We start from the raw sequence: 72,089 nt of genomic DNA on the forward strand, positions 1-72,089 counted from the left end.
GTGAGGGTTCCTGGTACAATGTGGATGCCTATTACAGCTTTGCTAGGGCAGTGCCTGGTGCTGCTGGCATAGCCCAATCTGGTGAGCAGTATCAGTATCACTACAGCAATCCGTGGATGTGACATCCTGACCTTCACTGATGAGATGAAGAGTTAAAGAGAAGGGCCCAAGATGATTTATAAAAATGGAAATCTTTTCAGTGCCTTGTTACTTGTCTTATGACTATTTGTGATATCGTAGGGCATGAAGTAATGCTGTAATTTGTCTTATGTTGCAACTGAGTGAGATATCATGGAGAACTCCCTCCTCTTCCAAAGGAAAATAAAGTAGCTCTCTAGACAAAGCAGTCCAGATGATTTCTTGACATTTTCTGCAGTATTCTGAAATATTCCTTCCAGCTATGCATGCACACTGTCAGTGTGTTTATGATTGTCTGTACAACTTACATTACTTCGTAGTAATACTGCAGCTTGTCTTTTGCCATTCCAATACCTTTCATATGAAGAAGGGCAAGTTGTGCAGCATTTAGTTATATTATGCAGCCTTAGGACCAATGCATTACATACTGTGTTTAAAGTCATAACATCATAATGTCAGCTCCTGTGTTAGAAATGTAAAACAAACCAGTTGGGAATGTAACATATCTGTGCTCGGCATGTCTCTGTTATTTGTATGCAGAATATAAGTGGTAAACTCTAAAAATATAAGGGCTAGAAACTACAGTAGGAATGCAAGACTAGACTTTTTATGATGCTCATAGATCAATAGCCTAGTGAGCACCCATGAACTTATTTTGGAAATATATGCATTTTATTTTGCATAATCACATGTAGATCATGTAATACGCTTATGGGTTACATGGTCATTTTTTGTATTGATACGCACAATGCTAGGGTAATCCTATGGGCTATGCTTGTAAAGGCTCCAGGGCCATTAGCCAAGTACACACCTATGAACCCTTGGGCACCTCTGTTCTGCTGCAATATATCTCACTGTCACTGAAATAAACACAGGTTGTTACAGCCATGATATCTGTAGCCATCTCAGGATGTACTTGTGAGGTCAGTGTTAGGTATTGTGTTATGAGAGAAATGTCCGTGGTGGTGTGGTTGTCTTGGACTAATGTGAAGTGTCATTTGGGGAATTTTTTATGAGGTGGAAGGTTGTATTGGAGGGCTGAATCAGGTGGTGGTTGTGGGCCCACTGGAACCATATTGCCAATTCATCACTCCAATGTATGTCACTGTTGGTCATATTTTCAAGTGATATACAACTGTTTGTCTTACTTCAGCCATTGTATCTGGCCTGCTGTGTACCACTTTGGAGTTCTGTCTTTCCAAAAGAATCACACCACCACCAGTCTGCATACCGGTCATTAGACTTGCCACCCAACAGTCCAATATCATCACTGTATCCTCCATACCTTCACATCCCCTCAGTGTAGTGGGTACACTGATACTGCATACTTGTTTGTATGTCATATGTGAAATGAGAATTACTACTGTCATGTGTTTTCTTTCTCTCCTACTCGCTCTTTCCTTGTCACTATCCTTTCTATATTTTATTTAATGTTTGTTTTCGTTCTATCCATTTATGTTGCAATTTTCTGCAGCATCTTCCACAGCTCTCCTAGTGGCATGGCAGAGGTACCACCCCATCATCAGGTCCATCCTTTTCCTGCCAGCACTCCAACTTGCTTTTTCATGCTTTCCTTCCCATCCATGCCCTATGGCGATAATATGGTGGCATCACCTATGACCACCAGGGGATTATTCAACAGATGGGAATGATATAGCCCCTTCAGATGACACTACCAGCAGCTGGCAGAGGCAGCAGGGGAGATGGTGGGCTGTCACCTAGAAGAGGTAAACCTCTGACTGGCACTGCATTCACTACCTCAGGTGTGTCCCATTGGAGATGGCATTCAAGGGTCAAGTGACATTTCCCTTTCATTTGGGAGGCAGTGGGTAGAAACTGGAGGAGTGTAAACACCCTATATCTCTTAATGGAGTTCCCATTTAATGTGCATCACCTCCCTACCTATTTGGTGTACAGTGCTCACCATCGCCAGTTTGCTCCATTTGTCCGTAAGTGTCCAATTCCATTGTCACCAACACATGCCATCACTGCACTTTAGTCTTTTTTGTATTATATGCCCCCGCTTCTGATCATCTGCAGTCTTTCCATTCCCTTTCGTGCCCTTACATCCTTCTCCATCTTTCCTTCAACAACAACATGAGTGCCTGTCGTTTACATGGATAGACTCCTCCACCCCCTCCTCACTGCCATTCTTATCATCCTTTTCCCTTGTGTAAGTTTCCCTGCTTGGTCTTCCCTATTCCTACTTTCCTGTATATCCAATTCCTGCCCCATTTAAAGCATAAAAGATAGTTTTAATCAGGCTATTTACTGTGGCTTCCTGCCATTCTTGTAGAGTTGCTGCATGGCTTATGTACACAGCTTCACCTTTGTTATTACTGCTTTTTGTGCCATTCCAGGCCACAATTGGAGGAAAAAAATCTCTTTCAACTATTCTTATCATTTCCACAAGTGGTATTTGAAACAAGTAGCAGCTCAAACCTAACAGTTACTGGACTTTGTTACCTTCACATTCAAAAGGTTAGTAGCTCATAAGTTGAATGTTGTTATGAATGTTATATTTTATTTTTGCTGTTAGACAAATGACCTACAGAATTTCCTAATTCTGTCTCATTGCTGAGAACTCTGCTCTCAACTTTTACCAACAGAATTTGGAACAAAGTAAAAAATAACTAAGGAAAAGGCCCCAAATTAGGGACACATTTTAAATGGCACTGTTGTCTTAGAAATTCTCAAAATGATTTCCAGTTTTAGAAGGAATGGAGCAAAACTGACAAGTGTTTTCAGACATGTGCACAATGTGGTAATGTTCATATGTAAAACCATTTCTGATCCCTGGTCTCCTCGTTAGCTCTAACATGCAGAAAAGGTACATTTGTGTTCAACAAAGGTGGCATACAGAGCTGTCTTTAATGTATCATATTGGCCTAATGAGTATAAAAGGTTTAGTTAAATAAAAGCAAATGCAAACCCCAGGAAACCTTACACACTTGAACATACACACATGTTCGTACGCACATTCACACTAAAAGGAAAATATACAGCAGTACATAGAAGTACATCAGATGTCAGTAGTCCTCGTAGGCTGCAGCATGGTGTAGTATGTTTTTAATGCACATGTTCATGCCAGCATTGCACTGACTTGTCATGTGGCACAATAATATTTTTGTGCAATCATTTTGAGTAGCTCAGTCTGATTTTGAGATCAATTTTTTCTTCCTTCATCTTCTCTTTAGAGATGCAATCCTTGGTTTTAGTTTGGCCATTGCTGCCCCTTTTCTTTTATTGCTGATGAACATTGCATATCTGCTGCACCATAACTACTTAGAAACATTATTTATTCTCTGACTTGATGCAACTGTCATGCTTTCTTTGACTGCAGTTGCTTTCAGGCATCACCCCTACATATAATGACTTTCTTGATATTATGCTGTGCTTTCATTTCATGCCACCTTTGCCAATGTTATGTGATGGTTGATTCCTGCTTTTGTCTGAAGGTCAGTGCATTAAAAAAGTTACAATTTCCACAATATAAAGTAATAAGTGGGTTTATGGTTACACAAACTGAAGGTAAAACTAGAGTCAAAAACTGCAGCCCTTTGATACTATAGGACTAGCAAATATTGATGCAAGGAAAAAAGCCCTTGGTTGATATATTCTTATTAGATATTTCTTTCAAAATTCTTTTCACATTACATTGTAGATTTGTATACAATATGTCCATCTAAAGTAATTGAAAATTATTTAATCTAAATATCAGTATTGGCATACATCTGTCTGTTTTTGAAGTTTCTCTACCAAATAGAAAGGATACAGAATAATTGTTGACATCAAATGACGAACGTCTGCCCCACATAGTTTACCCATTTTTCTAGTTTCTGCAAAAGTTGTGGATTGAATGCCTACCCAATTTAGTTTGCCCATTATTCCATTTTCTGCAAAAGTTTCAAGTTATACTGAAGAACAGTTTACATTTTCCATCTCTTTTAAGCAGTGATGTAAGTGTGCAGTGACTACTCTGATACTTGAAGAATCTGGGTACCTCTTAACCTCGTAACACAAGAAATCTGGGAAAAGCCTGAAATAATAGGGGAGACAAAGGCCCAAAAATAAGGACAGATTTTAATATTGCTCTTATAAACTTAAAAAGCTGCTAGAATAACAGGTTTTGTGTTGCATGCATTTTCTGAAGGATATAAAGTCTGAAACAAATATTTAATATTGATAACTCCATTTAATCCTGTTTTTTGTCAGCTCCCAAGGCAATTTGGCATTTCATTTCTTTACACTCAAGTGCATTATTAAAAAGATCGATAAAAATTGACTGATCCACTGTATTCCAAACAAAAAAGTATGAATTTCTTAAAATGTAAGCACTCGCATGCATGCTTGGCTAACATATTTGCAAAATTTCTGTTTCTTTTTTTTTTAAGTGTAGAATTTGTGGGCAGTTACCATTCATACTGGTAGTCCTTTTTCAACCATGTCACCATCTGTGAATATGAAAGCTATAACCAGGGATTTGGCAGCACAGAAGGGCAAAAGACAACGGAGGGGACAGCAACGTTAGTTTTAACTTATTTCTGTTGCCCTTTCTGAAACACAACTTGAGGTGCTAGTGAAAGGGTTTACATTTATACCAGCAAGAAGAGCAAATATTGTTGATTTGGTTGTTGACCTCAAGTTGTTTATTAGGAAATTAAAATTGCAATGCATTCTGCATGTTGTACCTCACTATTATGGGACCACTCAGAGTGTGTTTTTTTCTGATTTCCGTGAGGATGACTTTCTTCGGTTAATAAGTAATAGGCTAAAACAAGTATTTCAATTTGACTGAACCAAGAACATTCTGTACTTTTTCAATTATGTAAACTAAGGAATGTTAGATTTATGAACACAAATAAAGGGAATTGACTTTTTATGATGGATAGCTCACAATACAAGGAATGTATGGCTGAAATTTTGTCTGATATTAAAAACTATGGTGAAGCAAGTAAAGATTTTGTTAGACAAATTTATAAAAATGTTGATTTGTTATTAGAACTTTTAAACTTGAGGTATACTGATTTTCATTTATATGAATTTTTACATGTTGATCAATCACAATTGGGTAAGCTGTTTGGGATTCCTAAAATCCAGAGAAATATAACTAAACCATCATTCAGACCAATTGTGTCTGCTCAACAGGTTAAAACTATCACTATTGTTCTTTACTTGAATGGGTTGTTGAATCCAGTAGCACAAAGTGCCAGTTTTTATTTAAAAGACTCATGGGTATTTTTAGATTTGTTAAAAAAAATCATTTTCAAGGAAATTAGAATTTGTTGGCTACTATTGATGTAGTTTGACTTTAGTACAGCCATTGATCAAAGTATAGGTGTTGAATATTTGAGGAACTGCTTAAGTCAGTTTACAGACTTTTATAACATTAAAATTAATACTGTTTGCTTGTTGTTGGATATAATATTATCTCACAACTTTTTCTTATTTGAGAACAACATTTATCATCAAAAATCTGGGGTTGTGATGGGGGCTAGAATGGATCCAGCATTCACTAATTTGGTTTTGTCTTGGTGGAAGAAAACTGTACTCATTAAGTTGGAGTTCAAGTGTGTGAATTTTTTATAAAAAGATATATTGATGACTTGTTCTTTATTTGGTTTGGCCCCAGTGAAGATTTTGATTTATTTATTTTACAGATCAAGGTATTGAATTTCTGTCTTTTACTATTAGTGATAAAGATAGCGTGATTAATTTATTGGATGTCAACATTATATTAAATACATTGGTGCTTTTTAAGTCTCATACACAGAAAGAAGATCTTTACTAATAATTAACAATTTAGTAGCCAGCATGCCCATTTCATGAAATGGAACATTTTTAGAAGACAAGTGATCAAATTAAGTAGATTAATTACTGATAGTCTGTTATTTTTCAAAGAAGCTAACATTTTAGTACAATTGTTTGCCTACAAAGGTTAAACTAGGAGTAGATTGGATAGAATTAAGGAAGAAGTAATTAACAGAGCCATTAAGTTTTCACCCATTCTATTGAGTGGTTTCTCCAAAAGGGACAGGGTGAGCTCCAGTCAAGAGGGTGGTGATAGAGATGAAAGGTGTTGAACCTTTCTGGTCCCCATTAGCATGGATTCTAGGGACATAAGTAATATAGTAACATAGAACTTGAAAGTTATTTTAAGAAATGAAGATCTAGCTAAAATAGTAGGTATTAATCCTAAATTTGTTTATAAGAAAGGCATGAATTTGAAGGCATTATTAGAGAGACAGTGACCTGTTGATGGTTCATTGGCGTCAGGTCCATTTGGTACATATCCTTGTTTTAGTTGTAAGTATTTCAGGTTTATTAATTCAACACATGGTGTTTTTTGAAACATTTAAATAAGACAATTAATTGTAGTCATTGGTTTAATCACAAAATTTATTTAGCAAGCTGTTGTAGCGGTGAGAGTTTCTATGTTGGTAAAACCACTAGAATGCTCTCACAGAAAATGTATGGACACACCATGGCTATTAGAAAGAAAGATTTTGCAAACACATTAGACAAGCATGTATCTAAGTACTTAAATTTAAAAAAAATCATATTTTCTGTTTTGGATACAGTGGATCAGTCAATTTTTTAAATCATTTTAATAATGCACTTGAGTGCAAAGAAGTCAGATTGCAAATTGCTTTGGGAGCTGACAAAAAACAGAATTAAATGGTATTATCAATATTAAAAGTTTGTTAAAGAGCAAATTATTTTAAAGGGTAGTAGCTCTTTAAGACAAGTCAAATGTTTTAATAATTGAGTAAAGTGATTGGTCTCTGTTTCTTCAAGTTAGTTGGGGTTTACATCACATATCAATAGTATTTAATGAAGTTTCTTCAGTGATTTATTTGTTTTGATGAAGTTCTTGGTGCAATAAAAGAAGAAAAGCACTTAACATTTCATTGCTGGTTTAGTGTTTTTTTTTGAACATTCAGGGAGTGTTTGGTTTTATTGTTTATGTGCAAGACTGTGTTATATGTTGTGAGTATACAAGGGTTTGCAGGTTAAGGTTAGTCTAAGGGTTATTTAAGATAGAGTCAGTGTTGTGCATGTTTTGTGGGTACTTGTGTATTATTGCAACCACATTGCAAATGTGTCATAACCTATCCTGGCACTCAGTTTGATTTCTTTGAAGTTACAACGACTGTGGCAGAAATGTTTTTATTTTATTTTGTTGCCTTATAAAAACATTTGGACAGCAATTTCCAATTCTGTTGCTATATCTGAAATGTTTGTTCACCTATGGTATGCATTTCAAATACACAGCAGGAATATTAAAAATATCATGCAAAAAGTCATAATTTCAACAGGTAGCATATATATCAGTAGGTTCCCATGTGCTTGTTTTAATTTTTTTCATGTTTGAATAATGGCCAGTTCACCAATTCACTGTTTTTATGTCACTGTGTTTGAGTAATAGGACACCTGAGTTTTACAAAGTGTTGCCCCCCCCCCCCACCCCATTCAGTGACTCCAGTCTCAAATAAATATTGTGGTAGCCATAAGGTATTTCAGAGAGTCCAACTTATCAAGTGCAAAAAAACAAAAACAATGACTACTTTGTCAAAAATACAAATAACATGCTGGGGAGAATGCTTGGTTGCGAAACCAGAAATAACAGGCTGGCGAGAAAGCGTCATTGCAATAATACGCAAGTACCATTTTGTGTTTGTATTCTGTGTCCTTTTGTATTTTGTAGTTGTACTGTCAGGGAAAGGGTTTTTGGTAACATAATATATAGGGTTAGGGCTAGGGGCAGGGGTAAGATTATGGTTAGGGTTATCACACATGAGTAAGATTGTGCAGTGGGGGCAAAGCTCTTGCTGTTAGCAAGTATTGTAGCTAGGAATTTATATTTAGCATCACTTAACTGCAGCCAGGCTAGTCCTGTGAAGTAGTCAAACTCATAACTTTGTTGCTTTTTTGTTTTGTTTGTTTGTAATACATAGAAGAAATTCAGTTTTTGTGTTATCATTCTTAATGTTCATTTCAACAACTTCTTTCTAATTATGTCTTATGGTTGGGACGCTGCTGAAAATGTCTTGACCATTTCGAATCAAGATTTAAAGTAGCACTCAAAACTGTTTAATGTCTTTGAAATATTTAATATATAACTATTTAAAACTTTTAATGTCTTTGAAATATTTAATATCTATGAAATATAAGCCATTTTAAGGTAATGGCATTAAACATCAACACGTAATTTATACCTTCTTGAATAATACCTAATGACACAGCAAAATACCATTCATTATTTGCCATCTGTATCAGAAAATAAATCTGTGAATGCAGCAATTTGTATCTCTGTATGCATATACTGTACAGCTCAAATCAAAGGATGATTTTTGGTATGCCAAGATGAAGGTTTTAAGAAGGAAGATGGCAAGGGAGAGAAATGACTAACTGTGCCTGCTACCCAATTACACTAATCTGAGAAGAGAGTTTACTGTTATTTGCTATGTAAAAAGAAGAGATGAATATAATTTGTTAATAATCTTAATAAATCAAAGCATGAAGACTGAATAAAGTTATAAGCTGAACACATCTAGTGCAAAATGTGTTTTATTATCATTAGACTTATTATGAACACAGTGGGACAGATTCCAAAGAGTTACTCAGTGTAAGCTGGTCCGGATTCTGAAAGACTTGCTCTCAATGTAAGTGACTTACTTTGCTGTAAGGCTTACACCAAGGGCCATATTCCAAATCCTCTGATCTTAGTGTAAGTGGTCAAGCCAGTCTTTTGGAATTGGAGCCAGTAAGCTATAATATTAAAGACAAGTTCTGAAGTTGGTGTCTCTGCATAATAATATTGGACTGAAATGGGTAAATTAACTGACAACCAACAATTTGGACTCTTAGCCCAAATAAAGTTAAATATGATGTGAATATGTATTAATGATATGGGCTTCAAATTCTTTAGTAAAATATGATCTGAATTAGGTTTAGGTATTAAAATATGCGACATGGATTCAAATTCAAATAAATGTCTTTAGTCCAACAAACCCTAAGTTAAACTGGAGAGGAGTCTTTATAGAGAGCAGCAAGAATGCCTCCTCCTCCGCTAAACTCCTCTGACTTTACCAAATCTGATCCCGTTTATAGCCTTTCTTTTCTAATAACAACAACCAGGCAGGCTCACTGGACACACACACACACACACAGTCTATATTCAGGGCACCGAAGGAGCAATGTGTAGTTAAATGACTTGTTTAAAGTCTCACAGGAGGCAAATGAGGTCTGAGGGAATCAAACCTTTATGTTAGGAGCTACAGCTCACAGCCTTAATTTTCTCCTCCAACTGCCAGACAGTCACTGCCTTTCTCAGTAACTCTAATCTCTGACATTAATTTGTTCTTTAGACATCTTCAAGGCTTCATAGTTAGGAAAGTTATCAGTATGATTGTCTATAATATGATGACTGAGATTTAGCATGAAGATTTTAATGGTAAATCATGTTATTTAATAACCATTGTATAATTTTAGCAATTAGGACTTTCCATTACTTGCAGTACATACAGCCAATCTAGTCATGGCAAAAAAGATTTTAGTTCTACCGCAGCTTGTACATATATTCAACCCATATGTTTTCCACATTACACTGATAATCTGCTTAATATGTTGTTCATTAAATTCTGATTTAATACATGATGTACTTCAGTTCAACCATATATTTTTAATAAACGGTATGTACTGGCAATTTAACTTAATGCCACCAGTGATGAATCAATAAACCATGAAATGTTAAAGTTTATTGGCAAGGTCAAAAAACATGAGCTGCCATTGGCATTCAACCTCTAGTCCTTGGTTTGGTTCCTTCTGCCTCCATTTGCCTGATGTGTGACTTTGAGCAAGTCAATTAATCTGACAGTGCTTCAAGATCGCTACTCATGAAGGCAGTTGTGCCTTGTAAATAAATAAACAGAAAATTAACACAATATGGCAAACTAAAGAAACACATCAACGCATTTTCTGAATGCCATGTCTGATGATGCATCATATTTTCAGTGTTCACATTAAAGTTAAATAAAATGATAGAAATATTGAATGTTTCTTACTATTTTATCTTTGAAGTCAAAGGATGTTTCAGATGGATGATATATTTTCTGTGAATTAAAAACATCTGGTTATCGTTTTTCTCATAGAAACATTTTACTACCTTGCCATACTTTCTTGGTTCATTTTGTTCTCTTTTAGCTTGCTATTTTGTCAGTTACATGACTGTCATCCTTGTGTCTATAGGTTCCATTTAAGTATCAGATTATCTTTATTGAATAATCTAATTATATCTCTGTGACACAGTTCACATACCTTAAATACTCCCTTATATTTCCCTCTTCTGTGCCCTGAGGTTATTCTATGGTCAGAGGATTTTCTGTCATTTATTTCACTCATGCCTAGATTGTGTCTTGAAGTATAATCTTTTTATATCTCTGTAAAGAGAAAATCCTGCAAAACCTCATTTCCTAGTTTGAACCACTGCTTCTCAGATCTTGCCTTATGGTAGTGTACCATAACATGGGGATATTATAGCAAGCAGACAAACAAATATTCATGCCTGCACTATGACTGAAACAATGAAAAAATAAAACATCTGGGACCACACACTACACATAATTTGAATCAGTTTTATTAACTGTCATGTGAGGTATCCAATAAACTTTCCCAATTAATTATATGAATTATTGCTAAGGTTAGGTCTGTGTAAATGCAATTTATCTTAAAATGACAGCAGAAAATATTAACAACCACCAGGATTGTTATTGAGGAAGATCATCTGATCATGTACAGTTCCATCAGTTGTTGTGTCTTTCAGCTTTTCCCGGTTAGGGGTCACCACAGCAAAACTCCAGTCCGCTAATGATTGGCAGTAGATATTTACATGCCAAGTTGCTGGCTCTGGCGCACAACCTTCAACGAAGGTGCGCCCATTCACGCATGTCTCCACACAGAAGACGCTTTAGCTGAGAATCGAACAGGACATCTTACTGTGAGGCGACAATGCTACCGCAGCATCACCACCGCAGTTCTCCATCAGTAAAAGTAAGAAATGAACAACGGGAAAAAAATTATAGCTTGGGAATCTTGTAAAAAGAATGATATTTTGAAATGCAGAAAAATCAGAGGAGAAGAGAGCCACCAGAAAAGGGTACAGTTGGAAACAAATACCATTTTAGTCTATACAGACTTTGATGTAACTATTGCCTGTGGACTTGAGCAATAGCCTATAAAAAGATTGTTGATGTATTAAAGTATATGCATTTGTAATTAAATTATTTATTCTTTGTTGACAAGGTGGATGGGCTAGATCTTGGATTCCATTCAACCCTACACAGGATCAGGAGGCACAAAAGTACAAGCAAAAGACTTAAATCTGATACTGCAAATATTACACGAGCAGATGATACAACTTTAACTTAAGCTAAAACCTTCTGTTGTCCAACAATTTAAAACAACTTAAAGTACCAAGAATTCATGCAACTGCACTAATGTGTATACCGAAAAGTCTGCACAGGAGAGAAATGGTAGTCAGATAATGAAGGCAAGTTTCCGCTGAAAGCTGAGGAGCGAGAATACAACATTATGAAGAAAACGGGTACAGCGGATGATTAGCAAGCAATTAGAGGACTGGGTTCATTCATTAATTAATTAGAGCAGAAAGTGTTAGTGCACTGCTACAATTACAAGATGAAAAAACTGTAAGATGCATTTACATTTTTATAGTATAAGGAAGTCCCTTTGTTATATGAAAAGAATCTTTAGGCAGTACGGCTTACAGATGAAAACTCGAAGACGACTAAGGAACATGCTGGGGGAACAGAATGCCCTTTGTCTATAAAGCAGTTACAGGTATATCTGCCTTTTAGGTGTACTATTAGTTCTTTACTCAACTGTGAGTATTGGGTAAGTTGTTGGAATTGTGCTAGGACATGATTCCACTCAGCAGTGACACATTTATTGAAGGACTTTATACCTTTTTTTTAAGGCCAAAAGGTGGAAGGATTCAAGGACGGATGTTGTTCCAGCTTCTGACAAAATATGCAAGGATTTTATTTGGAGCTTACTTATTAGGAATGGGAAGGAGAAAGAATTGTTACTATTTTAACAGAAACAATGGACAAGGAGGAGTGTGGAATGAGTTGTGACTAGAAGCCTCTCTGCCTTTTGCAGGGTAGGATAGTGGCAATCATGTTGGGAAGAATGACAAATCAATCCACACTTCATATTAATTGTCACTGTTTTTTAGAAGTGTTATAGTGAGAGTGTATTAGGACATATTGTAGCAGGGTCTATATTTACTCATCAAATGGCATGTTCCTCGAACAGCTATTCATCGAACACAAATCATCGTAACTGCATTTCAACAAGCGGCCATATGATCGTAAAATGTGACACTGAATGATCATAGTTGGCCAACGTAAACTACACTAACATAGTACATACATATTGCTATGGTAGGGACAAGGAAATCTGCCCTTTCCTCACTGTAGTGCAATCTCAGAGTTGGTATATATAATTAGTGGGGGGTGCAGGGGATACAGCCCCCCACATGATGAGGATTGTGAACACTGGACCCGCTTTATGTTGAGTGCTGCGCTCCCCTCACCTCCTGATAATTATATATACTGACTCACAGATCGCAGTACAGTGGGGGAAGGGTAGAGTTTCTATATCATAGTACAGTAGGGAAATGGCAAATTTCCTTGTCCCTACCATAGTGATAAGTATGTACTACTTTGATGGTGTTTGCTGGCCACCTATCATTTGATATGTTTTATGACCATTCGTTGAAATGCAGTTATGATGATTTGTGTTCGATGAATGGCCATTTGATGGGTAAACATAGAGCCATTGTAGCCCTGGAATAAATGCATTGTTTGATAGAACCTTTCAAGTCATCTTTGATTTGGTCATTTGAGTAGGAGCATTTCACTTGGGTAGTACTGGCATTAACCCCATTGCCAAAGTGATTTCGGAAAAAGTTATTAAGCCAAGGTACTTATACTGTTTGACCATACTTATTGGTTGGTTGGTTACTCATAAAATAATGTCGGCCCCCACAGAGGCAACAGCTTTGCTAACTCTTCAGGGAGGAATGCTTATTCCTGCTTCTGTTGCAACCCCCCCCCCCCGAAAAAAATCACTTTCCAGACTGCTGGCTTGAATCTCTATTGCCTGCAGAGTATCCGGGGCCTACATCACTTGCAGAAATACTAGATCTCTGCATTTTAAACAGAATGCTATTAGAGCTCTGAAACTTCACAGGGATGTTTCTGGAATTCCCCAGAGCGGCTACAAAAGAAAAATATGTGGAAGAACTAGAAAGAGAGGCTGTAGAGACAGAGCTGGTGCGAAACTGAAGGGAAACCCCAAAGGCCTGCATTACATTCAGCATTACTTGCAAATGTCTGCTCAATGGATAATAAGATGGACTATCTGAGAATGGAGCTCACAAAAAAGAAGGTGAGGGATACTTGTTTGTTCATTTTCTCTGAAACCTGGCTGCATAATAACATTAGTGACAATACTGTCAACCTAGATGGGCTAACTCTCTTTAGAGCAGATTAAAGCACAGAGTGGTAAAGCTAAAGGTGGTGGTGTATGTATCTATATTAATAACAGATGGTGCAACGACTGTAAGGTGGTTCATTCATACTGTTCTGTAGATGTGGAAATATTGACAAGAAAATGCAGACCTTTCTATGTACCAAGGGAAATCAGTGGGATATGTGTGACAGCAGTGTACATCCCACCAAGTGCTAACACCACTGAAGCTCAAAATAAACTCCATAATATTATCTGTGAGCTACAAAGCAGAAACACAGAATTTGCACACATGATAGTAGGTGATTTCAACAGAGCTGAGCTTAAGAAGGTGCTAACCCATTTTTATCAGTATGTGGATTGCCCCACCAGAGGGGAGAATACCTTAAACTAAACTTACTGCAATATTAAAGGAGCCTTTAAAGCACCCCAGCATAGGCAGCTCAGATCACACTGCTATTCTGCTTCTGCCTACCTATCAGACGGTTTTGATCAGAGAGAAAACAACTAAACAGATCAGAGGTCTGGCAGGAGGGTTCCATGGACTGCCTTCAGGACTATTTCAATACCACCTGCTGGGAAGTCTTCAAAGAAGCAGCTATGCACAACCTTCAGTTAGACACAGACATCTATACTGAATCAGTTCTTGCCTACATAAATAAATGCATGGAGGATATAGCTACCATGAAAGCCATCACTGTAAAAGCTAATCAGAAGCCTTGGCTCACCAGGAATGTCTACGAGCTACTGAGGGAAAGAAACACAGCCTTCAAGGCAAATGGCAAAGAAAGGTTAAAGGTGACCAGGTCAAATCTGAAAAAGGGCATCAAAGAGGCAAAGATGGAGTATGGAAGGAAAATTAATTTCTGCTTCCAAGACAGGAGAAGCCTATGGCAGGAGATACAGCAGCTCACAGACTATATGTCCAAATCACCCCAATGTGGTGACAGGTTGGAATTTCTAAATGAACTGAACTCCTCCTTTGGCAGAGTTGAGGAAAACGCCACCACCATACCTTCTCAAACAAACACTGACAAATAGGAGACAGTGTTCACCTTAAACTCTGAGGAGGTGAGACTTCAGCTTAAGAAGGTGAATCCTAGGAAGGCTGCTGGACCAGACTACATGCCTGGCAAGGTGTTGAAGGGGTGTGCTGATCAGTTATGTCTGGTACTGACAGACATCTTCAACTCGTCCCTTGCTATGGGGAAAGTTCCCTCGTGTTTCAAGGAAACAAGTATTGTCCCACTTCCAAAGAAACCCAACACTACTGGGCTCATTGACTTCAGATGGATCACCTTAACCTCAAATGTCATGAAGTGCTTTGAGAGGATTGTGAAGAAACATCTATCTGCGACTCTGCCTAAGTCCTTCAATCAATTCCAGTTTGCATACCAGGCAAATAGATCAACTGCAGATGCTATATCAGTCGCACTACACCTTGCATTAAAACATCTAGAAGGGAGGAACAACTATATAAAAATGCTGTACATCGACTTCAGTTCTGCATTCAACACTGATACTGATGCAACTGGTGGATAAACTTGTGAAAGTCGGGATAAACAAGCACCTATGTAGCTGGACTCTTGACTTTCTGATTGGTAGACCCAATGCATGCGCAGGAAACAACACCTCTCAACACATATTCCTGAATAGTGGTGTTTCCCCAGGTTGCATGCTCAGCCCCTTGCACTTCGCCTTCCTCACCCATGGCTGCACTGCAAAACACAAGTCAAACCATACTATAAAATTTGCTGATGACACCACAGTCGTGGGTCTCATTAGTGGTGGAAATAAACATTACTACAGGGATGAGGTGAACACACTGGTTGCCTGCTACAACAGGAACAATCTGGACCTGAATGTTAATAAGACTAAAGAAATGATTATGGACTTTGAGAGAAAGGCAACAGTTCTCCAACCACTCACTGTCAAAGGGCCTTCACATCTCTGATGACCTCTTCTGGGCTGCTAACACCAGCTATATAGTCAAGAAGACTCAACAGAGGCTTCAACTCCTGAGAAAGCTCAAAAAGGACAGGCTCCCACTGTCTGCTCTTACCACATTTTACAGGGGAGCTATCAAGAGAACCCTCACTAGTCACTTCATAGCATGCTTCAGCAACTGCACAGTTTGCTGAGAAGAAGAAACTACAGAGGGTGGTGAGGGTGGCTGAGAAAATCTTGGGCACAAACCTCTCTTCTATTCAAGATCTTTTCTTTACAAGAGCAAGAAAGAGAACATATAAAATACTTGCTGATTCGACCCATCTGGCCCACAACTGGTTCTCACAACTTGCGTCTGGAAGGAGGTACCGTAGCTTCCGATGTAGGACTACCAGATTCAGGAACAGTTCGTATCCTAGAGCTGTGCGACTTATTAATATGGACAGCAACCATAATACCTGATACATTGAAGCCTCTTTTTTTTCATTTAATCCTGCTGCACTGAGCAATTACCCCAGGTATTACTATTATGCAATATGACGGCTATACTGAGTCACATCTAAGGTTAACAAGTGCAATATGGTAAGTAAAGAGTTGATATTTACTAGTTTCTATTTATTCTCTATCATAACAGTGTAGGGGTTTGGTGGTGGGTATTTATTATTTATCACTGGTTAATGGGTATTGAATGTGTTTATGTCATGTGAACTACCTCTTACATCTCATACGTGTTATTTTCTTTCTTATGTTATTCTGTGTTACTGCTGTATCTATGTTATTTCCACTGCGTTTCTCTCATGAGCTGACATTTGTAATTTCATTTAGGCTACCCTTGTGTGGTCCTCAGTGACAAAGTATCTTTGAATCAAGGCAGAGGTCAGCACATGGATGACATAGTTTGTGTTTCTGTTGGAAGTCAGTGAGTATTCGTCAGAGTTATTGATATTAACAATAACTTTATTTTGGATAAACCGAGTAAAGATGGGAGTGATTTGACTGAGGAAGAACATGGTCTAGTTCCGTACAAGATGATCTGCATAAATTTCTTCTGAAAGGATAAAAGTGTAAATGTCATTGATAAAGACAGAATAAAATAAGCACAGCAGTGGACCCCTGAGGGACTCAAGCAGAGAAGGGACCATAGTCTGTTTGTAGAGCATTATTTTGGGCTCTCTTAGTGAGATAATTCCAAAACCAGAGTACAGTAATAAAGCCAAACCATATAACACTTATTTTGTGAGGGAGAATGGCCTGGTCTAACATTCATGGGCTTTGCATAGATCAATGAAGATTTACCCTGATAGCCACTCCCCTTCCATAGCTGAGAAGGTTCTGTCCATGACAGTATAAATTTAAATTAAGGTTTTGTAGCTTCCACTAAACACACACACTGTGGCCCCATTAGGAGGATATATATTTGAGGTAATCATAATCTTGGTTATAAATGTGTATTTCAAAAAAAAATATTAGTAACTGGGAGGAGGATAGAAATAAGACAGCAGTCATGTTGACTAGAAGGAGAGGAGGACTTTGAATGGGTAAAACAAGGCAGTGTTTGAAATGGACTGGTACCTATCATGACTGCAAGACTGAATGTTTAAACACGCCATTTTGAAAGCCATTAACAAACATTTCTAGGAATGCCAGGGGTATGCTACTGTGGTTTGATTTGTAGGTAGAGCTGACTTCTGCAATTTTTCTGGCACATTTTGATGAGATTTATCTGCAGTAGAAAGAGGGAGTCCATCTGGAATAACAATGCATGGGGGAGGAGCAGGATTATGGATGGCAGGGAGTTGAACTGCCCTTTGTAAAGAGGGAGTTAACCAAAGATAAAAGGGTTTTAAAATCATTACTCACACTGCAATTGCTGTTAGATATTGTAGTTAGATGTAGCAAGAGAACAGTATTTTTTTGTGTTATATGGCTTGAATGTTTGAGCACAAAATGACCTTTTTTATTAGTAACTTGCAGGAATGATGGAGGTTTTGGAAAAATACGATAGTCATCTAGAGACTAAGGGAATCTTCATTGCCTCCAAGTCTGGTCAGTATATAAATTATGTGTTTTTGTTTAACTTAGTTTAATGTCAGGGACATTATTTTCCTTTAAGTGCATCTTATGATAGGGAAGAGCTTATCCAGTATGGCTGAGATAAGGGATTATATATGTGCAAAGCAGAGGTTACGTTATCTGAATGACATAGAGGAGGCTGTTAGCCAGGACTTCATCTCTTTTACTGTCTATTGCAGGTCTGGCTTCAGAAATTATAGGTGGGTACATGGTGCCCTGAATGAGAGAAAGAATTGCATAGCAAGTTGCTGGTCAGGGTACTAGGTAAGTAGGGCACTTCTGAGATATATTGGGGAAAGTTGGCAATAAATAAATGAAGGATCAAGTGATTTACAGTCTTTTGATTAGATTTAGAAAAATGGTTGTCAGTTAAGTGCGATTAAACTTTAAAGAAAGGAAAGAATACATTTGAGAAGTCCTGCTATAAAGTAGATCAAAATGAAAGACTCCAAGGATGAGTAGTTACCTTTTTTATGCTAATATGTTTTAATATGTTTGTAATGGAACTCTCAAAAAGGTTAAGAGGGCAGGGATGGGGAATATAAACTGTTGCTACAAGCAAACAGATGTGTCCCAATAGTTATTGTAGACCTTAGCCAGAGAAGGTCAGTGTCATTTTGGAGGGGGGATTAGTGCCTACCAGGCTAGAGGGCGCATAGTGTTGTTTTCTTACTAGTAGAAATATGCTTTCACCTGGCTTTTATTTTGAGTAGCTGTCCAGAAATTGTTGACAATTGCTGTTAATAAGAGCATTTAATTTATTCATTCATTTAGTCATTCGCCTATTCATTCATTTGAATGTGTTACCATGGTAGAACATTGATTACAAATGATTAATTTCAGTCTTAGCCTGAGAGTAGGTGGGAAGACTGGTGTTTTAGGCAGGTCTCACTTATAGCTAGTATGCTTGGTATCTGAACAGGTAGCCAGTGTTCAAAGCAGCTGATTTTATACATTATGCTTTAGGCATTAATGGGACATATCTTAAACCATTTCATGAATAGGCCTTCTTTGATATGTAGGGAAAAACTAAAGTAGAAAATGTGAGGAGGGTTGCATGGTCAGAAGGAAAGGAAATTGTTTGAGTTGTGGGTAGGAATGCTGGAGGATATGACCAGACTTGTTTCAAGCTCATAATCTTTTTCCTTTCATGACTTGTCCAATGGTTTCCTCTTCTGTGGACCCATCAATTCATTCATTCCTTTCAGTGAATAGAAGCAGGATTAGGATCTTCCACAATGAAAATTTAATCCAACCTCTAGCACCTGGGCCTTAGATTTTATCTTTTATTTTTTATTTTATATTTGCTGTGAAATAGAAGCAGGATTCTCCAGAAAAGGCTCACATATGGGTAGGGTTCTCAAGTCAGTTGTTTACCTGGAACATGACAGTCAGGCATTATGGAGTTAGATGCTAGCACCATAGAGGCCCCTCTCCTATCCTTATTCCTCCCTGTAAGACTTGTGGATTGTAGAGTGGCTCCCTGGTTGGGGAGATTCCTGCCTGCTTCCATGCATGCCTATCAATTGACTCAATTGTACTTTCATCATTGCTACACTGAGAACCATCCCATCATAATCTGTAAAAGCCCACCCACCTGGGATACCCCATGCGTAGTAGAATTACATAATGAAGTCAGCCCACATGTCATCCTCCCTCTAGGATAGGGAAGGTGACAGTAGCCACTCAGGCCCATTCTTTCCTTCCCAAGCCACTACAGCACTATAACTTCTAGTGACATGCGTATTCCTGACTGGACTATATCCAGTCTTTTTTGCCTCTGGACCACAGGCCCAGTCCGCTAAGCTCATATCATTGTCATGCAGCACACTTTATTTTGTACTTTTGTATTTCATGAAAGCAATAATAAGATGCTGTATGTGTCTAACTACCAATATGATATATCTGGGTCTACTTCTAAATTTCAGACTTTCAAAACTTCGAATTTCTTATGGTTGGGATCGTAAGAAACTTTGAAATTTAGAAGTAGACCCATAGACATGCCTCCAGGAGCCCCTTGACTCCCCCTGTTGATCATTACTTATTTATTTATTTCCAGTTTGATTACTGGGGAGGTCCACTGGGCCCAGAGAGCCCGTTTTCAGTGGAGGCCTGAGGAGGAAAGCTCCATGAAACAGATTACTGTAAAGATAGCAGTCCAATAAAAGTACAAATACATATCAAAGAAATAAATAAATGTTATATACCAACTCAAAGATCTCTCTACAGTGGGGAAAGAGCAGTTTCCCAGATCACAGTATACTGTAATCTCCCCTGCAAAGCAAACAAAAGGCTAAAAAACAAAGGAAAAACAATATTCAGACTTCTAAACATTTGTTCTTGCAGACTGTAACCCTGTATGTACACACAAATGCACACATACAACTACTATTGCATAACTGTCGTGACAGCAACAGTACTTATAAGTCTAAAATAACAAGAAACTTGCATAAATAAACTTTATTATACTGAATACCATGCATTAATTCATTCTTTCATTCATTCTCCAATTACTCAGTTCAGTGTAATAGGGGATCCATAACCGATCATTGTACATAGTATGCACAAGTGAAAAAAACTTGCCAAGAATATCACATCAGTCCACTGCAAGATACACACAGTAACTCAGACATAACACGCACACACTCACGTGCACTATTTGGAGCATGACCATTTCATTCATGGTGTGCTTTATGGGATTTGGAGAAGCTGGAGTATTTGACAAAATCAACATGGACAGAGGAACAAGGTCTGCACAAAAAACCCCAGCAGAAATCTGAACTAGGGACCCAAGCACCATGAAGTATTGATACTAACTTCAATTCCAGTGTGCCATCATCACTAAAACAATTAGCAACAGGAAGTAAAACTCATTATCCACAAGTACTTCAGAGAGGAGCTGGAGACAGTAAAATTCTAAAAATCTGACTCAAGCAATAGTGAGCTGCTGCTCTCAGTGATCACGTGCAAAGTTTGTTCAGTAAGAATGCACTGAGTGAAATATATCAAACAACTAAACAATCTAGATCTCTGAACAGAAATAAGAGAACTAGTTAACATTTAATGTATTTTAAAGTGGATCTGTCAGTGTGCTCTTCATTTCACTTTAAATAATTGGCTTCGTGATCAGCTTTCATTTTATAGTTACATTTTGTTAAGCGGCTTAATCCATGCAGCTAAACCATGTTTGATTCAGTACACTGGCCTGTTATAAACTAAATTAGGTCAAATGCAGCTCCATCAAGAAAACCTGATACTTCATAAATAATTGGTTCTCTTAAAAGGCTGCTGTTGCCTGAAGTTGAAAAGCAGTAGCACTTCAAAATATAGCAAACGTTTGATGAGGCGTATTCAGTATTTTTAATAGTTTTTGAGATAAGATGACATAAATGTGTAAGTGATGCTTAAGCACGCTTAATATGGACTCTGCATCTTCATATCTAATCTGATCAAGAGTTTATTAATGATAGTAGAATGGGCTTTTCACACTATGGCTGCAATTACTTTTGAACTGTGTGCAGTCATTTTACAGTCTATTTAAAATCAAATGCATTTATTTTATTAATACTGTATTTTAGAGAGTCAGACTTCATTTACCATGAAAAAGTAAGTCTAAACCCATATACTGTTATGAAAGCTGAGCTGGACAGACCATTCGCTAAATATTATTTGTAAATATCATTGGGGTGTCATCGATCTTGATTAATAGTACGGTGACAGTCTGGTAGAAGAATGAAAATTGATGCCATGACTCTGGGTTTCTTTTATAAAGAATGAAGAGTAGTGCATTTGAGTCTAGAAGATAGAATAAATGCTTAAACACAATGCTGTTTGTAATAGAAGTAAATGTTTTCTCAGAAAGTAAATGCCTTTGGTAATGTTTTCAGACAAAACACTTTAATAGCATCTTTGATGCAGAACTTTAGTATTTGATTCTAATTGCTTTCAGTGGTGACTTATGTATCCATAATTGCTTTTTTCTATATAAAGAAAGTCTTTTGCTGTAAAGCAATTATTTTCTGCTCTTGGATAATGCTTGCTGCACCTTATAAGGTCTGCATCTTATATTTCCTTCACCTTACACTTCAGACAGCCAAGTAAAATTGTTCCACTGGTAGCTGCTGCAAACAGTGATGTTAAAAATGTCACATGCAGGAATGGCGGCTCGTTAAGTCTGCAAAGTCATTTTGTTAGTCATGCAGTCTTGTAACACTATAAATATAAAAGCACATACATGCAAAACAATATAGACATAATAACTTTTCAACCCTCAAGTCTCTGTTATGAAATTAGCAAAATTCATCATCTGCAACTGAATTTTTCTTGTTATTAGTAGAGAAGCAATGTTATTGATAAACTTTTTAGACTCTGTCATTGTTATTTTAAAAGATACATGAAGATTTTTCAGGAGTAGGTTTAGGCTTTAAAATATCTAGTTTAATTGCAGTTTATCCATAAGGTAGTAGAACATAACATAAAGTATAGTTGTAAAAGCCATTTCTGAAGCAGAATGAATGCATGAATGAATGAATGAATGAATGATTGATTTATTGTTCATTTTGATGAACAGGAAGTTCTCACTTGGTAGAATCCTTTTTAAAGTGACACACATGGAGTAAAGCTCCATAGTCACACTATCTATATTCAGCACTAATGCATAGTGAAAAAAAAGTATTCATTGCTAGAGTTTCGACTAACAACGAATATAGTCGAAACAACTTCCTTCAAAGAGAGTTCCATAAAACTCAAGAACCTAGAAAACAAACAGGCTGAAGGTAATCAAAGGAAATGTAGAATTCAAGTGGAGATGTTTCAACGATGCATTTACCCAAAACTGCTAGAAACCAAGCTGAAATATTTGTATGCACCTCATTCCATTATATAAACAGCATTTACATCAGCATCAAGCAATATAATAAAGGGGTATATATTACAAGGTGTATTATGGAGGAAATTATAAGCCAGTAGTATCCAAAACAGCTTGGCAAAGTTGCAATGCACCATATGTGCAGTATGATTATTATTTTATTTATTATTTTACATTTGTTAACCGGGATGGTCCGACTGGATACATGTCCTTTTTCAGCGGAGGCCCGGGGAGAAGCTCCAACAGAGTTACATTGATAATTAGGTACAGTAAATGAGCTGAAAGAACTTAACAAAAACATAGGCTATTTACATACAAGTACAAGACTGCCATTACTATTTCTGAGATTACTACAAATGTAACATTAATAACATATTAGCAAGGACGGTAGGCAGTATAATGACATAGAGTTAGACAGGATACATATTTCTTTATCACAGTATACAAAGTACTTATCATCTTAGCTAGTTGTTTATGTTTTAGTTAATGGCACAGAGCTAGTCTGGGTTTGAGCAAGGACATAGCCAGTGTGACTTGAAGTGGAGTTTTAGACTATTTTTGAATTGACTTAGAGAAGTTGCAAGCGTGATGTTATTTGGGAGAGAGTTCCATATTTTACCAGTGGTGTTGGCAACAGCGTCACCACCTAGGTTGAGAGATTTAGTTGTTTGGACAAGGAGTCTGTTTGCTGAGCGAAGGCAGCTTAGATTGGAGTAGGGAGTCATTAAGTTTTTAGTGCTGGGGTATTCTCAGGTTGTTTAAGGATTTTGAAGGCCTCTATGAGTTGGGACTGGTGAAGAAGGTGTGGGAATTCTATCCATCCAAGCTTTTTCAGGTTAGTACAGTGGTGTGTTCTGTAGGGTAGGCCTGTAACGAACCTGGCAATGTGATTATAGCAGGATGAGAGCTTGGCCAGATCAGATTTGTTAAGGTGAGTGAGGACAGGAGAGGCATATAGTAGGGTAGAGAGAAGGTGTGAACGGGCTGTGGCTGCCCTGGCATTCTGGGTAAGGAAGGCTTTAATTCTATATAGGGTCCCAAGTTTCTTGTTGACTGACTTAATGGCTTGGTTGATATGTATATCAAATCTGAGTTTATTGTCAATGTTTACTCCTAATAGCTTTGTATAGGTGTCTGGGGAGATGATGGTCCCATTATTGGATTTTATAGTGAAGTTTTCAGTTGGAGATCTATTGGTTGGGTAGAAGAGAAGTAACTTGGTTTTGTTTGGATTTAAGATCAGGAGATGGTTGGCAAGCCAGTTTTCAACTTTGGTGAAGCTATGTTGGGTGGTAGTTAGTAGATTTGCAAGAGAGGCATTGGAACATATTATAGTCGAGTCATCTGCATATTGAATGCAGGTGGCTTTAGGGATGACTGTTTGGATGTCGTTTATGAAGACTGAAAAGAGGAGAGGTCCTAATATGGAACCTTGAGGAACTCCTATGGTATTTGGTAGTAGGCAGGAGAGCTTATTTTGCCACATTACTGCTTGTTGTCTCCCAGTGAGGTAAGCTTGAAACCAGTCAAGGGCTGGAGTATCTAGATACAGAGTTTTTAAAGTATATAGAAGTAACTGATGGTTTACCATATCGAAGGCTTTCGATAGGTCCAGGAAGAGAGGATATTTTTTTATTATTCCGGTTAAGATTAATGTTTTCAGTAAAAGAGAGGAGGGCAGTGGTTGTACTATGATGGGGTCTGAATCCATGTTGAGAGTCTGTGAGTAGTTTATTTTGGGTTAGATAGAGCATTAGTTGGTTGTGCATGCACTTTTCCATAATTTTGGCAAGTGGTGATAGTATGGCTATAGGTCTATAGTTGGATAGTTCTGTGGATGAACCTCCTTTGTGGAGTGGAATAACATAGGATATTTTCCAAATTGAGGTGATTGAGGCCTCGGTTATGGTTCTGTTAATTAGGATTGAGATAGGGTAGGGTATGAGCTGTATAAAGTGCCGATTGTCATTTTGTTATATTTTGGGGAATGGTTTCTTGCTTAAAAAATTTAAAGAATCTGTTTTCCTTGCACTAAATGCACTGAGGTTTAATACTGATCTTTAATCTAAGTGACATCAAATGAGGGGAAAAATTGAGGTGTGCCCATAGACAATAATTGCTACAAGCTGTGCATGTGTAGAGATACATCCATTAAAGTCTAAGGACAGGGGTTCCCTTTGGAATCTTGAACTACTGAAATGTTGAATTTCAGTATTTTGAGACCAAATTGTTGAATCTGCAGTTGTGCAAAACTGCAGAATATCGAACCCATGGTACTGATGATGCATTAGGTAAGTGTTATATTTTTTTAGGGTTTTGGGGAGGATTTGTGTGTATGTGAGTGTGTTGGGGAGTGTTAGGGTGTGGGTTAGGGTAGGTAGATAAGAGTGTGTGTGTCAGTGTTGAGAGTGGTGGTGGTTGTATGTATATGATGTGTGTCTGTGCAAGGGGGATGTTGAATGTGTGGTGGTGGGTTTTCTGTCGTTCAGTGTTTAGTGCAGCCTCAGAGTTGGTATATATAAGTAGCGGGGGTGTGCAGGGGGAAGGGTAGGTGTGTGTGTGTTTGATTGTTGCGTTTGTGTGTGTTGTTTTGCTTTGTTGTAGTGTCGGGAGGTAGGTGTAGTGATTTTTTACCATTCGCGCTTATGAATTTCACAGTTCTGTTTTTTCAGTTTGTGAGTTTCCGGCTTTATGGTCTCGAGATATTGAAATTTGATATTTCTGTATTTTGAGGTTATAAAGTGAATCCATGGACAGCCACCTTACATGATGTCTCAAAGTTGTTGTGGTATCTTTCGGCTTTTCCCTGTTAGGGGTCACCACAGCGGAACTCCGGTCTGCTAATGACTGGTAGTTGATTTTTACATGCTGAGTTACCAGCCCTGATGCACAACCTTCAACGAAGGTAGGCCCATTCACGCATGTCTCCACCCAGAAGATGCTCTAGCTGAGAATTGAACTGAACAGCGTCTTACTGTGAGGCGACAACGCTAGTAAAATGCGATATTTATTTGGCCCATGGTTTTGAATAAAAGTTAAAAAGATGGCCAAAATAAATAGAGATACACTTTTGTAAAATGCATTACAGCATTTACCTCAACAGATGTACTAAAACATGACAAAACACATTAAAGAAGATGATAGTTTTTGATTGGAATGAATGTACTTTCAAGTATCAAATGAGATGAATTTAGCATAGTGTTTCTCTGCATATCTGTGTTTTTAACATTTTCCCAAAAGACAGTACCCCACAGATAAAGTTGGATCATACCACTGCTTCCTTAGTTAGTTTTTTTGGTCACACTTTTTTGTCATGAGCACCAACCTGGTGCTGGATCTTCCAGCTAACTCCTTTCCTCCCCCAGGACCCTGGCATATTCTATTCCCGAGGCTGGTCATGGATCCACAGCAACAGGGGCACAGCACATCTGAGCATCAGGGGTGGTGGGGTTCCCTGTTCCCTACTGGGCACGGTGGTTTTGTCCATGATGGGCATGCAATGTGATCAGGTGGTGTACCACCCTTTTTCCACAGTAGCTCAGACAGTCCCACTTCCATCAATGGACCATACCTCCTATAGTGACATTTCTGGTCACCCACCAGGGATCATCACCATGAGATGCCCATGGAACACCATCTCCCTTGGATGGGCACTCCCATTCCTCCCTTGTCAATCTGCAAGTCACCTGAACTGCTAAATGACCCCAGGTTACCTGGGCCATAATCAAGTCTTTAACCCCCTGTATGATCAGGATTCCACTGAATGAGAAAGAGCACCATTTAGAATGTTTCTGCTTTAGAATATCCACCTTGATAAAGCTAGACATTCCTGCGTATAAGCATACGTTAATTACCATGTCAATGACCACCATTAAAGATCACCATCTCCAATCTATTTACAAGCTTTCAAAAATTCACCAGTGCTACAATACAAATGATTGTTCTCAGTGTCTCTGATGGGTATAGTCCAAATTCTTGTCTGTAGGCAAAGATTCAGAACTTGTCACATTTCTTCTTATTCTGAGTTGATACTTTTCATAGTCAAAATCAGAATTTTGAGCAGCTAATGTTTCACTGAAGTATAATCGTTATCCAGTGCACCATACAAATACATTTTAGGACTTTTGATTGTAACTATTCACTCTCTTCACCTCTTTTGGTTTCAGATTCTTTACACAGTAGACAAGATGGCAATCCCAAGAGGAAGGGAGTGGTATAAATAGTATGCATACCAATAAACACAGTCTTTATTTGTTACAGCTATAATTGCAGATAATTCCTTGAAGTTCTGAGGCTTTTATTTACACTTTATTCATTTCTTTATCTGTACCCTGTTTTGACTACAAACTAATTGCTATATTGTTCTTCATCATCGTAAAGCCGGTTCTACTTCTCTTTCCCAATTCTCCATTTTTATCTTTCATTTTTTATCTTATGGGGCACATCACAAAAGATCCTCATAGCTGGTCTACTGAAGTTGTTGGATATTAACATAGTAGGACATCATTACCCACAATGCCTTCAGCATGTTTGCCAATATTGCAGAAGGATGGAAGGTGCCATCATTTTCCACTAACGAACCAGTACATAATCTTTGACATTGCTGCCAACTAAAATGGCATTATTATCATCCAACCATTCTAAGCATAGGATCTCAAAACTTTTACTTTATAATGTCGTTTACTTTTCTTACATAAAAAAGACCATCATTACTGGTACCATGAATTATGCAAAATTGTCAGTCTTCTTCTCAGTAACCAAACCAAGAGGAAAAACTCTGAAAGCTGCCAACAGCAGAACCTGAAAAAGGTCTAACACTCTCCCAGCTTGCAACTCCTTGTTCAGCAAGGTGTAGACTGTTTCTTCTCTTCCCTTGACTGACTTCAACATAAACTTAAACCAAATCTGATGCAAGTCCCTGAAGGAGTTCCCCAGCCACATTACTGTCTGGGTTCTCCTCCAGAATCCTGCCCAGCACATTAACTGGGGTCAGGACACTGTCTTAAGAAATGTGACAAGTAATGTTCTGAGGGGTACACAAAGGATCATGTTTCACAACAAGTCTTGTAAGTGGGAGACCTAGAGATAATTAAAGTTGTGGCACATTAAATGCTATCATGCAAGGCAATTAATTAGGACAGTATGACTTAAGTAAAATTCAGAAATTGGGTGCCACTTGGGTGACATTGTTTAGTATTTGTAAGAATAGTGTTGACAACCATGTGTAAGACAGATTGTGGGCCTTTCTCTTTTATAAACTTGGGCTGATACTGTGACTGAATGCGGTATTAGCAGATAACATTAACAAATTGATTGTATACTAACCTGCATTTGGTAACAATGGGATAGGATGAACCTGAGGTTTATTAGAGGGCTTGGTCCATTTCTGTATAGGAGTCTCTAATGCAGATTTGAGACTGTTTTATGGTTTAATAAATAATGTGAGGATATAACACTTGCTAACATAATTTCAGGAACTGGGGTGAGCCATGGTTGGGGAAAGACTGTAGCAGCTTGCTGGTTTCTTTATGTGGTCACTTTTTTAAGTTAGAAGAATGAGATGTAAGGCACAAGTGGTAGTAGACTGACTGAGATAATGGGTGCATATGTTTGTGAGATGGTAGAATACTGTTTGGCTGATTCTTCCATGGTACTGGACAGGGAGGTGTTGCTTGTTTTGAAATAACCTTATAGTTGATTTATCTGTTTCCAGGATTGTCTAGAGTTAATGAATGTAGAGGATTCTTTGCTGTGGTGGTTACTGGTATTTTAAGTTTCCTATTAGCTTTTCTGGCTTGATTATTCCAAGATGTGTATTTGATGTGGTCAGTTAAATATTGTGTTTGTTGTTATCATTCATGGATTGTTCCTTTGTTTAAGCAGATATGCGGATGGCATCCGTTGTAAATGTCTGAATTTGCATTGGTGGACAGTTTATGAGCAAAGCTGATTTTGTATGCTTATGAAGACACTGGATAGGCTGACAATAGCATTGATTACAGTTATTCATTGTATGGTATTAGAAGCATGTTGTAGGTTGCTGTGGCAGTTGTTATGTAGGTTATATGGAACTGGGTGTTTTATACTGTTTTAGGGACTGCTTATAGCCAATGGCATTGTGATTGCTGATGATATGAGTATTGACTATTGTTGGATACATTTTCTTTTACTGGTTATTACTGAGGATGTCATTTACTTTAAGGTTATTTCTGTTAATACTTGGTCTAGCTGGTTCACAAATAAGTTGACTTAAGTAGTGGTCGGAGAAGAAGTTGATTAAGAAGAGCATCACTAGTTTGAGACAATGTCCCTCAAACATAAATATTCTGAAAAGGTTAAATGGAATGCACTTTTTAGAAAACCTTTGGGTAAATATCATTTTGCATGAAGGCAAGCCTCCCTGCACCTCTTATTTAGGGGTCATCCTTAATACTCCCAAATGTATCTAAAAAATATTCTGTCAGTAAGTAAAAGCAATGCAATTCAACTGATACTTTAACCAAATTTTTATTGTTTGAATAAAAAGCTATGAAGTGACATCATCAGTTGGACAGTTTTTATTTTATAAAATGGTTAAAGGTTAAATGAGTTCTAAAAGGACTGAAATACTCTAAGTTTCCAAATGGTAATAGTGTAGATTGCTGTTTATCAGTTAGTTTATTTTTCAAACATGAATTGGAGTCACTACAACATTTGATGCGATGATTAAAGGCTTAATTAAGGAGGCAGAAGTTTTAAATTCAAAAAATTAAAACTTATTTACTTTTTTGAGTTTAGAAAAATATTACAAATGTGTATTTACAAAGATAGATCAGTATTGTTTTACTATTTAGAATTGAAAATGTAAGAAACTTTTTAAACATGAAAAATAAAATGAAACGCAGCTTACCTGTTACCATCTGCTAATAATAAAAAAGGAATTTTAGAGAAGAATGGCACTTAATGTAGTACAAGGTGAACATTAATAATTGTATTCGGAGGTTATTCACTTAGAGGTACAGACCCCAGAAGTCGTCTCTGACCCAAATGACCCTTTAGAGTTCCTGTCACTCAGAGTTTTCAGAGAACAGCTGGCCGACAGTATGGAGTGAAGGGTTGCCAGAATTCCCCATACCAGATTCAACACCAGACATGCAAAGGACATTCAAGGGAAACGGCAACAACAAAAGGGGAAGGGGAGATGCAGAGGGAGAGTGATATTCAGGAGAACGTGAGCAACAAAACAGATGAAGTGTGCCAACCTGAGGGAGTTTGGCTGATCCTTACCTGTAGAGATTTAAGAATTTTCAACTATAGTCATTTGAAGGAGAATTTTAATTATTTTCCCTTTTTGAAGCAGGTTTCACCTTTGTTCCAACAAAAACATTTAGATGATTCTTTGATTGAGCTAAAGTTGTTTGTCAGAAAACTTAATTTATCATTAGAGTTCAAAGAAGAAAATGTTTTTGATATGAACAAGAACAATATATTAAAGAAAAAAGTATTTCATTCTTGCTTCTAACACTATGGAATCAGCATTCGAGAGGGCTTGTGATAAGGGCATGTGCAATATACATTTATCTTGTAGAAAATATAAACATTTCAAACTTTATAAAGAAAATAGATTATTATTATATTCAAAGGTCTATATGATGACATAGATTGTGAGAGAAATACTAACCATACTAAACAATAGTTGTCTATTTGAGCACTTCTAGAAATGAAGTCAGTGTGGCATACACAGGAATAGATTTACATTTAGAAGATTGTTTATCACAAGGGTCTGTTTCTGTTTCACTGCATAATTTCCATTATACCAACATTTTTGGTATCTCACAAATTCATAAAAATATATATAAGCTACTTTTTAGACCATCTGTGGCAGCCCAGGGCTCCAGAACATATCCACTGTCTTTTTTTGTAGATAGGCTGTCAAAACCATTTCTTTTACCAATTTTCACACATTTTTAGGGACTACTGGGATTTCTTGGGGAGATTTGAACCCATATCTGGGAAAAGAATTAAAGATTTCTTCGGACCGATGTGTTGGACAAAGTCTTTCGGCGTTTCTGAGTTAGGGGTCGACACAGTGAAACTCCAGTCCGGTAATGATTGGCAGTGGATTTTTATGGTGCCGAGTTCCCAGCCAGATGCCCAACTTTCAAAGAAGGTGCACCCATTCACACACGCACCTACCTGCATGCCCTGTCACTAATTCACCTGAACTGTATGCATTGAAGAATTGGAATGTTTTTAATTCAATACTTATTTCCTATGGTTTTCTTTCATAGACATATTCAGTTGATTATGGTCTTTGTTGATATTATTTTTACCAATAATGTTGTATACTTTGAATGAAAAATATATAAAAATTCAATGGAAGGAGCCTTTGCTCCTAGTTTTGCTAATTCATTTATTGTAGAGTGCAAGAGAAAACAGCTACTTCCATATGAGCCTTTCAAATATTGTAAACTATATTTAAATCATTTGTGTGATATTTTCATTATATGGGATGTTCCAGAGGAAACTATAACATTGCTAATGGAATATATGGAAGGAGCAACTGAGTTCCAAAAGTTTACATTTGTCAGATGAATTATTTAGATACTACCATTATAAAAGCAGTGTCTACATTATATAGAAAGTCTGCCTTTTCAAATATGTATATCCCTTAAACTTATAAAAGTTTAGTCAGGGGGCAGTTTGTTAGGTTGTCTAGAATGGTATCGGATAAAAATTGAAAAGATGTTTTTTTCAATAGGGGATAGCCTAAAGGTTAAGGAAATAAGAGAAAAAGTAGTTAATGAATGGAGTAGAAGACATATGCCTCTGTTGGTAATAGGGCTGGGAAGAGAAACTGTTATTAGTTGGAGGTGCAATACATCTCTGGTTTGTTGATGGCAAAGAAAAGAGTTAACAGCTGGACTATTGTTAATGCCCATGAAGATATATAAAACATACTAGTTATTAAGCCACTTTTTTATAATAGAACAAATAATAAGAATTACTTGAGAATACAAATATAGGAGTAAAATTTAAGTCTGAAAAGAATGCAACAAACAAATGATTAATGTAATCAATGCCAATATATCCTAAAGCAGAACATTTTGTATTTAGATGATGGTATTGAATCTAAAGTATGTTTAAAATTAGGAAACTGTAGCACCAGTGGGATATTGTGAACCTTGATACATTCTTTTCTTTTCTGTCTTTTTATGTTGGAAAAACAGACCACTTAAGAAATGGATTTATGAATATACTGATATAATTAGAGGCAATATAAAAATACTCTGTACAGACATATAAAATTCTGGATAAAGTAGAAGTCAATCTGAGAAATAGTTCATGGGAAACAATGTTAGTGTACAGAGAGTTGTAGTGGAAACTGAAGTAGAGAGCTAATTTTGTTCCTGGTTTTAAATATTACATTTGCTTGGCACTAATATTGAGGCTAAAGGTTGCACAATTGTAACAGAAGCATGTTGATTACATATATAAGGTTTCACTATTTTTGATACAAAAACACTTTTTTAAAAAGTGGGAAGATAAACATTTTTATTGCTAAACTTTTTTAATAAGAAGCATCTTTATTAAATTACATATTACATAGGCAATCATACATTTATATAAATGAAAACAAACCATATGTAGATGTAATTTTAGTTGCAAACATTATTCATCATAGACCATGTTAACATCATTTTATTTGCAAACATTATACATCACTTGTCTATCCAGTCATTGTCAAACATTACATACGTCATTCAAACCCTGCCTTCTTTTAAACCGGATTCCTCCTCTGCATCTATTGAGCCCATGATTCCCATTTTTTTCTATTTAATTTGCTTCTACTCATTTCTAAAGATCCCAGTTCAAGTTGTTTTATCCCTGTTACTATTCAATACTTCTAGTAAAGTTGGTTTAGACTTTGATTTTCATTTTCTATTAATTGCATTTTTGGTAGCCACCACAATTAGACTCGGACAGAACTTACTATGTCTAGGCATTTCTGAATCTGTATCATAGTTGAAAAAAATAATTTCCTTAGTTTCACCAATTTGTTCACCCAGTATCTCTGACAGAGCAGTCTGCATGGAATCTTTAAAGTCTGCCAACTCACTACACTCCCAGAAAATATGTTCACAATTATTTGTTTCTTCCCCATTACACGTCCAACATTTGCTATCTACCTGAAGTAAAATGCTTTGCAGTCTACTTTGGGGTATAGAAATGTCTATGTAAACACTTCCAAGCAAAGATCCTAAATCTTCTAGACTTTTTTGCTTATTTGGGATACATGCATATATCCTCCATTGTTTCTTTGTGACTTGTTTATCCAATCTCTCTTCCCAATTCTGTCTAACCACCTCTGATTGATTTGTATAGTTATCATGCAGTATTTTGCATGCTCTACTAATTATTCTTTTTTTAACTAAACAATTTGTGTCTGGGTACATTATTTACAGCTATTGCCTTTGTTTTAGCTTTATTAATTTTATATCCTGAAACAATATGAAACTGCCTCAAAATGTTCCACAACACTGAAATGCCCATTATATGGCTTTATCATGTATAAAATATCATCATCTGGAAATAGAACAAGCGTTTCTTGACTACAATACATGTTATATACTTCAAATTTCTGAGTCTCTTATTTTCTTTGGCAGTGGTTCAAAATATAATGCAAATTACAAATGGAAAAGAGAACACCTCTGCCTGGTTCCTCTGCTCAAACAGAAATTATCAGAGAGGAACCAACCCACTTTACTTTTTGCCTCCAGTCCCTCATATATTCTAATAATCAACCTTATAATTTTATCAGGGAATGCAAATGCTTCCATTGCCCTGCTCATAAACTCCCCAGCTCATTCTGTCAAATGCTTTATCTGCATCAAGACCCACCAAGCCTCCAGTGGTATTTTCTTATATTCAACTTCCCTGTGGGTTATCACTGTTCTTTTAATGTTGTCAAATGTTTGTATCCCTCCACAAAGCCATATTGATCCATATCTATTAATTATGGCATCATATTTGCCATTCTTTTAGCCATTGTACACATAAACACTTTATAGTCATGGTTTAGGATCAAAATGGGCCTGCATGAAGCAAGAATTGATGGGTCTTTACCCTCTTTAGGTATTACAACTGCCACCTCTTTCTTCCAGGATGTTGGTGCTTCTCCTCCTCTTAAAATACTGTTAAACAAAACCTTCCAGATCATTATTTTTTTCTCTCCCAGCTTCCAAACTTCCACAGGAATATGATCTGTTCCTGGAGACTTTCCTATGGATTGGTTATACCTAAATATTGTTATCTTATCTCCTCCTATCCTATTAGTAATTGAGCCTCATCTACCTCTAACATTGGGATATTTAATAATTCTTCCATAAACATTTCCATTTCTACCTTTTCTTCATCTCATTATTCGCCTGCTGTATACAGACTTCATAAAATTTCCAAATATTTCTAGTACAACTACAGGATCTCTTGTTATCTTTCTTTTTATAGGGATCCCCAAGCTTGGCGACAATCCCTTCTACCTTTTGTTGCCAGAGTCATTGGTCTAAAAGTTTTTGTGCTGTGGTTTTCTCAAAAACACATTTAACAACAATTTTTAAACTCATTCATATTATCGAGGTAATCTTTTTTTTTTTGGCTTAATATTCTGCAATTGCTCCTCTTGTTCTGAGAGATTCCTCCTATTCTGTAATACTTTAACATTTGTCATTCCCTCTGAATAATTCTTGTTTCTTCTTAACCGTACCTCTCTCTCTCTTTTATTTCTACCCTATTTTTACTCTAGTTTTATCCTACTCCCTACCTATATTTTCAAAAGAAATTTCTTTCTTCTTTAATAACGCCGGAATTATTTCCACTGTCTATTCCTTAAATTCCTCTCTTTTCAACAGATAGTTGAAAAAGTACCAGCGTCACAGTTTTATTTCATTACCCTGTGTTTTTATTTTAGTTATTATTGGTGCATGATCTGAAATAGTTAGGGATGCATATTAAAACTTTCATTTAAATGCACATGTTCCTGTGAAATGTAAGTTTATGCACAAAAACACTTTCATAAAATATTGTGATAAAGATTTTTAAAATGTGTATATTTAAGTACTGGGTATTTCATATATTTGTTAAATGTTATATGTTGGTTTCTTTATTGTATTTTTAGAGCAATAGATATTTTTAAAGTGACAGTGTTTCTAATGTATTTGATAGTGGCTAGATCTCATTAGTTAGCTGATGTGTTGTGATCATGTGGTTTAGCAGACTGTATTTATAGTGTTTTCAAAGATGTGTTTAGTTATGAGGAAGTCCTACATACCAAGAAGGATGACAGCTGCTTGGCTCAACTTTTAATTAGTATATTTACTGTTGCATTTGATTAAAGTTATAAAGGGCTGATTCCCATTTGTCACTTCCTCTGCCTACCTTCACGTGCATTTGTTTTCTGGAATTTTTAGGGGTGTTACACTTTGCTGATTTTGCATACTCCCAAATTAAATATACTAACTCCAAGGTTGCATCGCACTGCAGAAAGTGCTCTTAGTGAAAGCCTTTTGCTGAAACCACTTTCTGAAAAATGCTGTTTGTCTATCAACTAGTTCCAGTTGATAGGCCATATTTAAATGCCCAAAGAAGGGTGGTAATGAAATCACCAAGGATTTGAAAATATTTCTTGTATTATGTTATATGAAAGAGTGTTTTTAAAACACTAGATGGGGGGGGGGGTAATAAACAGTGGTAATAGTTTTACATTTTTCAGAAGTATATTGTCAAGTAATAAGTTGGAACCACATTCCTCATTGGTGGGTCAGTTTATTTTTTCCCTGTTAATGTGTTATATTATTGATATTACATCATGTAGTCCTTTATATGGTGGCCCCATTCTTTGTTAATTCTGCCTGTGTAGATTGCCCTGGTTCATAGATAAGTACTGGGCTAGCTGCGCTTGTGGGTCCTTATAAGTCCAGCCAGTTTCCCCTTTTGTACTCAAAATAATTCATCCCATTTGGTTACAGCTTGGCTTTACCCCATCCCATTGTTGATAATTATACATTACCTCAGTTAGAAACACTGGAATCATACCATCAATAATTTGAGGGGACCCATGCATGGGATAAATCATTTAGGAGCTGCCATTGTCCATTACTAGTACAGGAGGTAGTCATGGGGTAAATTGCTTGTTTCCCATCAATAGTTCAGGGATGAACTTTGTTTTATGTGGATGATAAGTCTGTTCCAGAGCAGCAGTATTTTTTACGAGATACATCCATCCCTCCCAACTGTTCTGCTGATATTGCAGAAAAGGTTTAGATCCCTTGTTTGAGTATTTCCAATGCCATTTGACTTGCCAATGTTTAATATATCCATCAGTAATAGCTGAAAGGAGGCACTGTATGCCAGACACAGGTCACCTCTTAACAGTTTGCAGGATACCAAGTAAACTGACAGGGCTTTGTGTTGTCCATGGTTTCGTTTATATTCTTAGTAAGATGTTACAGAATTTGTGGAGACAGCATTTGCCTTTGATGACTTTTTGATATTTATTTTTTGCAAGCAGCATGAACTGGAAATAAATCTTGGCATTGAACTCTGTGATTTAATATAAATTAGAATAGATTGCAAGTGTCAGAAGAACATATGGCTCCCAAATATATCTTATGCTCTAAACTGCTATATTGCAACATTCTGAAGGGACAGATCTGAACATTTTCATCTGAAACCCACATAGCACATTAACTAAAAAGCAAAGCCAGTCATTGTTTTTCAGTGCATTTTGTAATTGTGTGTGTGTGTGTGTGTGTGTGTGTGTGTGTGTGTGTGTGTGTGTGTGTGTGTGTGTGTGTGTGTCCGTGCCTGAAGTGATTTCCCATCTGAATTTGTGTGTCTGTGTGTGTGTGTGTGTGTGTGTGTGTGTGTGTGTGTGTGTATATGTCTGGAGAGACTTCCGATCTGAATTTGAGTGTGTGTGTGGGTGTGTGCGTTTGTGCGTGTGAAGGGAATCCCTGTCTGAATTCAGTTTGTGCGTATAGGTATGACTTCAGAGAGAGTGTATAGATGTTTAGCAGAAAGGTTGTCTCTCTCTATTTTGCATTCACACTTACATAATTCTTGTGTTGCATTATGCATGGATTAAGCACCTTTTTCTGCATGAATTATTAGTCTGATCCAGTCCTGAAAGCGATGTCACTGGTGCTGTTTGATAAAGTGCATGGCTCAGAAATCACCCAGACTGGAGATCTGTGTAATGTGTAATATTGTTCTATTTTAAATTTTTAATCACTTGATTTATTTTATAAGTTTTAACTAAGCACTACAGAACAGGTATAGAGTGTTTTTTATTTTTTCATTTATCTACAGGGATTATTATCTCAGTTGGATTTTATACCTTTTGAAGTATCTGTATAATACAGCACTGTCTAGATGTGAAACTGATTCTCTGTATATTTATGTCCATCACCGTGCTGTAAAGTACCTTTTTGACTTTCCCAAAGTACCATGGTGTAAAGGAATGACATAAATCCATAAAGAATGAACATATAAATGTATTTTCTTGTGAATTTATCCTCACATTAATTTTGTGCAAAATGAAGCCACAAAAAAACACTTTCAGTAGAAGATTTCTGTCTTTTGTTATTTCATGCATTGGCATTTTGAATTCTTTATCTCATGTAATGTAACCCAGTTTAGCACAAACTGACATCTGAAGTGTACACAGTCAATAAATATGCTGTAATTAGTGGGTACATCTGTGCATAGGTGGGTGACAGGGGAGTTGTACTGAGTTCTACTTTGAGAGCAGTGAGTCATACTTCTCAAACTTTTAAGACAAGAAATCTGGGCAAAGCATAAAATAGAGGGAATAAATGCCACAAAGCAGAGACAGATTGTAAACATTGCTGTTATAAGCGTAGTTGCTAGAATAAAAGGATTTGTGTTAGCATGCATTTTCTGAAGTATATTAAATCTGAAACTCAAATGTATGTCATTATTTAGTGACTTCAGTCTTCCATGATTTGCCAGAAAATCATAAATTTTATGAGGACCAGGCCAAAAAATTAAGGCAAAAATCTGGACATTCTGAGAAAATCTGGACAGTGAGAGGTGTGTGTGTGTGTGTGTGTGTGTGTGTGTGTGTGTGTGTGTGTGTGTGTGTGTGTGTGTGTGTGTGTGTATGCATGTGTTTTAAAAGAATCTGCAGTGGCCTTTGAAGTAGTATGGACATTACGATGTATTACATATGTACTGGTAAACAAAATCATTGTATGATAATACTTAACTGTATATATCAGAAGGCCATCAACACATTTGCAACCTTCTGTATCTAAATTATGTAATATGCTAAATACTGTAAACCGGATGTTTTGCATGGCATTTTAACATGCCTGAAATAGGAATGGTCAGCTATTCTATTCAGCACTAATTCTCAAGTCTGACACATGCAAACAAGTGATAAATGAGTATAGTAATCAGCTATAGTGTCACATTGCTTTAATAGTTGGTGATCGGCTTGGTTTCTTAATTTTAGTCAGACTAGTATGAACCTCAGACACCATCAGTTTAGAGACTACAAAAGAAAAATATATTAGCAAAGTCAAGTGTGAAACCTGGATGAGAATCAGTTTTAACGGCAGAGAACAGCATGTGGCAATGTAGTCAGTTCCCTTTTAGAAATGATAGCACTGAGCAGTGATGAATGATGTCTCTACATTTTTGGACTGCTGCTTGGAACTTCCAAATAACACCTGCAGGTGTTCATAGAATAAAAATCCATGTGGAAAGAATCATGATGGCATACAACACTGACTAATTTGTACCTCAGGTTTTGACATGTTGGGGAAGATTTGGATGACAGAATGAGCTACTCCAGTAGTTTATCTTTCTGAAAAGCATGTTATGGATTTTTAATGCTTAGTTCCCAGCATAATAAATTATATTATTTCTCTTTATTAACACCACCATTCAGTGTGCAGGCCACAGCATGATAAAACTTAATACTCTTTAGTAATGGCTCCATTCTGTGTCCAAGTCAACACATGATAAAAGTCTTATGTTTTAGTAACAGCAATAGTTGATGTCCAGGTTTCAGCATGATAAAATTATCAAATAAATACAGACATACATACATACATATATATTAAAAGATAACCTAACCTAAACTTAAAAAAAAGAAAAAAAAATGTTAAGGAAACAAATTAAACAAGTTGACATAAGCTGACATATAACCCAACTAGTTTTAATTTCTTGTTTAATTATTATGAAACAAGTATCTGGAATACAATATTAAAATCCCTTTGGCACTGTTTACCTCAAATAATGGTCCAAAGTTTCCAGAACATACACAGAAGCTTCTAAAGTGTAAGTGTCGGCTGGTGTTTGGAGCCATCTTTCTTTCACTTTTCTAACTACCCTATCTGCATTGCTGTGCTGCAGTCACACCTGTCACTGTATATTTTTTAGCTTTATAACTTTGCAACATTGTATTGGTCTTTTCTTGGTTAAACTTTCTGAGCCCCTGGGTTTAACATTTCAGCAACACCTTTCTCTTTGAAACTAATAGTTAAGAAAACTAACAAGGGACACTGTGCTTTGAGCAAAAACCAACAATTATTTTCCACAAAAAGCACAGTAGGAATAATGGAGTAGAAGAGGCTCCAATAAATCCTACGACATTTATTGACACACAAGGCAAATAAAAAATATAAAAACTAAACGCATTAACTGGTTCACCATGTTTTTCATCTATCATATATAACTGTATATAAACTCACAATATATATAACAACAGTATATAAAATGCATACTACATATTCTAAAACCAGAAAATCTCATAAATATATGTATCTATTTTAACTAATATTCAACCTGTATATCCAGCACTGCATAAAAAAAGTACAAATAAAAATCAGACTATTGTACAGAAATAAAAAATTCCTAACTAATAGTTGCCATTTCAATCCCTTCCTTTGTCTGCATATCATTGTAATTGACTTGACTTTTTGGAATTTTCAATTGGGGTCCCTGGGGTTTACGAACAATCATTACCGTTTTTGTGCCGCAAACTATTTTGTGGATAGTATATGGTCATGTTTTATTTCTAGCTAGAGTGACTTACTTTAGAAAATGAGCACACCAGAATCAGGGTGATTCCACGTATATAATGATTGTTTCTTTTCTACATAAGCTAATCTGTATGCTTTGAATTTTATGCTGTTACTCTGCTTATACACTGCTACTTAACATAACCTATGCATAAACTGTTTGATTTGATTCTCTGTTTTTAAAGTATATTATTTTAGGTATTCTTTCATCCACTGCTGAACATATTTATGCTCAACAAATATTTTATAATGTTTTATTTTTGGGTACAAGTACATGTTCAATATGTAAAAGTCCATGTATATGTTTTCTGCTACATACTAGTCACTTCCACTGTTGGTTAAAGTACCTGACTCACCATTATATTACTATAAGACTGTTTTGTTTTTCTCAGTTCTCATGTTTATTTTTCCCTTCTTTTTACCCCCCCGGTCCTTAATTTTGTATGGCAGGACAACACTTTCCAGCTAGAAACAAAAAAGAATATAACATGTTCTTTCCCTGGCACCGCAACTCAAGCTCACCCACCTGCAACCTATTCCAACTTGTATTAGTTGAATTCTGCAGTGTCACAGTCCACTAAAGACATTAAAGTATGTTCCTGTAGCTATTGCTACATCACTGTTTTCTTATTTTTAAATTGCTACTTGTACCTACTAGAGGACCTCTCACACATCAACAAAACCCACTCCTCCCCCACTCTGTTTTCCTGACTGTAGTTTGACCGTTAAAGGTCCTACCTTAATTTCTGTTGCATAGTTACTTCTAAGGCATTCCCAACTTATTTCTTTTTTTTTCTCTCTTTTGTTTTTGGTCCAGTTACCCCCTTTCTTTCCTGTTTGACTGCAGTCTGTTTTTCAATCTACTAATTACCCCCTGTCTCCCTCTTTTTTCTCATCTTCTCCATCCTGTGAATAGTGATTTAAATTTGGCTGTTTGCTCATCAAACTAAGGTAGATTACACAGCCTGATTCTTCTGTTTCTACAAACATTCTTCCTCACCTTCTAAGCTGATTGTCTCTGGCAATTCTTGCTCACTCTTGGCTCACTCTGCTCCTCTACCCTCCATCTAATTCACACCCTTCTCAACTAATTTCAAACAGCTCCACCTACCTAGATCTTTCCACCTACATCCCACTCCTTCCTTTTCCCATAAAACCACCCTGACCTATCTCCTACATCTTTTACCTTACATACTTACAACTAAACCCGTCCCTACATTTTAAAACACTCCGAATATCCACACACATCCAGATTTCAAAATGCAGCTTGATACAGCTCCTATTTATCTCATCTGTACCACCTTCAACATGCTATACCTCTGCCTCTCAACTCTCTTACTCTACTACATATCTTTCCATACCTCCTAACACACCACTGTTTTATATCAACCACCATTCCATACAACTCACTTCCACCCTTTGACTTTCAAAGAGCAACCCTTACCCCTCATCTCACCCTCTCTATTTAAGCTGTCATACTCTCAACTTCATAAAACTAAATTACTCACACTCAGCTCTCCCTCCATTAAAATGAAGTACAAAACATTGTCTTTATATTGCCAATACATAGAACTCATCCTAATAACCAAAACACTGCTACTAGACAGGGACATCCATCCCAATGCTAGCCCTCCTAACACAACACCCGCTTCCCCTTTTCCCTCTCCCTCTACACACACATCTTCCAACCTCCCTACTACAAAACTCCTCATTATCTACTCCATCAACATTTAAAGTATACTGAGCAAAATCACTTACCTTCAAGCCGGGATCACCCACTACTCACCACATATCTTAACCTTATTTCAAACATGGTTAAAACCTCATATCTCTGACTCTGAAGTGCTACCTCCTGGCTACAACATTTATAGATGAGATTGAATTTGCAAAAAAGGAGGTGGGGTAGCTGTCCTGTACTCCAAACAACTTAACGTATCTCCCTTAGCTACACCGCTATCAGACTTTCACCCAGCAGAAATACGTATTCTTAGCTCTCATCTAAATGCCTCTTAAAAGTTTGCCATTGCAACTATTTATATCCCTCCTGGTAATAATATTCCCATTCTTGAATCCATCATGTCATGGATCACACTCCAAATACCCTATGAGACAATTATTCTTGGGGATGTCAACATTGACTGGAATCTTTTAGCCGCCAACTCTGCAAAAGCTAGCATAAACCTGTATGGTTTCAGTCAATTTATTACATGTTTTACTCACCAAAACAAGAACAATAACAGCAACCTCACTCTGGGATGGATCCTAACGTCCAACCCTGAACTCTACCATAACTCCGGCACACTAAGTGACTCTTTCAGTGATCACTTTCCCATCTTTGTGCATCGACACACTTTGCAATCCCACCAGATCCCACCTTTACAGAGACTGCTGGAATCTCTCCTCCTTTGATGCTGAAACGTTTAATCAAAGGCAATAACTAGTAAACGTTTCCAACCTTTGGCACTTGCCCATCAATGACGCTGTGCTAGAATTTAACCAAACCATCCCTGAAATTCTTAATTCATTACTTCCTCTTAGAAAAATAAGGATCAAAACCAATCAAGCTCCCTAGCTCACAAAAGAAACTTACAACATTATGAAAAAAGAGATGCTACTTGTAAACAATGGCTTAAAACACAATCTACTCAATTACTACAAAAATATAAAGAATTTAGAAACCTCACCAAAAAGAAAATCAATACTGACAAGAAAAATTTCCACTCAGATGCATGATTTTCCTACTACTCAAACCCCCAAAAATTCTGGCAAGCCATTAACAAAATTCTCCACCCAGGAAGTCCTTCTACCCCTAACCCCTTCCCAAACAACACCCCACTTAAAACCACTTCCCTTCTTAACACCTATTTCATGGAATCTGTTGGCAAACCTACAAGAACTGATACAGTTAAAAATTCCATCTCTACCTACCCCTCCAACATAACACCTTCTCCTTTTTCTCTCATATCTGTATCCACTGCTTATATTAAATATCTGCTTGGCAAACTCAAACCCTATTCCCCAGCCTATTACAAACATATTCCCCTCTTTCTTAAACTAGCTGCCAACTCCATAGCTTTCCCCATCTCTATACTAGTAAATTCAGAATCTACTGCCCCAGGCATTTGGAAATCTTTCTATACCATTCCCCTTCACAAAGGTGATAACTCCACAGACCTCTCCAACTATAGACCCATAGCTATCCTCTCCGCTCTTTCTAAAATCCATGAAAAATATATACATACACAGCTAATCAATTAACTCAAGAAAACCTTCTCACCTCCACCCAACATGGATTTAGGCCAAATCACAGTACTTCCACTGCACTTTTCTCTTTCACTGAGACTGTAGCAGAGGCCACAGATAAAAAACAACTGGTATCCTGCTTATTTTTTGATCTTTCTAAGGCTTTTGATACTGTTTCCCCACTCTAAGCTCCTAACTAAATTATCTGATCTCAACTTCTCCTCTACTATGCTTTGGTTCTCTAGCTACATCTCAAACAGACAACAATCAATGAGATGGCAAACCACCTACTCCCCCTTCCTTCCTCCTCTGACTGGAGTCCCCCAAGGCTTAATCCTAGGACCTTTAATATTCAAGATATTCACAAATAGCTTCTGTAAATCCTGCTCTTATCTCCTCATTGATACAATATGCTGATGACTTGACTCTTATGACTTTCTCAGAAAACATCACTAACCATCAATCTACTACACACTATTGAGGAATGGCTTACTGACAACCATCTCATCCTAAACCCCAAAAAGACCAAACTCCTCCTTTTTATTTCTAAATCTCTCTCGCACCATAAATCTATTTTCACTATTACATCTAGAGATAACACCCTTATTAAATTGAACCACACACAAAATTCTGCAGCATATTAATTGACGACCAACTATAATTTGACCTGTATATCCAACACTGTTTAAAAAATATAAATCAAACAATCAGACTGTTATACAGAAATAAAAAATTCCTAACTCCAGAATCTAAATCTGTGCTGGCACAAGCAGTTTTCCTTCCCTGCCTCCTCTACGTATCCCCTATCTTTACTAACCTACAAGCCTCCTTTGAAAAACAAACTAGCACAATCTTATAGCAAAATTGCTAGATTTGCCTGCAACCTACCATATAACTTGCACCTCTGCCTTGCCCTTAAAAAACTACAATGGCTAGAATTCCCTCAACAGCTGCATCTTTCCTAACTACAAACCAGTCACTCCTTACTTTACAAACCTTTCTCCTGTCCTTATGTCTTCTCTCTAGTATCCCTTTACACTCCTCCTTGCACTCTCCGCAGCTCTGACCAGCTCCTTCTGGACATTTATAAACCTAATAAGAATATAGGGAAGTTACTTTAAAAACATACAGTGTCCTTAGTCTGGAACAAACTCCCCCCTAACATCAGGCAAATTCAAAACTTAGAGTTTCAAAAAAGAGTTGAAAAACTGCCTGGAAAACATGAGCCCCTGCCCTTGTCTACATCCTTCCTAACCTTCACTTTCACCCCGTCTCTTTCTAATCTCTTTATCCATTAATCATACCTACTTCTCTATTTCTTCCTTGGTGTATGCAGATACCTTAAAATGTGATGTTACCTGTGGCTTCTTTGTAAACTTGAAATAATGTCCTTTTTATACTTGTTAGTAATTGTATATCACGGCAATTCTGACTGTTATGTAGTAGTCTTACCTTAGAGGACATAACTATTAGTAGTTAATTAATTAGTAGTTAATTAATTAGTACACAGCAGTTGTTTTTCTAATTGATTAATTGTTGAGACTTTCCTTTCTTTCCAGTTTTGTGTTGTATGAATTTTATCAAACTGTGTCAGAGCGTATCTGCTCAGGTCTCCACTGAAAATGGGCCCCAGGCTCAGTTTGACTAACCCGCTTTACAAAAGACAAATAAATCAATAAAATCTTCTGCAAGCCTCGGCGGTATGTATGAGTCATGATTCTGTAGTTTTACTGTAATTTTAGGATATTTTAGCAGATTAAGGTTGTAAAGGTCTACAAATCACCAAACATGAATTCAAGTAATCCCTACACCAAACTCAGTGCTTTATGTCTCCAGTCTGCAGCACTCCAAAATAAAGTAAATGTTTGAAAATAACGGTATCACTGTCCTGCAACCTATACATTCTTTGTAAAGATCTCTAAACACCACTGGGCACCACCTTTACTATCACCCTTCCTGTTCATTTCTATTTTTCTGCAAATTGTCCCTCCCTTAAATGTCCTTCCCTTTTAACCCTTCTCACTGCTGTGTGTTAACTCTGTGATAACTAGTAAACCCTACCCTGTACTACAGCTCAGCATGTTGTGCTCCCTTTCCTTTTACCCTTTCCTTTGCATTCTTGTCAGTAAATACTCCAGAATCCTCTAATTACTGATTATTTTACTGTACTTACATTTCCAGTGCTAGGATTCTGCTGAGACTTGCAATCAAATGCACTTTGTGTGTATTCTTGATACCTACCCTTTTTGGGCACATTCCTGTCCTGCACTTTCATTTCTTTACTCCCATACTGCCTTGTGACATTCAAACAGTCTCAGCTGGTGTTCAGCATCATCTTTCTTTCACTTTTAACTACCCTGCTGTCTCCTGTAAGCCTTGGTGGTATGTATGAGCTATTATTATGTACTTTTACTGTAGGTTTAGCAGATTAAGGTAACTTTTATCTTTATTTTTTGTAAAAATTGTAGTTTCCATTTTTGAAATCTGCTTCACTAAGCATACTCCATTGCCAGTATTCATATTTAGCTGCACTGCAGTGATTACTAGCTCTACATTTAATGTTTATTTGCGAGTGCATCGATCTAGGATTATTTAGGTTCATGGGGTTACAAGCCTAGCCATCACAATTCCCTGGCTATTTCTTCCCACACTATTTACTTCCTTGGACCCCTGTCTAGCAGGGCGACTGATGTGATCCCCGGTGTGAATTTCCTTTCTCCCATCCAATCATCAAGGTTCCTTTTGAAGAGGGCCAAAGAGGTGCTCTGCTTGTCATGTATGGGCAGTCTATTCCAGAGTCTGGGGAGACTCAGGGTCAGGAACCTATCCCTCCAGCATGTTTTGTTTATTGTGATGACAAGGTTTAGATCCCTGGAGCGTGTGGCTCTGAAGATTTCTGTGATATGTGAGTTTGCTAGCTGTTTCTGCTGTCCATACAGCAATCTGGTTAGCAGATAAACATCAGACAGTATGAACTGTTTTATCTATTTGCTTGTATGGGTTATTGAGTGTTTAACAACCTAGATTTAGCTACATGAATCATTACAGTATGATGAGATAAATGGTCTAAACTAGTCTGTATTAATTGAAACGACACTATAAACTTAGTTGGCTAATGGTTGAATCTTCTTGCATTTCTCTAACTATAGATAGTGTCTTGTCACAACTTTGTTAGCTTATGGTATTTGCACTGCTGAATGTTTGAATTCTGCTGTATTTCTCTGCCAATAGATAGAGCTATGTTTTATATATATATATATATATATATATATATATATATATATATATATATGTTAACCAACATGGTATCTGATTAATCCTGCCATAATATTATTTGTACTACTTAGGTGAAGGTCACAGTTACTAATATCACTTAATAGTAATACTGAAACTGCTCCTATAAATATACTGTTTCTAATGTCTTCTGACTGTTTTTAAATGTAGGCTGATGTATATGTACATACTGTCAGTCTATCTGCACCTGTAACATCTGCTTGAGAGTCTCACGCTATTCATCCACATTTCTAACTATTCTGTCTGCCTCTGAACTACCCTTAACCAAAAGCTAGACCTGGTGTACTACTAACCTATATCAACAATAAGGATTCTCCCATACTATGAATACTCAAGCTTGTCTCCATGTCTGTCTTTTCCTCCTTATCAATTTTGTTCAGCTGTTTTTTTCTCTCATTCACCTATTTCACACCTCTCCTTTCTCCCCCTCTACTCCTAGGTTGTAAGTCTACACATCACCCGACGTGAATTTAAGCAAAACCTACAATCTCCAGTCTGCAGCATATCAAGATAAAGTTGTAAAAGTCTATAAATCACTCAATGTGAATTTTAAGTAACACCTACACTAAGCTCAGTGCTTTAAATCTCTGGTCTACAGCACACCCAAATAAAGTAAACATTTGAAAATAATTTTATCACTCTCCTACAACCTATACATTCTTTGTATGGCTCTCTGCACACCACTGGGCACCAACTTTACTATCACCCCTGTTGTTCATCTCTATTTCTATGCAAACAATTGTTCCCCCTTTAAATTCCCTTCCTTTTTACACCTTCTCACTACCCTATACTACAGCTCAATACCGTGCATTTGCCTTCCTTTTACCCTTTCCTTTGCTATCCTGTCATTAAATATTCTATAATAGTCTAAATACTGATTATTGTACTCTACTTACACATCCAGTGATAGGACTCTGCTGATGGCTGCAATCTGGTTCTTTCCACTCCGTTCACATCGCTCTCTCCACTCCCCTACCATGCCCCCATATCCCAGCCCCCAGAGTCTCTAATCATATCCCCAGCAAATCACTCCCTCTAATTTCCATTATCCAGTTATATATAACTCTACCCTGTCCATACTTACATCACATTCATACCGTACCTACATTTATTGAACTAAAATTATCTGCATTTCCATCCCTCCATCACCTTCACTCTCATTACCCCTACTATAATTATTTGCATCTCATTATATTTCAGGCCTCACAATACAAAAAACACTTCTAACTATCTTACATTAACTCCAGGCTTACCATCTTCTTTCCTACTACTCCTATTTGTCATTCCACCAATTAATACACACATCAAACTAACACTGCACAATACATTTACTATTCAGCAATCACATCTCCCCCTCTACTTATCATAAACCACAAGACAAAACACCTATCCAAATTGTCAAAGCTCACCCTGAAGACAACACATTTCTAACCTTACCTTAAGCTGCACATATCACTAAATGACATAAATCTCTAATTACACTTGATATTTCATTCTAGCACAGAAATACCACTTCTATTATTTTTAAAATCACCCTCACATTAGACATGTTCCTTTTAACCTGCCTAATATCTTTACTCTTAATTCTCAACCTCACTATAACTACATCCCCATATATCCCAGACACCAATGCACATCATTAACCTCCTCTAACCATCTCCCCAATAAAAACACAGCTTCTCACGTATCTCCTCCCAGCTTTCCCCTATACCTTCCCATATTTTTCAAGCCACAGATTGGCCTCCTCACCTCCGGTGAAACCGCACTTGACACCAGTACAATTACCTATGTATAAAAAAACACATCCCATGGTATTCATTCCTCATCACCTATCTACTCAAAAGTGGAGACGCATCCTAACCCAGGCCCACCCTTTCATCCTGACCCCAAAATTAGCACCAAAGACTTAAACATACTAACAGTGAACCTTAGATGTATATGTAATAAAATAGCCCCATTGCATGCTTGTATAGATCAAAATAAACCTGACATACTAGCCCTTACAGAAACATGGCTACACTCCAATGTAAAAGACTTGGAAATAATAAAATGATGCAATGATCAGACGAGCTAGACATAAAAAGAAAGGGGGAGGAATATCCCTTTCATACCCCTCTGAACAAAGTATCACACCCTACACTAGTAATATACCCATAATTTCTGATGCTGAGGTACTGATCTATTTTTTGAACCTCCACACAACAAAAATAATTTGCATAATAGTAATATATGTCCCACCAGGTCACAATATACCAGTGTTGGAAGATATATTATCCTGGACATCCCAAACAAATCACAAAAGACTAATCCTGGGAGATATAAATATAGACTGGCAGGCCATTGCTTCCAACTCCCTCATAAATAGTGTCAGTCTGTATGGTTTTTCACAGCTTATCAATAGTCCAACATAATACAGCAATGATCTTGCTTGCCAAGCCACCCTACACTGGATCCTAGTATCCCACCCCACCAATTATCCCTCTTCTGGTACACTGTCGAGTTCCCTGAACAATCATCTGCCAGCATATGCCCTTAGAGCAAACTACAAATTAAGAGTACACACTGTAAAATCAGTTATGAGTTCAACTATTTTTTGTGAGCATAAATTTAGAAATCTCCTACATGAAATAACTAGGCACCCCTTAAACTACTACCCCTTAATGATGCTGTATTACACTTTAATAACATCTTCCTTCAAATACTTAATACCTTAGCCCCCAGTCATATGAAAAGAATCAAAAAACTCTTAGCCGCATGGCTCTCTAAGAAATGTAAACACCTGATGAAGCAAAGGGACCAAGCCTGGAAAACCTGGAAACTAAACAAAAACAAACAAAATACTGTCAACTTCAAAACACTACATAACAAAGTGACAAAATTAATCAGCAAAGATAAGTAATCATATTATTCCCAGCTTCAACTCCAGCATAAAACCAACCCCAAAACATTTTGGTTCTCCATATCTACTCTACTTAACTCCGGGATAAATATAGATCACACCCCATCACCAAATAAACCTTCATCACAAATAGCCAAAAACTTTAACAAGCTCTTCATAAAATTAATAACAGAACTACTAACTAACACCCCCTAATACTGCCCCCCCACCCTTCAACCTATTTATGTACGAATCCTATACTATCTACTACCTCTAACCCTGTCATTAATAACCCCCCCTACTCAACAAAATGTCATACAAACTACATTCTCATTTCAGCCCATACCCACAAAAATCATAAAGAAACTGCTGCAAAAACTAAAAAGCAAAGCATGATAAAGTAAGATAAACCACTCAGCCAGTGAAAAAACTGCACACTGAAGAAATGCAAGAAATAATTTAATAAAAATACTCTAGCGACTCGGCAAAACACAGCCTTCTTGGATTTAATGCAATCAGTAAAAAACACACTTCTTAAATACATAAATCCAATAAAACTAAATAACCAATTAACTAATTAAATCAATTAAGTCACAGAAGGGCTTTCCAATTACATTCCTTGTTCAAGCCCCTAGGACTAAGAGCATCACATTTAAGAATAAAAATTGTCTCTTTTAAAGAGGTATCTAGAGGTTAGAGGTATCTCCTTTTATTACTTAGAAAATGCTACTACTCCTTAGACAATGGCATTATTTACCTAGACTGGAAATCTGATGCTGTTAAACCAATACCTGGGGGTCCCAAAAGCTTCAATAACTGAATGCTTCAGCCTCATCTCAAACATCTCTCCAATCAACAAGATATTCAAAACATTAAAATACAAACAAATTCTTGTCTGCATTCAATATTTACATATAGTAAAACTATATCAGACATGGATTTAGCCATCCTTTCAATCTTCCTGTTATACTTTATATAACAAATTAAATAATGTTTTTAATTCATTGCTGCCTGCCAACCATCAATTCCCTGTGATCTTCATAGGAGATTACTAGGCTATCGACCCAGAGGTAATTTTCCACCTAGCCATTTCAACCCAATGTAATACCATAGAAGTACTGGTCATTACCCAAGACTGCATTTAATGATGACTACCCATGTCCAGGAGGGTTGTGGGCCCTATGCCCAGTAGGAATTTACAGTACCCCATCCACTTGCGCAGGTTCTCTTGAACAGTGTCATAGAGGTGCTCTGTTTTCACATGAATAGGTAGCCTCTTCCAAAGATGTGGAAGTCTCTGGGAGATAAATCTCTCTCCAGCATGTCCTAGTTATGTCACAGACCATATTAAAGTCCCCAGAACGGGTAGCCCTAGAACCATTTGATTTACACATATGCAGTAAGTTCACTAGGTTTGGGTCTTTTTGGCCAGTTTGTTCCATCTCAGGGCAAGAGCCATTACAGGTACATTAATTTCCTGCAAGTGAAAGACCATCACAGACCCATCAAACTGGCAACCGACGGAGCAGGGGCTTTTTTTGTTTATGCTAGAAACCTTCCCCCAGTAGACTGACATGAACACATGCATCACCACAAAAGGCCAAACTTTGCCCTCTTAAATGTCCATGCTTTCACAAAGTTTCTGCTGTAGACTACCATCACTAGCTTAGCTGGACCAAGCTCACATCCTCAGCCTATGACCAAATTCAATGTTTCATGCTATTTCCTACATGGTGATGGGCTAAAAAGCATCTCCAATCCCTCCTGCCAGGAATGGCAAGCCAGGTTTGACTGTTCACCCCTACCCTCTACTGCATTTTCTAGAGCCTGACCCACTAGTTGAACTCTATGTTTTAAGGCATAATCAGACCTTGATCCCTCTGTACCACAGAGTGAGGCAATATGTGCAAAGGTTTACTCAAGCAGGTTGTTTTATCTTAGATGTGATTTTGATATTTTGGAATGTTTTTTGTTGCTACATGATAGATTTTTTGAAAGCCATTGAGTTAAACATCCGAAAAGGTTCAGCCAGGCAAAAAATGCTTGAACTTCCACTCAAATATTTTGTTTTAAACACATCCCCTGATGTGGAATGGGGTGAGCCTTTCAAATTCTCATCAACTCTACAGATGAAAAAACAGAAAAAAAAGGTAAATGACCCCACACAGAGTTATCACTGCTATTGTGATACCTGTCTACACAGTGGCAGTGATTTTATATGGAGAACAGCTTCAAAGAGCATAAATGTGATGAGCCTAAATCAGCAGGTTGATCACTTTTCCATTTCAACCTCATTATATAGTATAGTAGAAGGCATTTTTTTTTTCTCCTCACATTTGATTTGAGGTGTACAGATCAGGGAAGAATGAACCTTGCTGTCTCTTGCTGCTCTAGATCAGTGAATAGATTTTTTTTATCAAGGTGTACCAGATCGTTTAACCCTGAGTGCTAGATGAATGAACCTGTTATGGAAGGTAAATGCATAATTACATAGTAAACAGCTATCAAGCAACCACACATCTCCCACTATGAGAGTAGTCACTAAGCAAGGTGCCAAAAAATTGGTATCTGCACAGAAGATAAGCAATATTTCAACTTGCATTATCAGCCCAGTATGTTAGTGTTTTTTTAAATAATTGCTACAGGTAATTTAAGTCCTCTCTAATATGTTTATTGGCATTTGACCTATTGATTTACTGACCACTATAGGTATGGACATGGGAGGGGCATATTTAGCGTCAACCCCTTATCGACACTAAAAACTTTGGCTGCAGATTAACAGTGCCTTTTTCAAATAGAATCTGCCTGTTAATTACCCTCCTATTAATTGTACATCACTCCTTCCACACACACTAATTTTCATAGTTATACAGCTTTAACATATATTCTTCTACTGCTTTATAGAAAAAAACTACCTCTAACAATATTAAAGTTAACCTTTAAATTTCAGAGTAATACAGACATCACAAATAAAAATTAAACTGAACGAAAATGATTTTTTACAGTACACATATTAGCTAAACACTTGACTACTGTTAAGAAATGTTCTCAGATTGTTTTTTTGCCCAAGCAATAATACTGTTAGCTGCAGCCCCTTTCATTTCCTACCCTGCCACCAATTCCCACCTAACCCACCTCCTCTACATTTATCGTCACTTTAGCTCCACCCATACAATATTACTATGAATCCACAATACGTTCCTTCCAATAAAATCTAGCAAACAAATAATGTCTTAAATCACTAAATTACTAGAACTGACAAATACGTTACCCCCCACAAAATAGTACTAACAATCCACAACAAGTTAATTCTGACAAACCTAACCAACCAATAACCTTTTATACTTCCTTCTTACTATAACTGACAATACAAGTAGTCTTCTCTTCACCATCTAATTATGTTGTCCTATAAAACACACCATACCCTAAACTTCCCACTCCCCACTGTAATACTCTATCTCACTCTAACCCCCCTCATACTCAGTTATTGACTTACTCACTCACGGACTCACTCACGGACTCTTTATTTATTACCAAAAGATTCCTAGGCCCCTTCTTATATAGAAATCACTACACAAACCTCATTAAACCTAAAATACTCCGTACGTCCAGAAAAGGTTTAAAGGTACTACTAGCAGCTGCTGTGCAAAAACTAAAGCCGCACAGTTTCACAAGCGTGCTACTGAATCTACTACTAGCAGATGACATTCACCCCAACCCTGGATGTTTTCAGGCAGCAAACCTTTGGACAAAGGTGTTGGTACACGAGTAGTTTTCCCAATTAATCCCAGGGTAGTTGAAATCACACAGTATTAGGGTGTTTGGTCTTATCTTAAGATTTTTCAGTATGTTTAGAAAGGTGTAGTGAGAATCTTGGGGCATGCTGGGGGGTCTGTAGCAAGCTACAATTCTGATTGCAGTCTTACCTAGTGTTAGTTGTACCTGGTGAATTTCAGACAGATTGTGTTGGGCAACTAGCCTGGTGTTGTGAATATCCTTGGTGAATATGGACACTCCTCCACCTTTAGTGTTTCAGTCCTGGTTTGGTGGCTGAAAAGTGTGGTAAGAGTTGTAGCCTGGTATTGCATGGGTGATCTCTGGGGCCTTGAACCAGGTTTCAGTTCCTGCACAGATATCGATGTTTTCCATTTTTAGGAGTGCCTCAAGACAGTGCCCTTTTGAGGTTTAGACTTCTAGCATCGAGTAGAATTGCCTTCAGATTTTGCATGCTTGTTTCTGTTACGGTGGTGGTTTTGTCCTTTGACCTTTGCCTAAAAAGCCACTATAGGGGTGGCAAGTGCCTTAGCCAGTAACATGAATACCAGGGGCAACAGTTGCAGACCATCTCTGGCAAAGCATCATGGTCTGTCGATCCCATTTGAATGACACCAGAAATGTAGCCAATTGTTGAAATCAATCATTTTCAGCTTGTACTGTGGTATCATTCTGGGTGATGGCAGGATGCTGCTCAGGGCTAGGGTTATACCCACCTGGGCTACATAATCCGAGAGCTCCTCCATGTCTCTTTTCATGTAGTCCAGGAAGGTATGTCTTAGGTCATTCACACCCACATGTACAATGACAGAGTCATATTTGTACCTGTTGTTGAGGGACCAGAGTGCATGCATTATGTGGTGGATCCTGGCACCTAATAGGCAGCTTAGTGTTACTTTCTCTTTATTCAGCCTAGTGAGTGGGACATCAGTGTGCCTCACTATCGAGTCACCTATGACTACTGTGTTGGGCATGCTGTTTTGCCTTAGGGGCTTTGGTTGATTGGCACACTGTTTAGGAGAGTTATGTGTCTCGTGATTAGTGTTGTGTTGTGGTGGTCAAGTGCGTTTCTGCCTTGGAGGTCTGTGCTGTTTGGGTAGATTTTTATTGAGAGCCTCCGCAAAGGTGGGTTTGTGGTTTGTTTTTTTATTTGAAGGTAGTGCTGTTGTGTGTTCTGGAGGGCTATGTGTTCCATGTGGTGTGGTGCAAGTGTTGACCTTCTCCTCTTGACCAGCTATTCTGGTCTTGGCTGGCTTCCAATTTGGATATATGAGTGCATCTCTCACAAGTCTGAGTTTTGTGAGGATGATTCCAGAAAAGAGCAGCCATAGAGAGTCCTCCTGCCTTAGGATAATATGGAAAAGTGGAAGTTTTAAGTCACTAAGCAGAATTTGAAAGATATGTAGGAAGTGTACCTTAAGTGCTTTTCTTTTTGCTTCCTTTTCCTTCACTAAGGTGCCAGTGGAAAGAGTAGTGGTAGAGTAAACTCTAGTCAAAATAAATATGTAGTGGGGTGAAGAAAAAAATGTAAAGGATTGTAACTGGTGGGTAGGTCATCTGAAGAACTATGGACAAAAGTTTGTCATATTGTCCAGGATGTCAGAATGACAGTTGAGAAGGCAAACTTGTTGTCTGTGGAGGCCTAGGTGAAGGAAGGGAGAGCAAACGGAAAGAGAGGAGATAAAAATAGGTCAAACTTAATACAGAGTTTGAGAATAGCAGGAAGGGATGAGGGGGCATATTTAAATGAATAGTAAAGAGAGTGAGAAGTAGATAATAGAATGGGAACAGACAAAAGATGTCATTAAGAAGGTTAATATTAACAGGAAATGTTCAGGTATGCATGGGCATGATAAAATGCTAAGAAGGGAGGAAGATGGCAGAAGCAGACATTAAGATGAGGGAGTAAGACTATTCAGGAAAAACATCAAAGAAATAACCCTAACATCACTGATACTTATAAATGCTCTTAGACCTAGAGTGAACCATCCTGGCCGTTGAAGTTAAGTGGACTATCTAAATGCCTTCTAAAATAACAAGGCTGTAGGAGTTATTTAAAATCTAGTGAAATGTTGTAGTTACTGTGCTACCTGGAATTTGTCAGAAAATTTGAAAAAAAGACAGCAATTGCCATTGGACTGTAGACGGTCATTTGCTATTCCAGTCTCAAACAGAGCAATGTTAGAGTGCTTAATTATCTAACACCTGCTCTTGTTTCACAGTCACAAGGCTAATTCCCATGATTGTGCAACCTACAATTAAGCAATATATGGCCCAAGAAATACAAGCTGTATCAGTTGATTTTACAACTGGATGTGGTAATATCCTCTGGATGAAAGGGAAAGTAAGTGAGCTCCAAGAAATATTTACTTCTGCTGTGCTGACCACTCTACAGTCTTTGGCTGTGTGGACCATAATAATATGCATCACCTTATTTTCTTCCTGAGAAAGCTGTACACTGAACAAAAAGTAGCAGCTAGAACTGAATATAGAAAAACTGACAAGCTATAGATTTGGTAAGAAGCATAACAAGACTGTATATCACCAGCCTACTTATTTAACTTATGTGGTGAATGTATCATGCATAATGCTGTGTTAGACAATTGAGATGCTGGAATGAAAATGGCCAGGAGAAATATTAACTTCAGATATGCAGACGAGCACTGTCAAGCATGAAGGTAAGGAACAGTTGAAGATTGTGTTGATAAAAGTGAAAGTCGAATTGCAAAGACTGGCTTGCTACTCAACATCAGACAACTAAAATGATGTCATCTTGAAATATCAGCTGTATGCAATTAGATGGGAAAAGAAGTGGAGGCAGTGAAATTTTTTATTTTCATGTGCTGAAAGACTTAGTCTGTAGAGGGAGACTGCAGCTATAAAATTTAAAGCTGCTCGAATTTGAATGAAAAGAGCAAAGATGTCACGTTGTCTGCAAAAGGCCATGTAGTCAAAGCTATCCCAGTAATAAAATAGCTGCAGGATTTTGTGTGTGTGTGTGTGTGTGTGTATATATATATATATATATATATATATATATATATATATACACACACACACACACACACACACACACACACACACACACACCCGTATTCCCCCGAAAATAAGACCAGGTCTTATACTTTCTCCCCTGCCGAAATACACATTAGGGCTTATCAGGGCATCCCTTACCCCCCTACAACAATCGACATTTATTCATGTACACAAATTAACATTTATTTGGTACTTTTCTGTTATTGAGCAACAGCTCTTGGTAACGCGTTAACAGTTGTGTGAGAATTCTACATAAACAGTGCAACAAACATTTCAACTTCAGAATATCTACACCTTGGCTTTCACAGTGCAATATTTCATGCTTAACAGAAAGTGCAGCAAAATATCAATACATGTGTATTGGAGGAGGGGAATAAAACAGGTGAATAACTGACACTTTTTTGAGTGGTGATGCTTTCTTTATTCCTTACCCATACCATAAGAGAAGAACGGTGTAAAGTCATAAAAATTAAGTCTGGGAACTAGTGGCCTTATTTGGAATTACCCCTTGATAATGAAACATTACCTTAATAGAATAAAGTCAAAAAAACTGGCAAGAGCTTGCTGGCAGCTGAAAGCAGAAGCAATCCATTCTGTTGCCCCGATAACAGAAAAGTTATTCAAATACAGTCATGTCTTCATCTTCTGGAACATTGTCATAAGTCTCCAACCCCCGAATTCCTGCCTGAATTTCTTGCAACTCCATTTCCTGTAGAACCATTGGCCCCAATCTGTCATACCTAGCAATAAAGCTCTCCTTAAATGAGCATTGCTTGTCCAAGTAGCCTGCTCGTAGTGCATTGGCAACACAGCTGTCAGTGATTTTATCCCATGAATTTTTCACCCAAATCATGACCTCTTGCAGGCTAGGCTTCACAAAGTTTCCATGTTGATTTCTCTCCATTCTATTTTCAATGTAGTCATTGAGTTCCATGCGCAAATGGTCCTTGAATGGCTTGCTTGTTGCAATATCAAGAGTATGGAGATAGGCAGTCATTCCTGCGAGAATATCATTATTTGATCTATTCTTCTCTGTGCAAGGAATTTTTTAATGTCTTTAGCGCGGTGAGTGCTAGCTGAATCCCAGACTAGCAGACCTCTTTTGCCACCTCGCAAAACAAGTGGTAGCATTACATCAACCCACTTCCTTATAACTGATTGTGTGCACCTGGCTTTTTTGGTTTCAAGAATTTAAATGCTTGAAACATGTTCAATCTTATCTTTCTTGCCCTTACTAATGATTAGAGGTGGAGCTTTCTTTCCATTTAGATGAATTGCCAAAATACAGGTAACACATTTACTTTCGCAACCAGTGGAGGGAATGTAGATTGATGACGCACCCCTCTGATCAATTGTTGTTTGAGATCCTTGGCCCATAAACACTGCAGTTTCATCCATAGCAATCATGTTGGAGAGTTGGTGTTTAGAAAAGTCAATGCCATCAACAAAGGACTTGAATGCAAGTGCACGTTTAATAACTTCAGTATCTTCCAGCTTGAACAGTGTCGTTGATCTTCTTAGAGACAGTTCATATCGATGAAGGAAGCCATCCAGCCAGTGTTGTGATGCTTTGAATTCTTCTGGGGATATTTCTAACTGTGGTGCCATTGCAAGGGCAAATGCTTGAATATCAGCCCTGCACACAACCAAAGCCTTTGCTCTCCTTTTAGCAATCCATTCACAGATGATGTCTTCTAGCTCAGGAAATAAGGGCTGCTGACACACTTGCTCTTCTTTACATTTCCATCATTGGCCTGTTGACTGAGGTTATTGTATGCCATTTTCGGACCATTCAGAGATCCAACTTCTTCTCTTTGCAAAAATCCATCAGATTATTTCCCCGGGAGTCCTCCACGATTCCTTTCTTGTACTCAGTACTATAGCTCTTTCTTTCATTTTGCAATCATTTGTCTGGGGTGGGGGGTTAATTGAAGACTTACGAGACAGGAGTGCCAACACAAAATGGCGATGGTTAAGAAGACACCACAGACATTCGTTAGCAAGTGTGCACATTTTCCATGCGTTGTCTGTACTTTGACCAATCAAAGTACACTTGCCAGTGTTTATGGGCCAAGGATCTCAACCGTCAAGTGTGAGTGAGGATTAGGGTTACAGTAAGAATCATGGAGTACTCCCAGGGAAAGAATCTTACGACTTTCTGCAAAGAGAAGACAGTGGGTGCCCGGATGGTCCGAAAATGGCAAGCAGAGTGTGATAACCTCAGTCAACAGGTGTCAATAATAATATTTTATAATTCAACATGTCCGTCGTGTGTTGTTGATGATCTTAACTGGGGCTTATTTTTGGGGTAGGGCTTATATAATGACCACCCTGGAAAACCATGCTAGGCCTTATTCTCTGGTTAGGTCTTATTTATGGAGAAATACAAAATATATATATATGTGTGTGTGTGTGTGTGTGTGTGTGTGTGTGTGTGTGTGTGTGTGTGTGTGTGTGTGTGTGTGCGCGTGTGTTGGAGTAATCAGTACGTTTGAAATGTGCTAGATTAAACTTTAGTTCACCATCCAGTGGACTGCAAGGGGTTTAAATCTGTAAGTGTTTAAAGAGATAAGCATAGCCTGTCCACTAGGATGTCAATAAATAAAACAAAAGCCCAGACTCAATGGAAATATAATGTAGAATGAGGATTCACTAGAGATGACACTCGTTCTGAAAAAGGCTGAAGTCAAAAGAAGAACATGAGTGGAGTAGCTGAGGCTAAAGTGTACAGAAAGCATCAATGAAGCAATGAATATAAATTAGAAGTCAAAGAAGCAGCTGTTGATAGACAGTCCTGATGCACTGAAAACAACAACAATCAATGCATCTCCTAATCTGCTAGAAGAAATGAAATCCATTATGTGTGATTATGACCTTGAAAACATATTTGGGTTAATGTATTTTTCCTGTAAAATGGCAAAAGGAACAAGGAAAAGATGAGATAGCTGAAAAGCGAATCGGAATGACAGAGAATGTGAGGTATGGATCACAAAGACTATGAAATAATCTGACAGTAATGTAATGTCTTTCCCAACTAAATTCAAAGAAATACAAAATGAGACTCTTAAGCCTGACCTGATAAAATATTGAAAAGAACCACGATCTGACCTGCATATTCATTTCTGTTGGCCAGTGTGTAAAACAAATAGTATTCATTCTTTGTTGATAGTTACTAAGAATTCTGAGTGACAGACATAATGCATATCATATCTTCATGGACATTAATTCCAACTGTTGCTAAAATATTTATTAAATATGGGCTGTAGAGACTGTAATAGCTGTCAATCATGCCCTTGATAAACATCATCAATTCAAAAGATTTTGTGAAGCAAAGGAATTACACATAAAAAGTAACTTCGGCCATTGGATCTGTGTAGAGCTTCATGTAGAATTTAAGCAAGCCACTAGAATTCCTACAGTCCACTAGATGGGCACCTCCTCAATCCAGCAATATAGCTACCAAGAATAAATTTTAGAAGCCACAGGTGATATTGCAGCTTCTTAAATGAATGCATTTAGCACCTTACTGTATTAGTAACTGCAGCAGCATAGCCTTATTGCTACAGATTCTAAGAATCTGCATATCACCCATGACTTCTGAAATAAAGGCTCATACCACAGTTATGTCCCATTGGTAGTTGCCACTCACACTCCCTAGCAGCTTGCCCCTGGAGTAGCTGCCCCATTTGTCCTGCCTAAGTTATGGATCTGTCTACAATCATAAGACTTCACTGGCAGCAATGATTGCATGACATGTGACGATACTACGGGGCATCAATTCAACCTGGTATTGGAGCTACATCTGCCAGTCTGCTATTTCAGGATAACTTATGGAACAAAATATCAAGCACAGCTATCTCCAGGGACAGCACTAATGAACAGTTAGAGTAATGATAGCATTCAGAAGAATATCACAGGAAAATATCTTGAAACAAAACAGAAAACATAGGGAAGTACTTTTAACAAAGTGCAGACTGCATTGATAACAAATGAAAAATCTCACAGGTATGATTCTATGTTCATCTTAGAGTCCCATTACACATGTGAGATAAATGGGCAGAGGAGTATAATGACAAATTAAATAGATGAATTTCAATAGATACCATTTTTAATAAAGTCCTAACAGGACACTAGTGGTAGTGAGGGACTAAAGGTACACACATGAGCCATAAAGTAAGCAGCCCAATGAGAGAGTACTTGTCAGATAAACCTTTAACCCCAAAAGGTCCCTATAAGCTGTGAAAAGACCTTCTTGCTTGAGGAACAGGTTAATTGGAAATTGTAAAGTAGTACTGTTGTTTTTCTGAAAATATTTTTATTTCAAATGAAAAAAGGTGTGACATATTATGGAACTTGTTTACGGTTATAAAAATATATATGCATTTCTACATAAATGAAAACGCCTGACACATTTTCTTTTAAATGTTACTCATGATCAAACGGATGTTTGTGTACCATTATAAATTGATTATAGTTACTTTCTCAAGGTAAAATTGTCATTCAAGCAAGATTAATAAGCTGCAGGCTACAGTTGGTGTAATGTAAATGTGAATTCATTCTTGCATACATCTTTGGAGGGGGAAACGAACCCAAGTCCTCCCCATTAAAAGTGAATGTGCAGTGTAATAAATAATTGTCCTGTATGCCATATGACTGGTTACAGAAAGGTCTGGTATACATAACACATTAAATGTAAAAGAAATAGCAAAAAGTCATCTGGAAGGCTTTGCTCTTGACCAATAAAGAAAAAAGGGAAGTTCAAGTTCATTATCACTGAGGCTGATGATTTTTCACGAGAAACATTGGTTATTTGAGAATGATATGGAACATAATTACAACACGGTAACAGGACTAGAACTATATTAAGAGAAAATGCAGGAAGATAAACTTCATATATTATTTACTTTCTTTGTCCTTTGGTTGTTGTTGTGTCCTTCGGCTTTTCTTTGGTAACCAGAAAAATATCTGACTGAGCCAATGGCCCATTTTCAGCAGAGGTCTGGTTAGAAAAGCTCCGCAACAGATTCATAAAACATTTGAACTATAGTTAATAAGTAATGATATACAAGGGAAAAAAGCCCCACAGCAAATTAATTATTTTACAGTAAGTTAATAAGTAATTATATACAAGGGGATAAAAGTCCCACAACAGGTTTTACAGTGAGATGTGAAGAAACCACACACAAACATTTTGCTATAGCCGATAAGTAATTATACATAATGGGAGAAAAGCTCCACAACAGATAAAACTCTTTACAAAAATTGGGGAGTACCTTATATAACAAGGGGCTAAGAGCACCACAACAGATTAAAATATATTTACAGAATATTACTAGGAAAGATTGTGATCAAGAATACAATATGTACTGCAAGTAGCAAGACACTTTGAAGAAGTGGATAGTCTATGTGAAGTAAAGCAATATATTATTATTATTATTTAAAATGTCGACTATATTTCTAGTGATATGTGGAGTTGTGAAATAACAGAATATTCTAATGCAAAATAGGCACAGTAATAGAATGTGATAGGGATGAGTAATGTGCAAGAGACAAAATTAAAATCATGGAGAGTTAATTTGCATTAGAGAGATGAGAATGTTATGGAAGGATGCTAGAGGTGAAGTAAATAGTAGTGAGTGTCAGTTTCTTCAATGAAGAGGTAGAAGAGACTCAGTTAGCAGTATGTTAAAGCGAGCACTACTTTTAATGTTAGATCATTACTATATGCTAAGATGTGGAAGTGTTAGCGATTCAGTGTGCGAAATGAGTAGTTACGGTAACTAGGTGGTCGTGTATTTAATTTGAGGGTTGTACAGGTACAGAAGTCATTTTTTTTATACTGGACTTGAAATTGGAAAGGTTGTGAGTATGTTTAAGGGTTAAGGAGACAGAGTTCCTGGAGTGGGATACTTAGCTAGAAGTAGGATAGGCTGCTGCTGACAAGTATGGCTTGTAGGTAAGGAGGAGCTTTTTGTTTTTAGATCAAACTTTTATGTTCATATAGAGCAAGACCCAAAATAAATTCCCTCATCTTCTGGGCCAATGAGCCACATCAGCCATTGGCAAAGGAGTTTTACTTTCTCAGCTAGAATATGGATTTACCATTTTCAGTTATGCATCCAAGAAAACCATCGCCACAGCCCAGACAATCTCTAACAGCATCTGTCTATTCATTACAAACTCAGCTCTGTAATCATCATTGTATCACCCTGGAAAAAGCCAAATGACTACCACTAAAATAAAAATCTAATATGCTGCTAGGATTTCAGCTCTACAAAGCACTCCATCTCCAGACATTTATTTCCCCTTGCAGTTAACTTCATGAAGAAATAGGCTCATACAAGCTGAGAGACTACTCACAAGTCAGTTCAACTCTCATTACCCCTAGAACCAAACACTGTGGCACTGCACTTGTTTTCTCCTCTCAGTCACCTGCTCTTTGGCAAGCTTTCTGAATCCACCTAAAGAAAATCAGAAGTTACTCCAAATTCAGAGTACAGCTCATAAACCACTTCTTCATCCATGCCAAATGTTCCTGCTTCAGCACAGGACATATCACCTCACACAATATCCCTAGCCCCTTTACACGTCTCTTCTCTCTCAGATTTTCTAAATATTGACCCACTTTCAAAGCTAATATATCTGTTGTAGTTTACACTCTGCTTATTCACTAGACTGTATGTATGTGTATGTGTGTGTGTGTGTGTGTGTGTGTGTGTGTGTGTGTGTGTGTGTGTGTGTGTGTGTGTATATATATATATATATATATATTTGTGTGTGTGTATGTATACACACACACATATATATATATATATATATATATATGCCTGTGTGTATTTCTATGTAACTAGTCTGAAATATTCTGTTATTGCTTAAATTTCTGTATTTCTTGTTGATGAAATGTTTTGTATTTCACCAGGGGTCAGCCTTAAATTGGTCAATATTGATTGACGCACTACCCTGCTAAACAAATATAAATAAGATAAATAGTTGGTCTAAAGGCTTTTCTTATTTTTTTTAATATTTTTATGTGCCTAGAATTGGAAGATGATTTATTTTTTTATTTGTCTTTGTTGATCAGGAAAAGTCTGACTGGGTAAAATCCATTTTCGGTGGAGGCCTGGGGAGAAAAGCTCTACATTTAAGTTACACATGACTTACATTTGTAATTGCAGGGTAAGACATCTATACATGAGCTTATTTACAAAATTTTTTATTTTTTTTAAATATTTCTTACATGAACATAGCATTTTAATACAAAATGAGAAATTAATTTAAATTGGCTAATTACTAAATAGAGAAATAATGTTCAATAATGTATTAAAAGCATGAAAGCTGTAGGAAAAAAGATCAAGCTGTGGTGTTTTTGAATTTAGTGATAATTTACAGACAGACAAGTAGAATGTTGTTTAAAAATTGATGAAAAGAGAGATATGAAAGGAGAAATTATGGAAAGGAGCAGGTAGATAAATGGGCAGAGGAGGAATTGTAATTGGTGGTGTGTGAGAGGAGGAAGAAGAGTAAGAATTTAGGAAATTAGTGCTGTAGGAGGAGGAGTGATAAGGTGCAAAAAGACTGGGAAGCAAAGTGGCTGGAAGAGTTGAAGAAATATCTGAAATCACATATCCTAATAGGTTCGTAGGTAATTACTAGGCATATGGTCGAGGAGTCCACAGAGAATCCTGGCCCAATTGCCCTGAAGCACTGTCTAGTTAAGTGACTTGCTCATGGTCACACACTGAGCAAATGAGGGCTGAGGCAATCAAACCCTGTATCACAGAAAATAGACGGTTAGCAGATCATAGCCTTAACCCTCTTATTGACATAATCTCTATTTCACTTGCTCTATCTGCTCCAAATTTAAACCTCCTCATACTATTTCATTGCAAAAGTATTTAAACTCTGTCTGTATTAAAGCAATTTCAGTTATTGATTAAACCCTCTGTTAAAACATATATTGTCTATAACTATACATAGGATTGCAGCACATTACCAAAGTTCCATGTATTTCAGTCTCTATTACAGTATATAATTCCTGTATATTCTCAACAATTGTCTGACTATATGTACTTTACCTTTTGCAATATATATCTGTTATTCTCAAACTTGTTTTCTGTCTATGAGACTGAAATTAGTCATTTATAATCAGTGCCCTATCACAATTAATAAAGTTAAATAAATACAAATGAATATATACTTTGAATACCAACTTTTTCACTCCAGTCATCTGTTATGGGTGTTTTCCTTGGTCGTTGGATCGCAAATTTCTGAGTAAAGGCTGCTAAATGGTTTTCCCAGCCTTTTTTCAACCTTTTAGTGCATTGGAAATGCAGGATTTTTTTGTGAAAATGACAGGAGTTGTCACAGTGCACATGAACACCTGTTTTTATTTCCTGCTCTGCAATATCAAATGCTGGTCATGTGCTGTGGTCTTTGCTTGGAGATCCATTTGTTACTGTTAAAAATATTTTTCTGGTACTGCTGCTCGCTGTGAGTTAAGATCCATATTGCTGTTGTTGAGATATACTGCATCTTGCTAATTTGGTATCAACCAAAGGAAATTTGCAGCATCAGTCTACATTCCTCATGTTAGCATATATGCAACTCTCAGGATTTTAATTGTCATGGCACACCTCCCTAACCTAATCTGTTCATCTCATACTTCCACCCCCTTTCTTGGTGTCGCTGGTCAGATATACTTGCACTTTTTTTTCAGCAGTTTGAGTATGAAATACAAAATACCTGGATAAAGTGAACCTTACTGTAATTTATTCCTACTTTTAGGAACATTATTTTGTAGGAGAATAGCAAGATATATAGTGGTATCTTTACCTATCGAGTGTTTTTGTACTATATGCTTTACATGGCCTTTCGTATGAAGTCTGTGGCTAAGTGGATTATGGAAATGATGGAGCTTACAGTTTTCTCTGAGTGTTTGCAATAAATAGGTTCAAATGACCATTAAAATCAGGAAACCATATGATGAAATACTAAAGAACACATGACCATAGAATTCCAATTTGACAGCAGATAAAGACATGATCTTTGCTCTTGTAATCTTCCCATCTTGCTATATACAAAAGAAAATTCAGATCCTTCTAAATCATGAGCTGATTGTTTTTACCATGATCATCACTAAAACATCACCACCACCATAATGGAAGGGATGGCTGCATTATTAAAATATACTTCACATTTAGTATTGTTGCAAAATTACAGTAAATGGGATCTATGAAGCATTCCTTACCTCCGCTTGTTATAAGGCAGAACTACAGGAAGTCCTTAAAATTATTCTTTTTTCTTCTTTCTCTTTTCCTTTTGTTTCTTAATTTTTATTTCCCCAATCAATATGAACCTTCATATCAATACTAATTTAAATAGGACATTTCCAAAACTGCAATACAACACTCGAGGATTGTTTTTTCTTGAGATAATGAACTGTCTCCCACAGTGAATGTTCTTGATCTTTGACATTGTGCTCAACCCACACAATGACTGACAATATCTTAGCACAGCACAGCACATCACTGCTTATAGCAATGCTTAAAAAGTGAATGCTACTTATGCTGCAGTAATAGCTAATTAGTTATTAGCCTTCTGAGAGATGACAGTGCCTTGTACGCCTAGAAATGTTCAGTTCATCTATTTATCTAGTATTGATGTATATATATATATATATATATATATATATATATATATATATAAATAGAGAGAGAGAGAGGCTTATTCTGTTACTCTCTCATAGAAGGTTATGTATATGAATGCAAAATGTATAAGTTCTTGTAGACATGTACTGTTTTAAAATAATACTCGTTTAAGTGCTATATGCCTGCATTTTATTCTGTAACAGTAGCAATTATTTTATAAAGACATTCTCAGATGAGACACAAGGGTAAATGCTCCATCCCTGGTTTAATCCTTTGGTCATGGAGCTCTGTTTGTAATTCTCAAGGACTGCGGATATATGCCTCACAACATAAAACCTATTTTGCATATAATTACATTTAGCCGCATGCAGAATTGATATGATTGGAAAACATATCCTGGTGTGCCTATTGCTGTTTATTTAAATATGGAAGTAATTTTAATACTTAAAACTTAACTTCAGATAAACATTCAAATAAAACATTCCAGCACATTCTTTAGTCCTGGATGTATCTCATCTGTTCTCCCAGAGTTCATATGGATCACTGGTTTCCTCCCATATCTAATGGACATGCATGTAGGTGAACTGATAAGCAAATAGTCTATGGCTTTGGGCTGTGATTTTGAGTGCATATATTTGCCCTGTAAAAGAATAGTGTCCCATCCAAGAATAACTTTGTTCCTTATTCCCATTCCTCAATGGAGGAATTTCTGGCTCACCATGTACTTAAGCTGTATAAACAGGATGTTGAGAATTGATGAATAGATGGACATACTATGAAATATGACGCTATAGCATTGCTACTGTAATGTTACATTTCCTGCACAGCTCACATAGTATATATATATATATATATATATATATATATATATTGTCCACCCCTGCTCAGTCATTATATTTAGAGGAGAATGCCATTTGGCATTTAGTACAGCAGTCAAGGGAGTCACACTTAATCTATGAATTACCTACAGGGCTGTCTCCAGATGGGCATTAAGAGACAAAAGCTCAATGAAGATGTGGGGCAGGTTGTTGGTGCTTTCAGATAAATACAAACATTCTAATATCCTAACTCCTAATCTTCTAACTCTGGAATATATTAGCTGAATGCAAACTGCTTTTATAGTTAAACACTTCCACACACTAGTTATAGATATAGATATAGATTTAGATATAGATATTAAATATAGATAGAAATAGATTTAGATACATAGATAAAGAGATATAGATATTTTGAAATATTGCTGTCTTTAATTGCAAGGTTCAGTAACTCTCAGCTTTTGAAGAAGATAGAGTTGCATAATCCATAAAAGTTTTCATTAACAGTATAATTTCTGGTTTTCTACATGTTCTACAAATTAACTTACAGCTCAGATTTTAAGAGTTAGAATTTGAATTGGTTATGCTTAAATAGTAGTAGTATCCACACAGGTTTTTTATTTTAAAATATACTAGACATAAAGGATTATGACTGGGTTTCCTTTCTTAACCAATTTGTTATACACTTGAGACATAAATGTCAAGAAATTCCATGTCATGAACATGTAACTAATTGGTTATGATTGGGGAGACCAACCATTATTTTTTGTAATGCATGGGACTTTAGTTGCCCTAAAGTACTACTCGTTAAAGAAATAGTAGTGTTGGAGAAGAAAGCAGTAACACGCTTACCACTGCCACATAGGCAACCAACAGATTTAAAACTTAAACACTAAACCATCTTACATATTTTTGTATAGTAGCATAAAGAGTATTTAAGTGTTTAAAGCTGTCAAATTGCTGCTGACACTGCGGTGGTGGTGCTGCGGTAGCGTTGTCACCTCACAGTTAGACATTGCATGTTCGATTCTCCATTAGAGCATCTTCTGTGTGTTGACATGCGTGAATGGGTGTTCCTTCGTTGAAGGTTGTGCATTAGGCCCAGCAAGCCAGCACGTAAAAATCTACTGCCAATCATTAGTGGACCAGAGTTCCGCTGTGGCGACCCCTAAAAAGCAGAAAGACAGACAGTATAAAAGCTGTCTATAGTTTTCTTTATTGGGTGGGAGGTTGGCATAATGGTTAAGGTGCTTACCTTAGAAACACAAGGTGCAGGGTTTGATTCTGACATGGGGTAATTGGCTAGGCTTAAAATGGCCCATAATGGCAGTTAACCTAGTGCTACCCTATGAACCTATGACACTGTTCTGGGCAGGCGATTCTTAGCACTGTAGCATAAGACCCCATCAAAGCAGCTTGACAGGCACATAAAAGTTGTTCAATATGGTTGAAAGTTGCCTTGTTCATGCCATGGTAGTTTGTAATTGGCATGGTATTCTGCTGATTTGGAGAGTTATCAGCATGCCCCATGTGTACTACAAGGTAGTTACTACACTAGTAATAGTAGTGGTCATGTTCAAACTATGCCAAGCACCGTTTTGATAGCAAATGAGGTGAGGAAACCTTTCAAGTAGTTATAAAATAAAGAAGAAAGTGCTGCATTTGCTTTCTGATAACATCACCAAAATATACAGATATTTGTAGGCTGTGCATGATCATAAACTGTGCTTTCAAGAATCAAAGTTGTGCAATGTCTAAATTCTGTTCCTGGATTTATGTACTGATTTGATTAAAGTGGTTTTGTGATTTATACTACTGTCTCATCCAGTTTTAGTGAGTGGGTCCAATCCAGCTGCTTCACTCGGGCTACTTTCGTTTTTTGGACAATGTCTAAATTCTGTCCATTTAATCTGGTACATTTCTTTGAAATGGTTGTGGGGGTTATAGATGGTGGCCATACTATACCTGTGATATATCTGGGTCTACTTTAATTAACCGAAAGCTGATTACAGCGATTGCAAATCCATCGACACATATGCATCGAACCGCGAAATAATCAAACTCACAAAACTGCTAAATTACAGCGAACATCGAAATGTGGAAGTGTTTTGGTTGGCCCGTCTGAGCTACAGATCTGTAAGGTAAGTGTGTAATAGCTACGGACATTAGGGTTAGGATTAGGGTGCGAGTTAAGGTAAGTGCATAGAGAGGTAATGTAATATGGGTAATGTATTTAACGTTTAGTGTAGGGTTTGAGGTAGGGGTTTGGTTAGTGTATGTGTGTGGTGTATTTATTTTGTTTGGGTATAGCTCCGTAGGGTAAGTGCGGTAGTTACGGACCTTAGGGTTAGGGAGGGGTTAAGGAGTGTGCATAGATAGTGGTGTATGTGGGGTTTAGTATAGGGCTAGAAGTAGGGTTTTGATTGGTGTATGTTTGTGGTTTATTCATTTTGTTTGGGTGGGTAGTGTGTTTCGGGTGGTGGGGTTGGCCGAGTGTGACAAATCGGTATTTTGAGTTTTGTGGTTTTGTGAGTTCGCTTATTTCGCAGTTCGATGTATATGTGTCGATGGATTTGCATTCGCTGAAATCAGCCTTTGGTTAATTAAAGTAGACCCATGTATCTTGACCGGGATAAGGCCTTTGACACCATTTCCCATGATGGCATCATATGAAAACTAAATGTTTTAAAAATCAACTAATATTTGGCAAGATGAATAGCAAACTGAAAGAAAGATGGAATCTACACAGTGTTAGTTGAAGGTGCTGTATTATAACATATGAAAATATCCTGTAGTGTCCCTCAGGCTTGATGCAGGGCTGTCTCCTTTTTGATATTTACTTCTGAGATCTCCAAGCAGAGAGCTAAGACTTCTGGCTACCAAAGTTTTGAGACAATTGCAAACTGGGGGCTGTTGTTAATTTACCATAGGACATTCATACTCTCCAGAATGAACTCTCTCTCTCTCTAGTAATTTTTTTTGTGTATGCAAATGGGTTCAAACTAAATTCTAAATAATTTAGTGTCATCACTTTGGTAAACAGAGTCTCCTGTCATCTTACTGACTAGACAATGCACTCCTGCAAAATAAAAATGCATTTAAGGTTCTAAGTACTTGAGTCGATGGCTCTTTTGACTATAATTTAACAATGGTTGTCAGGAAATGCTTTTTTTAGTCCAGATAATTGACAAAGAAATATCATAAATGTCTAAAGAGGTAATCACTCCATGATACTCAGGAATTATCAGGCCAGTTACTGAGTACAGTGCCCTCCTTGTGTGATGCATTTTTCTAAATATATCAAACAGAAAGACCTCAAAGTTCCTAACTAAAAAGATCACAAGCCTACAGTCGCTCAACTACTATGAGAGGCTGGAAGCTCTATTATTTGAGGCTAGAAGCTCTATTATTTTAGTTCAGTGTCTTACCAACTTTTGAGGAGAGCTCTCTGCCTCAATTAATGTGGCATTGGAAACCCAATTTTCCTGGATCTCTACCTTTTCTCAACAAGTGTAGTATTTCCTCCAGTACTAGGACAAGGAATCTTAATCTTACCCAACAGATAAATAAAACATCTGGAATAAACTCCCTCTGCATGTTAAGCATATCATATTAAACATAGACGGGAAAGGTGTCCACAAATTTAGACCAAGACTGACCTCCCGAGGGTGGGTACTGGCAATATGAAAATAGCCATGAGACACAGTGGCCTTAGAATATCTGTCCATAAGCTAGCTATCTGGTTATCTGGCTGATTAAATTTGCTGATGACTGCAAGCTAGGAGCAGTCATTGAATCCCCAAATGACTTGGCCATCCTGCAGGAAGGTTTGTCTCAAATAGCTGGTACCAAAATCATGGACTGAAATTAAATGCCAAAAATGCATTACTGTATCCTTTACGATCATAGGATCATAAGAGGTTACCAAGCTAATAGTCCTAGAGCCTTTTTTACAGCCTAGCCGTTTATGCCACAATTTTCCCAATTATCAATACCTACAGGCTAGAATAGCTTTGGTATATGCCTGTGAGTTATGGCATCTATAAGCTGCCCCTGTCCATAAGGGCAACAGGCCACAACCAGAGGTGAAATTTGGATTTCCCATGCATTGGTCCAAATTGCATTTAAATAGGTTTAGAGAAGAGCTTGTGTTTTACATGAATAGGGGGGGGGGGTCTGTTCCAGAGAAGGAGTAATCTCTGAGACACATACTGCACACGTCTTAACAACTTAGAACAAGAAATCTGGACAAGGCGATAAATAATGGGGGGACAAAGGCCCAAAATAGGGACAATTTTTAAATATTGCTTTTACAAATGTAGACAGCTGATAGAATAACAGGTTTTGAATTAGAATGATCTTTCTGAACGGTATGAAGCCTGAAAACCAAATGTCTGTTATTATATTCTGACTTGAATCTTCAGTGATAAACCAATGATTTGCTAGAAAACTCCAATTTTATGAGAAATAGACCAAAAATATGAGGCAAAAATCTGGATACCTGTCCCTCAAAATTATTTTTTTTAAGCCACAGGTGAGGTTTAGATCATTAGATTGGGTAATTCTAGTGCTGTTTGTTTAACAAATGTGTAACAGATCCATTAGGGTTGGATTAGAGAACGCCTTGTAGGTTAGGCATAGATCACCCCTCAGTAGTCTGTAGCAGACCTAGTACAGGGATAGAGCTTTGAGGTGGTCAGCATAGGACAAATTATTTACACCTTGTGTTGTTTTAGTGAGGAATCTCTGTGGCCACTTTGGTGGTTGCAAATGCCTGGTCACGAACATGCCGAAGAGTTTTTTGTACTTGATTAGTGGTCTAATGAATGCTGAGTACAGTGGCACTATGATCGCCTTACATCTGGATACCATGCCTTAACTTATACGTTTCTCCATGTAGAAATATTTTCCCCATTACCATGGACACATGGTGATCAAAATTCAGGTTACTGTCAATGTGAGTTGCCAAGTCCCTTACCATTCGGCCTACTCTTATGGAGTGCTATCAGTGTTATCATTTGCAGGACTAGTCAAGCTCCAAAAGGGAATAATTATGCATTTTTTTTTCTTTTGCATTGTGTTTTTGACCATGGTTCTGGCACCAGTTATCTGTCTATGTCAGACCCTCCCTGAGGATATCTACATCTTTGGGGGATTCAGTGATTGTACCAGCCTGCAGTCACCAGCAAATTTGTTCAGCCAAAGGCTATCTACATTTGCTTTCCAAACAGGAGCAGGCCCAGTACCAAGTCCTGTGGGACACCACGAGTACCAGGCATCTTGATGGAGGGTAGATTCTCTCACTCTTAACTTCATGTGTCCTATCTGTCAGACATTTGGCTATCCATCAGGTGACATAGGGATATATGGCAATATTTTGAGTTTGTCACCAATACCCGAGTGCAGTATCATGTCAAATGCCTTTGCCAGATCTTTGAGAAGTAATCTACCTGAGAGAACTACCACATTAACAATATGATCCCAAGAGTTTACTCAGTTGTTTGGGATTTATGAACTTATGAGGACAGTCGCCTAACTTTAGACTAACATGCGTCTATTGTTGTAAGATAGGGTTTCTACATTGCACAGCTTATAAACAAAGGGATTGTATCTAGATATGTCATTGTCCCACTTTACTCAGCCCTGATTAGGCCAATCATTGAATATAATTTCCCCTCTTTGACATGTATCGAAGATTCCTTATTAAAAGGATACAAGGCCTAAACAACATGTCTT

The sequence above is a fragment of the Protopterus annectens genome, chromosome 9.part0, assembly GCF_019279795.1.
Source record: "Protopterus annectens isolate FY-2018-M chromosome 9.part0, PAN1.0, whole genome shotgun sequence".
Classification (NCBI taxonomy): Eukaryota; Metazoa; Chordata; order Ceratodontiformes; family Protopteridae; genus Protopterus; species Protopterus annectens.